Genomic DNA, 71,790 nt, shown 5'->3' on the forward strand with positions numbered 1-71,790 from the left:
AAACTCTGACATTTTACGTTACATCTGAGACCTCACAACACCGCTCCCGGATGGGCTCGAACCACCAACCTATTGGTTAACAGCCGAACGCGCTAACCATTGCGCCACGGAAGCCCAAAATTTAAATGGTCGTCAGGTGTTGTGGAAAAAACCTTGACTTTTTACATCACATCTGAGACGTCACAACACCGCTCCCGGATGGGCTCGAACCACACACCTATTAGTTAACAGCCGAACGCGCTAACCTTTGAGCCACGGAAGCTCACAAATTAAATGGTTGTCAGGTATTGTAGATAAGTTATGACTTTTTACGTTACATCTGAGACCCTACAACACCTCTTCCGGTTGGGCACGAACCACCAACCTTTCGGTTAACAGCCGAACGCACTAACAATTGCGCCAAGGAAGCCCAAAAATTTAATGGTCGTCAGGTATTGTGGCAAAACTTTGGCTTTCTACGTTACATTTGAGATCCCACACCACCGCTCCCGGGTGGGCTCGAACCACCAACCTATTGGTTAACAGCCGAACGCGCTAACCATTGAGCCACGGAATCTCAGAAATTAAATGGTTGTCACGTATTGTGGATAAGTTTTGACTTTTTACGCTACATCTGAGACCCCACAACACCTCTTCTGGGTGGGCTTGAACCACCAGCCTTTCGATTAACAGTTGAACGCGCTAATAATTGCGCCAAGGAAGCCCAAAAATTAAATGTTCGTCAGGTATTGTGGAAAAATTCTGACATTTTACGTTACATCTGAGACGCCACAACACCGCTCCCGGATGGGCACGAACCACCAACCTTTAGGTTAAGAGCCGAACGCGCTAACCATTGAGCCACGGAAGCCCAAAAATTAAATGCTCGTCAGGTATTGTGTAAAAACCTTGACTTTTTGCGTCACATCTGAGACCTCACAACACCGCTCCCGGATGGGCTCGAACAACCAACCTATTGGTTAACAGCCGAACGCGCTAACCATTGCGCCACGGAAGCCCCAAAGTTAAATGCTCGTCAGGTATTGTGTAAAAACCTTGACTTTTTACGTCACATCTGAGACCTCACAACACCGCTCTCGGATGGGCTCAAACAACCAACCTATTGGTTAACAGCCGAACGCGCTAACCATTGCGCCACGGAAGCCCAAAAATTAAATGTTCGTCAGGTATTGTGGAAAAACTCTGACATTTTACGTTACATCTGAGACCTCACAACACCGCTCCCGGATGGGCTCGAACCACCAACCTATTGGTTAACAGCCGAACGCGCTAACCATTGAGCCACGGAAGCCCAAAAAATAAATGGTCGTCAGGTATTGTGGAAAAACTTTGTCTTTCTACGTTACATTTGAGATCCCACAACACCGCTCCCGGGTGGGCTCGAACCACCACCCTATTGGTTAAAAGCTGAACGCGCTAACCATTCAGCCACGGAAGCTCAGAAATTAAATGGTTGTCACGTATTGTGGAAAAGTTTTGACTTTTTACGCTACATCTGAGACCCCACAACACCTCTCCCGGTTGGGCTCGAACCACCAACCTTTCGGTTAACAGCCGAACGCGCTAACCATTGCGCCATGGAAGCCCAAAAATTAAATGTTCGTCAGGTATTGTGGAAAAACCTTGACTTTTTACGTCACTTCTGAGACCTCACAACACCGCTCCCGGATGGGCTCGAACCACCAACCTATTGGTTAACAGCCGAACGCGCTAACCATTGAGCCACGGAAGCTCAGAAATTAAATGGTCGTCACGTATTGTGGAAAAACTTTGGCTTTCTACGTTACATTTGAGATACCACAACACCGCTCCCGGGTGGGCTCGAACCACCAACCTATTGGTTAACAGCCGAACGCGTTAACCATTGCGCCACGGAAGCCCAAAAATTAAATGGTCGTCAGGTATTGTGGAAAAACTTTGGCTTTCTACGTTACGTTTGAGATCCCACAACGCCGCTCCCGGGTGGGCTCGAACCACTAACCTATTTGTTAACTGCTGAACGCGCTCACCATTGCGCCACGGAAGCTAAAAATTAAATGCTCGTCAGGTATTGTGTAAAAACCTTGACTTTTTACGTCACATCTGAGACCTCACAACACCGCTCCCGGATGGGCTCGAACCACCAACCTATTGGTTAACAGCCGAACGCGCTAACCATTGCGCCACGGAAGCCCAAAAATTAAATGTTCGTCAGGTATTGTGGAAAAACTCTGACATTTTACGTTACATCTGAGACCTCACAACACCGCTCCCGGATGGGCTCGAACCACCAACCTATTGGTTAACAGCCGAACGCGCTAACCATTGAGCCACGGAAGCTCAGAGATTAAATGGTTGTCAGGTGTTGTGGATAAGTTATGACTTATTACGTTACATCTGAGACCCTACAACACCTCTCTCGGTTGGGCTCGAACCACCAACCTTTCGGTTAACAGCCGAACGCGCTAACCATTGCGCCAAGGAAGCCCAAAAAATAAATGGTCGTCAGGTATTGTGGAAAAACTTTGTCTTTCTACGTTACATTTGAGATCCCACAACACCGCTCCCGGGTTGGCTCGAACCACCACCCTATTGGTTAAAAATTGAACGCGCTAACCATTCAGCCACGGAAGCTCAGAAATTAAATGGTTGTCACGTATTGTGGAAAAACTTTGGCTTTCTACGTTACATTTGAGATCCCACAACACCGCTCCCGGGTGGGCTCGAACCACCAACCTATTTGTTAACAGCCGAACGCGTTAACCATTGCGCCACGGAAGCCCAAAAATTAAATGGTCGTCAGGTATTGTGGAAAAACTTTGGCTTTCTACGTTACGTTTGAGATCCCACAACGCCGCTCCCAGGTGGGCTCGAACCACTAACCTATTTGTTAACTGCTGAACGCGCTAACCATTGCGCCACGGAAGCCCAAAAATTAAATGCTCGTCAGGTATTGTGTAAAAACCTTGACTTTTTACGTCACTTCTGAGACCTCACAACACCGCTCCCGGATGGGCTCGAACCACCAACCTATTGGTTAACAGCCGAACGCGCTAACCATTGCGCCAAGGAAGCCCAAAATTTAAATGCTCGTCAGGTATTGTGTAAAAACCTTGACTTTTTACGTCACATCTGAGACCTCACAACACCGCTCCCGGATATGCTCGAACCACCAACCTATTGCTTAACAGCCGAACGCGCTAACCATTGCGCCACGGAAGCCCAAAACCTAAATGCTCGTCAGGTATTGTGCAAAAAACTTGACTTTTTACGTCACATCTGAGACCTCACAACACCGCTCCCGGATGGGCTCGAACCACCAACCTATTGGTTAACAGCCGAACGCGCTAACCATTGCGCCACGGAAGCCCAAAAGTTAAATGCTCGTCAGGTATTGTGTAAAAACCTTGACTTTTTACGTCACATCTGAGACCTCACAACACCGCTCCCGGATGGGCTCGAACCACCAACCTATTGGTTAACAGCCGAACGCGCTAACCATTGAGCCACGGAAGCTCAGAAATTAAATGGTTGTCAGGTGTTGTGGAAAAACTTTGGCTTTCTACGTTACATTTGAGACCCCACAACACCTCTCCCGGGTGGGCTCGAACCACCAACCTATTGGTTAACAGCCGAACGCGCTAACCATTGCGCCACGGAAGCCCAAAAATTAAATGGTCGTCAGGTATTGTGGAAAAACTTTGGCTTTCTACGTTACACTTGAGATCACACAACACCGCTCCCGGGTGGGCTCGAACCACCAACCTATTGGTTAACAGCTGAAATTGCTAACCATTGAGCCACGGAAGCTCAGAAATTAAACGGTTGTCAGGTATTGTGGAAAAACTTTGGCTTTTTACTTCACATCTGAGACCTCACAACACCGCTCCCGGATGGGCTCGAACCACCAACCTTTCGGTTAACAGCCGAACGCGCTAACCATTGCGCCACGGATGCCCAAAAAAAATGGTCGTCAGGTATTGCGGAAAAACTTTGGCTATTTACGTTACATTTGAGATCCAAAAACACCGCTCCCGGGTGGGCTCGAACCACCAAGCTATTGGTTAACAGCCGAACGCGCTAACCATTGAGCCACGAAAGATCAGAAAATAAATGGTTATCACGTATTATGGAAAAAGTTTGACTTTTCACGCTACATCTGAGACCTCACAACACCTCTCCCGGGTGGGCTTGAACCACCAACCTTTCGATTAACAGCTGAACGCGCTGACCATTGCGCCACTGAAGCCCAAAAATTAAATGTTCGTCAGGTATTGTGGAAAAACTCTGACATTTTACGTTACATCTGAGACGTCACAACACCGCTCCCGGGGGGGCTCGAACCACCAACCTTTCGGTTAACAGCTGAACGCGCTGACCATTGCGCCACTGAAGCTCAGAAATTAAATGGTTGTCACGTATTGTGGAAAAGTTTTGACTTTTTACGCTACATCTGAGACCCCACATCACCTCTTCCGGGTGGGCTCGAACCACCAACCTTTCGATTAACAGCTGAACGCGCAAACCATTGCGCCAAGGAAGCCCAAAAATTGAATGTTCGTCAGGTATTGTGGAAAAACTCTGACATTTTACGTTACATCTGAGACATCACAACACCGCTCCCGGATGGGCTAGAACCACCAACCTATTGGTTAACAGCCGAACGCGCTAACCATTGATCCACGGAAGCTCAGAAATTAAATGGTTGTCAGGTATTGTTGAAAAGTTACGACTTTTCACGCTACATCTAAGACCCCACAAAACCTCTCTCGTTTGGGCTCGAACCACCAACCATTCGGTTAACAGCTGAACGCGCTGACCATTGCGCCACTGAAGCCCAAAAATTAAATGTTCGTCAGGTATTGTGGAAAAACTCTGACATTTTACGTTACATCTGAGACGTCACAACACTTCTCCCGGATGGGCTCGAACCACCAACCTATTGGTTAATAGCCGAACGCGCTAACCATTGCGCCACTGAAGCCCAAAAATTAAATTTTCGTCAGGTATTGAGGTAAAACCTTGACTTTTTACTTACCATCTGAGACCTCACAACACCGCTCCCGGATGGGCTCGAACCACCAACCTTTCGGTTAACAGCCGAACGCGCTAACCATTCGCCACTGAGGCCCAAAAATTAAATGGTCGTCAGGTATTATGGAAAAACTTTGGCTATTTACGTTACATTTGAGATCCAAAAACACCGCTCCCGGGTGGGCTCGAACCACCAACCTATTGGTTAACAGCCGAACGCGCTAACCATTGAGCCACGGAAGATCAGAAATTAAATGGTTGTCACGTATTGTGGAAAAGGTTTGACTTTTAACGCTACATCTGAGACCCCACAACACCTCTTCCGGGTGGGCTCGAACCACCAACCTTTCGATTAAGAGCTGGACGCGCTAATTACTGCGCCACGGAAGCCCAAAAATTAAATGTTCGTCAGGTATTGTGGAAAAACTCTGACATTTTACGTAACATCTGAGACGTCACAACACCGCTCCCGGATGGGCTCGAACCACCAACCTTTCGGTTAACAGCCGAACGCGCTAACCATTGCGCCATGGAAGCCCAAAAATTAAATGTTCGTCAGGTATTGTGGAAAAACCTTGACTTTTTACGTCACTTCTGAGACCTCACAACACCGCTCCCGGATGGGCTCGAACCACCAACCTATTGGTTAACAGCCGAACGCGCTAACCATTGAGCCACGGAAGCTCAGAAATTAAATGGTCGTCACGTATTGTGGAAAAACTTTGGCTTTCTACGTTACATTTGAGATCCCACAACACCGCTCCCGGGTGGGCTCGAACCACCAACCTATTGGTTAACAGCCGAACGCGTTAACCATTGCGCCACGGAAGCCCAAAAATTAAATGGTCGTCAGGTATTGTGGAAAAACTTTGGCTTTCTACGTTACGTTTGAGATCCCACAACGCCGCTCCCGGGTGGGCTCGAACCACTAACCTATTTGTTAACTGCTGAACGCGCTCACCATTGCGCCATGGAAGCTAAAAATTAAATGCTCGTCAGGTATTGTGTAAAAACCTTGACTTTTTACGTCACATCTGAGACCTCACAACACCGCTCCCGGATGGGCTCGAACCACCAACCTATTGGTTAACAGCCGAACGCGCTAACCATTGCGCCCCGGAAGCCCAAAAATTAAATGTTCGTCAGGTATTGTGGAAAAACTCTGACATTTTACGTTACATCTGAGACCTCACAACACCGCTCCCGGATGGGCTCGAACCACCAACCTATTGGTTAACAGCCGAACGCGCTAACCATTGAGCCACGGAAGCTCAGAGATTAAATGGTTGTCAGGTGTTGTGGATAAGTTATGACTTATTACGTTACATCTGAGACCCTACAACACCTCTCTCGGTTGGGCTCGAACCACCAACCTTTCGGTTAACAGCCGAACGCGCTAACCATTGCGCCAAGGAAGCCCAAAAAATAAATGGTCGTCAGGTATTGTGGAAAAACTTTGTCTTTCTACGTTACATTTGAGATCCCACAACACCGCTCCCGGGTTGGCTCGAACCACCACCCTATTGGTTAAAAATTGAACGCGCTAACCATTCAGCCACGGAAGCTCAGAAACTAAATGGTTGTCACGTATTGTGGAAAAACTTTGGCTTTCTACGTTACATTTGAGATCCCACAACACCGCTCCCGGGTGGGCTCGAACCACCAACCTATTTGTTAACAGCCGAACGCGTTAACCATTGCGCCACGGAAGCCCAAAAATTAAATGGTCGTCAGGTATTGTGGAAAAACTTTGGCTTTCTACGTTACGTTTGAGATCCCACAACGCCGCTCCCAGGTGGGCTCGAACCACTAACCTATTTGTTAACTGCTGAACGCGCTAACCATTGCGCCACGGAAGCCCAAAAATTAAATGCTCGTCAGGTATTGTGTAAAAACCTTGACTTTTTACGTCACTTCTGAGACCTCACAACACCGCTCCCGGATGGGCTCGAACCACCAACCTATTGGTTAACAGCCGAACGCGCTAACCATTGCGCCAAGGAAGCCCAAAATTTAAATGCTCGTCAGGTATTGTGTAAAAACCTTGACTTTTTACGTCACATCTGAGACCTCACAACACCGCTCCCGGATATGCTCGAACCACCAACCTATTGCTTAACAGCCGAACGCGCTAACCATTGCGCCACGGAAGCCCAAAACCTAAATGCTCGTCAGGTATTGTGCAAAAAACTTGACTTTTTACGTCACATCTGAGACCTCACAACACCGCTCCCGGATGGGCTCGAACCACCAACCTATTGGTTAACAGCCGAACGCGCTAACCATTGCGCCACGGAAGCCCAAAAGTTAAATGCTCGTCAGGTATTGTGTAAAAACCTTGACTTTTTACGTCACATCTGAGACCTCACAACACCGCTCCCGGATGGGCTCGAACCACCAACCTATTGGTTAACAGCCGAACGCGCTAACCATTGAGCCACGGAAGCTCAGAAATTAAATGGTTGTCAGGTGTTGTGGAAAAACTTTGGCTTTCTACGTTACATTTGAGACCCCACAACACCTCTCCCGGGTGGGCTCGAACCACCAACCTATTGGTTAACAGCCGAACGCGCTAACCATTGCGCCACGGAAGCCCAAAAATTAAATGGTCGTCAGGTATTGTGGAAAAACTTTGGCTTTCTACGTTACACTTGAGATCACACAACACCGCTCCCGGGTGGGCTCGAACCACCAACCTATTGGTTAACAGCTGAAATTGCTAACCATTGAGCCACGGAAGCTCAGAAATTAAACGGTTGTCAGGTATTGTGGAAAAACTTTGGCTTTTTACTTCACATCTGAGACCTCACAACACCGCTCCCGGATGGGCTCGAACCACCAACCTTTCGGTTAACAGCCGAACGCGCTAACCATTGCGCCACGGACGCCCAAAAAAAATGGTCGTCAGGTATTGCGGAAAAACTTTGGCTATTTACGTTACATTTGAGATCCAAAAACACCGCTCCCGGGTGGGCTCGAACCACCAAGCTATTGGTTAACAGCCGAACGCGCTAACCATTGAGCCACGAAAGATCAGAAAATAAATGGTTATCACGTATTATGGAAAAAGTTTGACTTTTCACGCTACATCTGAGACCTCACAACACCTCTCCCGGGTGGGCTTGAACCACCAACCTTTCGATTAACAGTTGAACGCGCTAACAATTGCGCCACGGAAGCCCAAAAATTAAATGCTCGTCAGGTATTGTGGAAAAGTTACGACTTTTCACGCTACATCTGAGACCCCACAAAACCTCTCTCGTTTGGGCTCGAACCACCAACCTTTCGGTTAACAGCTGAACGCGCTGACCATTGCGCCACTGAAGCCCAAAAATTAAATGTTCGTCAGGTATTGTGGAAAAACTCTGACATTTTACGTTACATCTGAGACGTCACAACACCGCTCCCGGGAGGGCTCGAACCACCAACCTTTCGGTTAACAGCTGAACGCGCTGACCATTGCGCCACTGAAGCTCAGAAATTAAATGGTTGTCACGTATTGTGGAAAAGTTTTGACTTTTTACGCTACATCTGAGACCCCACATCACCTCTTCCGGGTGGGCTCGAACCACCAACCTTTCGATTAACAGCTGAACGCGCAAACCATTGCGCCAAGGAAGCCCAAAAATTAAATGTTCGTCAGGTATTGTGGAAAAACTCTGACATTTTACGTTACATCTGAGACATCACAACACCGCTCCCGGATGGGCTAGAACCACCAACCTATTGGTTAACAGCCGAACGCGCTAACCATTGATCCACGGAAGCTCAGAAATTAAATGGTTGTCAGGTATTGTTGAAAAGTTACGACTTTTCACGCTACATCTAAGACCCCACAAAACCTCTCTCGTTTGGGCTCGAACCACCAACCTTTCGGTTAACAGCTGAACGCGCTGACCATTGCGCCACTGAAGCCCAAAAATTAAATTTTCGTCAGGTATTGAGGTAAAACTTTGACTTTTTAGTTCACATCTGAGGCCTCACAACACCGCTCCCGGATGGGCTCGAACCACAAACCTTTCGGTTAACAGCCGAACGCGCTAACCATTGCGCCATGGACGCCCAAAAAAAATGGTCGTCAGGTATTGCGGAAAAACTTTGGCTATTTACGTTACATTTGAGATCCAAAAACACCGCTCCCGGGTGGGCTCGAACCACTAAGCTATGGGTTAACAGCCGAACGCGCTAACCATTGAGCCACGAAAGATCAGAAAATGAATGGTTATCACGTATTATGGAAAAAGTTTGACTTTTCACGCTACATCTGAGACCACACAATACCTCTTCCGGGCGGGCTCGAACCACCAACCTTTCGATTAACAGCTGAACGCGCTAACCATTGCGCCACGGAAGCCCAAAAGTTAAATGTTCGTCAGGTGTTTTGGAAAAACTCTGACATTTTACGTTACATCTGAGACGTCACAACACCGCTCCCGGGAGGGCTCGAACCACCAACCTTTCGGTTAACAGCTGAACGCGCTAACCATTGCGCCACGGAAGCCCAAAAGTTAAATGCTCGTCAGGTATTGTGTAAAAACCTTGACTTTTTACGTCACATCTGAGACCTCACAACACCGCTCCCGGATGGGCTCGAACCACCAACCTATTGGTTAACAGCCGAACGCGCTAACCATTGAGCCACGGAAGCTCAGAAATTAAATGGTTGTCAGGTGTTGTGGAAAAACTTTGGCTTTCTACGTTACATTTGAGACCCCACAACACCTCTCCCGGGTGGGCTCGAACCACCAACCTATTGGTTAACAGCCGAACGCGCTAACCATTGCGCCACGGAAGCCCAAAAATTAAATGGTCGTCAGGTATTGTGGAAAAACTTTGGCTTTCTACGTTACACTTGAGATCACACAACACCGCTCCCGGGTGGGCTCGAACCACCAACCTATTGGTTAACAGCTGAAATTGCTAACCATTGAGCCACGGAAGCTCAGAAATTAAACGGTTGTCAGGTATTGTGGAAAAACTTTGGCTTTTTACTTCACATCTGAGACCTCACAACACCGCTCCCGGATGGGCTCGAACCACCAACCTTTCGGTTAACAGCCGAACGCGCTAACCATTGCGCCACGGACGCCCAAAAAAAATGGTCGTCAGGTATTGCGGAAAAACTTTGGCTATTTACGTTACATTTGAGATCCAAAAACACCGCTCCCGGGTGGGCTCGAACCACCAAGCTATTGGTTAACAGCCGAACGCGCTAACCATTGAGCCACGAAAGATCAGAAAATAAATGGTTATCACGTATTATGGAAAAAGTTTGACTTTTCACGCTACATCTGAGACCTCACAACACCTCTCCCGGGTGGGCTTGAACCACCAACCTTTCGATTAACAGCTGAACGCGCTGACCATTGCGCCACTGAAGCCCAAAAATTAAATGTTCGTCAGGTATTGTGGAAAAACTCTGACATTTTACGTTACATCTGAGACGTCACAACACCGCTCCCGGGAGGGCTCGAACCACCAACCTTTCGGTTAACAGCTGAACGCGCTGACCATTGCGCCACCGAAGCTCAGAAATTAAATGGTTGTCACGTATTGTGGAAAAGTTTTGACTTTTTACGCTACATCTGAGACCCCACATCACCTCTTCCGGGTGGGCTCGAACCACCAACCTTTCGATTAACAGCTGAACGCGCAAACCATTGCGCCAAGGAAGCCCAAAAATTAAATGTTCGTCAGGTATTGTGGAAAAACTCTGACATTTTACGTTACATCTGAGACATCACAACACCGCTCCCGGATGGGCTAGAACCACCAACCTATTGGTTAACAGCCGAACGCGCTAACCATTGATCCACGGAAGCTCAGAAATTAAATGGTTGTCAGGTATTGTTGAAAAGTTACGACTTTTCACGCTACATCTAAGACCCCACAAAACCTCTCTCGTTTGGGCTCGAACCACCAACCTTTCGGTTAACAGCTGAACGCGCTGACCATTGCGCCACTGAAGCCCAAAAATTAAATTTTCGTCAGGTATTGAGGTAAAACTTTGACTTTTTAGTTCACATCTGAGGCCTCACAACACCGCTCCCGGATGGGCTCGAACCACAAACCTTTCGGTTAACAGCCGAACGCGCTAACCATTGCGCCATGGACGCCCAAAAAAAATGGTCGTCAGGTATTGCGGAAAAACTTTGGCTATTTACGTTACATTTGAGATCCAAAAACACCGCTCCCGGGTGGGCTCGAACCACTAAGCTATGGGTTAACAGCCGAACGCGCTAACCATTGAGCCACGAAAGATCAGAAAATGAATGGTTATCACGTATTATGGAAAAAGTTTGACTTTTCACGCTACATCTGAGACCACACAATACCTCTTCCGGGCGGGCTCGAACCACCAACCTTTCGATTAACAGCTGAACGCGCTAACCATTGCGCCACGGAAGCCCAAAAGTTAAATGTTCGTCAGGTGTTTTGGAAAAACTCTGACATTTTACGTTACATCTGAGACGTCACAACACCGCTCCCGGGAGGGCTCGAACCACCAACCTTTCGGTTAACAGCTGAACGCGCTGACCATTGCGCCACTGTAGCCCAAAAATTAAATTTTCGTCAGGTATTGAGGTAAAACCTTGACTTTTACTTACCATCTGAGACCTCACAACACCGCTCCCGGATGGGCTCGAACCACCAACCTTTCGGTTAACAGCTGAAAGCGCTGACCATTGCGCCACTAAAGCTCAGAAATTAAATGGTTGTCACGTATTGTGGAAAAGTTTTCACTTTTTACGCTACATCTGAGACCCCACATCACCTCTTCCGGGTGGGCTCGAACCACCAACCTTTCGATTAACAGCTGAACGCGCTAACCATTGCGCCACGGAAGCCCAAAAATTAAATGTTCGTCAGGTATTGTGGAAAAACTCTGACATTTTACGTTACATCTGAGACGTCACAACACTTCTCCCGGATGGGCTCGAACCACCAACCTATTGGTTAATAGCCGAACGCGCTAACCATTGCGCCACTGAAGCCCAAAAATTAAACTTTCGTCAGGTATTGAGGTAAAACCTTGACTTTTTACTTACCATCTGAGACCTCACAACACCGCTCCCGGATGGGCTCGAACCACCAACCTTTCGGTTAACAGCCGAACGCGCTAACCATTCGCCACTGAGGCCCAAAAATTAAATGGTCGTCAGGTATTGTGGAAAAACTTTGGCTATTTACGTTACATTTGAGCTCCAAAAACACCGCTCCCGGGTGGGCTCGAACCACCAACCTATTGGTTAACAGCCGAACGCGCTAACCATTGAGCCACGGAAGATCAGAAATTAAATGGTTGTCACGTATTGTGGAAAAGTTTTGACTTTTAACGCTACATCTGAGACCCCACAACACCTCTTCCGGGTGGGCTCGAACCACCAACCTTTCGATTAAGAGCTGGACGCGCTAATTACTGCGCCACGGAAGCCCAAAAATTAAATGTTCGTCAGGTATTGTGGAAAAACTCTGACATTTTACGTAACATCTGAGGCGTCACAACACCGCTCCCGGATGGGCTCGAACCACCAACCTTTCGGTTAACAACCGAACGCGCTAGCCATTGCGCCACGGACACCCAAAAATTAAATGGTTGTCAGGTATTGTTGAAAAGTTACGAATTTTCACGCTACATCTGAGACCCCACAAAACCTCTCTCGTTTGGGCTCGAACCACCAACCTTTCGGTTAACAGCTGAACGCGCTGACCATTGCGCCACTGAAGCCCAAAAATTAAATGTTCGTCAGGTATTGTGAAAAACTTCGACATTTTACGTTACATCTGAGACGTCACAACACTTCTCCCGAATGGGCTCGAACCACCAACCTATTGGTTAATAGCCGAACGCGCTAACCATTGCGCCACTGAAGCCCAAAAATTAAATTTTCGTCAGGTATTGAGGTAAAACTTTGACTTTTTAGTTCACATCTGAGGCCTCACAACACCGCTCCCGGATGGGCTCGAACCACAAACCTTTCGGTTAACAGCCGAACGCGCTAACCATTGCGCCATGGACGCCCAAAAAAAATGGTCGTCAGGTATTGCGGAAAAACTTTGGCTATTTACGTTACATTTGAGATCCAAAAACACCGCTCCCGGGTGGGCTCGAACCACTAAGCTATGGGTTAACAGCCGAACGCGCTAACCATTGAGCCACGAAAGATCAGAAAATGAATGGTTATCACGTATTATGGAAAAAGTTTGACTTTTCACGCTACATCTGAGACCACACAATACCTCTTCCGGGCGGGCTCGAACCACCAACCTTTCGATTAACAGCTGAACGCGCTAACCATTGCGCCACGGAAGCCCAAAAGTTAAATGTTCGTCAGGTGTTTTGGAAAAACTCTGACATTTTACGTTACATCTGAGACGTCACAACACCGCTCCCGGGAGGGCTCGAACCACCAACCTTTCGGTTAACAGCTGAACGCGCTGACCATTGCGCCACTGTAGCCCAAAAATTAAATTTTCGTCAGGTATTGAGGTAAAACTTTGGCTATTTACGTTACATTTGAGATACCAAAACACCGCTCCCGGGTGGGCTCGAACCACCAACCTATTGCTTAACAGCCGAACGCGCTAACCATTGAGCCACGGAAGCTCAGAAAATAAATGGTTATCACGTATTATGGAAAAAGTTTGACTTTTCACGCTACATCTGAGACCTCACAACACCGCTCCCGGATGGGCTCGAACCACCAACCTTTCGATTAACAGCCGAACGCGCTAACATTGAGCCACGGAAGCCCAAAAATTAAATGTTCGTCAGGACAATAAATAAAAATGTACCTCGATTTTTAATTTTCAGCTGTTAACCGAAAGGTTGGTGGTTCGAGCCCTCCCGGGAGCGGTGTTGTGACGTCTCAGATGTAACGTAAAATGTCAGAGTTTTTCCACAATACCTGACGAGCATTTAATTTTTGGGCTTCCGTGGCGCAATGGTTAGCGTGTTCAGCTGTTAATCGAAAGGTTGGTGGTTCGAGCCCACCCGGGAGAGGTGTTGTGAGGTCTCAGATGTAGCGTGAAAAGACAAACTTTTTCCATAATACGTGATAACCATTTATTTTCTGATCTTTCGTGGCTCAATGGTTAGCGCGTTCGGCTGTTAACCAATAGCTTGGTGGTTCGAGCCCACCCGGGAGCGGTGTTTTTGGATCTCAAATGTAACGTAAATAGCCAAAGTTTTTCCACAATACCTGACGACCATTTAATTTTTGGGCTTCCGTGGCGCAATGGTTAGTGCGTTCAGCTGTTAACCGAAAGGTTGGTGGTTCGAGCCCAAACGAGAGAGGATTTGTGACGTCTCAGATGTTACGTAAAATGTCAGAGTTTTTCCACAATACCTGACGAACATTTAATTTTTGGGCTTCCGTGGCGCAGTAATTAGCGCGTCCAGCTCTTAATCGAAAGGTTGGTGGTTTGCGCCCACCCGGAAGAGGTGTTGTGGGGTCTCAGATGTAGCGTTAACAGTCAAAACTTTTCCACAATACGTGACAACCATTTAATTTCTGATCTTCCGTGGCTCAATGGTTAGCGCGTTCGGCTGTTAACCAATAGGTTGGTGGTTCGAGCCCACCCGGGAGCGGTGTTTTTGGATCTCAAATGTAACGTAAATAGCCAAAGTTTTTCCACAATACCTGACGACCATTTAATTTTTGGGCGTCCGTGGCGAATGGTTAGCGCGTTCGGCTGTTAACCGAAAGGTTGGTGGTTCGAGCCCATCCGGGAGCGGTGTTGTGAGGTCTCAGATGAGAAGTAAAAAGTCAAGGTTTTACCTCAATACCTGACGAAAATTTAATTTTTGGGCTTCAGTGGCGCAATGGTCAGCGCGTTCAGCTGTTAACCGAAAGGTTGGTGGTTCGAGCCCTCCCGGGAGCGGTGTTGTGACGTCTCAGATGTAACGTAAAATGTCAGAGTTTTTCCACAACACCAGACGAACATTTAACTTTTGGGCTTCCGTGGCGCAATGGTTAGCGCGTTCGGCTGTTAACCAATAGGTTGGTGGTTCGAGCCCATCCGGGAGCGGTGTTGTGAGGTCTCAGATGTGAGTTAAAAAGTCAAGGTTTTTACACAATACCTGACGAGCATTTAATTTTTGGGATTCCGTGGCGCAATGGTTAGCGCGTTCAGCTGTTAATCGAAAGGTTGGTGGTTCGAGCCCACCCGGGAGAGGTGTTGTGGGGTCTCAAATGTAACGTAGAAAGCCAAAGTTTTTCCACAACACCTGACAACCATTTAATTTCTGAGCTTCCGTGGCTTAATGGTTAGCGCGTTCGGCTGTTAACCAATAGGTTGGTGGTTCGAGCCCATCCGGGAGCAGTGTTGTGAGGTCTCAGATGTGACGTAAATAGTCAAGGTTTTTACACAATACCTGACGAGTATTTAACTTTTGGGCTTCCGTGGCGCAATGGTTAGCGCGTTCGGCTGTTAACCAATAGGTTGGTGGTTCGAGCCCATCCGGGAGCGGTGTTGTGAGGTCTCAGATGTGACGTTAAAAGTCAAGTTTTTTGCACAATACCTGACGAGCATTTAGGTTTTGGGCTTCCGTGGCGCAATGGTTAGCGCGTTCGGCTGTTAACCAATAGGTTGGTGGTTCGAGCCCACCCGGGAGCGGTGTTGTGTGATCTCAAATGTAACGTAGAAAGCCAAAATTTTCCACAATACCTGACGACCATTTAATTTTTGGGCTTCCGTGGCGCACTGGTTAGCACGTTCGGCTGTTAACCAATAGGTTGGTGGTTCGAGCCCATCCGGGAGCGGTGTTGTGAGGTCTCAGATGTGACGTTAAAAGTCAAGGTTTTCCACAATACCTGACAACCATTTAATTTCTGAGCTTCCGTGGCTCAATGGTTAGCGCGTTCGGCTGTTAACCAATAGGTTGGTGGTTCGAGCCCACCCGGGAGCGGTGTTGTGGGATCTGAAATGTAACGTAGAAAGCCAAAGTTTTTGCACAATAAATGACGACCATTTAATTTTTGGGCTTCCGTGGCGCAATGGTTAGCGCGTTCGGCTGTTAACCAATAGGTTGGTGGTTCGACCCCATCCGGGAGCGGTGTTGTGAGGTCTCAGATGTGACGTAAAAAGTCAAGGTTTTTACATAATACCTGACGAACATTTAAATTTTGGGCTTCCGTGGCGCAATGGTTAGCGCGTTCGGCTGTTAACCAATAGGTTGGTGGTTCGAGCCCACCCGGGAGCGGTGTTGTGTGATCTCAAATGTAACGTAGAAAGCCAAAGTTTTTCCACAATACCTGACGACCATTTAATTTTTGGGCTTCCGTGGCGCAATGGTTAGCGCGTTCAGCTGCTATTCAAAAGACTGGTGGTTTGAGCTCTCCCGGGAGCGGAGTTGTGACGTCTCAAATGTAACATAAAATGTCAGAGTTTTTCCACAATACCTGTCGAACATTGAATTTTTGGGCTTCCGTGGCGCAATGGTTAGCGCGTTCAGCTGTAAATCGAGAGGTTGGTGGTACGAGCCCACCCGGGAGAGGTGTTGTGGGGTCTCAGATGTAGCGTAAAAAGTCAAAACTTTTCCACAATACGTGACAACCATTTAATTTCTGGGCTTCCGTGGCTCAATGATTAGCGCGTTCGGCTGTTAACCAATAGGTTTGTGGTTCGAGCCCATCCGGGATGCGGTGTTGTGAGGTCTCAGATGTAACGTAAAATGTCAGAGTTTTTCACAATACCTGACGAACATTTAATTTTTGGGCTTCCGTGGCGCAATGATTAGCGCGTTCAGCTGTTAATCGAAAGGTTGAAGGTTCGAGCCCACCCGGGAGCGGTGTTGTGAGGTCTCAGATGTGACGTAGAAAGCCAAAGTTTTTCCACAATTCCTGACGACCATTTAATTTTTGGGCTTCCGTGGCTCAATGGTTAGCGCGTTCGGCTGTTAACCAATAGGTTGGTGGTTCGAGCCCATCCGGGAGCGGTGTTGTGTGATCTCAAATGTAACGTAGAAAGCCAAAGTTTTTGCACAATAAATGACGACCATTTAATTTTTGGGCTTCCGTGGCGCAATGGTTAGCGCGTTCGGCTGTTAACCAATAGGTTGGTGGTTCGACCCCATCCGGGAGCGGTGTTGTGAGGTCTCAGATTTGACGTAAAAAATCAAGGTTTTTACACAATACCTGACGAGCATTTAACTTTTGGGCTTCCGTGGCGCAATGGTTAGCGCGTTCGGCTGTTAACCAATAGGTTGGTGGTTCGAGCCCATCCGGGAGCGGTGTTGTGAGGTCTCAGATGTGACGTAAAAAGTCAAGGTTTTTACACAATACCTGACGAGCATTTAACTTTTGGGCTTCCGTGGCGCAATGTTTAGCGCGTTCGGCTGTTAACCAATAGGTTGGTGGTTCGAGCCCATCCGGGAGCGGTGTTGTGAGGTCTCAGATGTGACGTAAAAAGTCAAGGTTTTTACACAATACCTGACGAGCATTTAATTTTTGGGATTCCGTGGCGCAATGGTTAGCGCGTTCAGCTGTTAATCGAAAGGTTGGTGGTTCGAGCCCACCCGGGAGAGGTGTTGTGGGGTCTCAAATGTAACGTAGAAAGCCAAAGTTTTTCCACAACACCTGACAACCATTTAATTTCTGAGTATGGTTAGATGAATGACAAATTGGACTATAACATATCCTAAGGACATCCCGGTATCTCTAGTAGACACAGAGTTATGGGCCTTGCAAAGTATAGTCTAATGCATTTTCTATGGAGGGGTTTGTTTGTTCACGTATTGCTTAATTACTTGACCCTGTTCCTTCGATTAAAAATAATAACATATCTTTAGTGTAGCCGTTATCGCATCCGCCTCACTCCCGGAAGGCCACAGGTTCGAAACCGCGAAGTTTTTTCTTTTTGCTTGGAACATGCAAAGACCTTTATAATTATCCGAACATTTGTGTCAAGGTCACATTATTTACATCCCCGTATCTCTGGTAGAACCAGAGTTACGAGCCTGCAAAGTTTATTTTCAAAAATCAAAAGTAACCTTCTAACAATAAGTGAGACAAAAAATAAGTTGACGACGATATTGAGGTAGCCTCAAGTTTAAAGTATCCTGGTATGGGGAGCAAAGAGTACTATAACATTTCCAAAGGAGATCCCAGTATCTCTTGTAGAACAAGAGTTATGAGCCTCCAAAGTTTAGTGCAAAAATCATAAGTAACATAATAAAAATAAGTGAGACGATACCAAAGTTGACGAACATTTTGCTTAATATCTCGGCCCTTGTTTGTCGTAGCTCAATGTTTTTAGTATGGTTAGATGGGTGACAATTTGGACTATAACATATCCTAAGGACATCCCCGTATCTCTAGTAGACACAGAGTTATGGGCCTGCAAAGTATAGTCTAATGCATTTCCTAAGGACGGGTTGTTTGTTTACGTTTAGCTTAATTACTCGGCCCCTGTTTGTCGTAGCTCAATGTTTTTAGTATGGTTAGATGGAAGACAAATTGGAATATAACATACTCAAAGGACATCCCCGTATCTCCAGTGGAAACAGAGTTACGAGCCTGCAAAGTATAGTCTAACTCATTTCCTATGGAGGGGGTTTGTTTCTTTACGTTTCGCTTAAGTACTCGGCCCCTGTTTGTCGTAGCCCAAAGTTTTTAGTATGGTTAGATGAATGACAAATTGGACTATAACATATCCTAAGGACATCCCGGTATCTCTAGTAGACACAGAGTTATGGGCCTTGCAAAGTATAGTCTAATGCATTTTCTATGGAGGGGTTTGTTTGTTCACGTATTGCTTAATTACTTGACCCTGTTCCTTCGATTAAAAATAATAACATATCTTTAGTGTAGCCGTTATCGCATCCGCCTCACTCCCGGAAGGCCACAGGTTCGAAACCGCGAAGTTTTTTTTTTTGCTTGGAACATGCAAAGACCTTTATAATTATCCGAACATTTGTGTCAAGGTCACATTATTTACATCCCCGTATCTCTGGTAGAACCAGAGTTACGAGCCTGCAAAGTTTATTTTCAAAAATCAAAAGTAACCTTCTAACAATAAGTGAGACAAAAAATAAGTTGACGACGATATTGAGGTAGCCTCAAGTTTAAAGTATCCTGGTATGGGGAGCAAAGAGTACTATAACATTTCCAAAGGAGATCCCAGTATCTCTTGTAGAACAAGAGTTATGAGCCTCCAAAGTTTAGTGCAAAAATCATAAGTAACATAATAAAAATAAGTGAGACGATACCAAAGTTGGCGAACATTTTGCTTAATATCTCGGCCCTTGTTTGTCGTAGCTCAATGTCGTAGCTCTCGGCAACGGCCATTTCACGCTGAATTCACCGGTTCTCGTCCGATAACCAAAGTTAGGCAGCGTCGAGCGCAGTCAGTACTTGGGAGGGCGACCACTTAGGAACACTGCGTGCCGTTAGCTTTTTCACTTTTTTTTCCTCTTTTAAATTCCAATAGATATGAAAAAATTAAACATATTTTCTTTTTGTTATTGTTTGAAAAAGATGAAGGTTAATTTGTCTCACTTAATTTAAATTCGAATTATTATCTAGCACTCTCGGCAACGGCCATATCACGCTGAGAACACCGGTTCTCGTCCGATCGCCGACGTTAGCAGCGTCGAGCGCAGTCAGTACTTGGGAATACTGCGTGCCGTTTGCTTTTTCACTTTTGTTTCCTCTTTCAAATTCCACCAGATATGAAAAAAGCAAACATATCTTCTTTTTGTTATTGTTTTAAAATGATGAAAGTTAATTAAATTCAAATTATTAACTAGCACTCTCGGCAACGGCCATGTCACGCTGAATACACCGGTTCTCGTCCGATAAGCGAAGTTAAGCAGCGTCGAGCGCAGTCACTACTTGGGAGGGAGACCACTTAGGAACACTGCGTGCCGTTGGCTTTTTCAATTTTTCTTCCCCATTTAAATTTTAATAGATATGAAAAAAGCAAACATGTTTTCTTTTTGTTATTGTTTTAAAATGTTGAAGGTTAATTTGTCTCACTTAATTTAAATTCGAATTATTAACTAGCACTCTCGGCAACGGCCATATCACGCTGAAAACACCGGTTCACGTCCGATCACCGAAGTTAAGCAGCGTCGAGCGCATACAGTACTTGGGAATACTGCGTGCCGTTTGTTTTTTCACTTTTGTTTCCTCTTTTAAATTCCACCAGATATGAAAAAAGCAAACATATCTTCTTTTTGTTATTGTTTTATAAAGATGAACGTTAATTAAATTCAAATTATTAACTAGCACTCTCGGCAACGGCCATATCACGCTGAATACACCAGTTCTCGTCCGATAACCAAAGTTAAGCAGCGTCGAGCGCAGTCAGTACTTGGGAGGGCGACCACTTAGGAACACTGCGTGCCGTTAGCTTTTTCACTATTTTTTCCTCTTTTAAATTCCAATAGATATGAAAAAAGCAAACATATTTTCTTTTTGTTATTGTTTGAAAAAGATGAAGGTTAATTTGTCTCACTTAATTTAAATTCGAATTATTATCTAGCACTCTCGGCAACGGCCATATCACGCTGAGAACACCGGTTCTCGTCCGATCGCCGACGTTAGCAGCGTCGAGCGCAGTCAGTACTTGGGAATACTGCGTGCCGTTTGCTTTTTCACTTTTGTTTCCACTTTCAAATTCTACCAGATATGAAAAAAGCAAACATATCTTCTTTTTGTTATTGTTTTATAATGATGAAAGTTAATTAAATTCAAATTATTAACTAGCACTCTCGGCAACGGCCATATCACGCTGAATACACCGGTTCTCGTCCGATAACCGAAGTTAAGCAGCGTCGAGCGCAGTCACTACTTGGGAGGGAGACCACTTAGGAACACTGCGTGCCGTTGGCTTTTTCAATTTTTCTTCCCCATTTAAATTTTAATAGATATGAAAAAAGCAAACATGTTTTCTTTTTGTTATTGTTTTAAAATGTTGAAGGTTAATTTGTCTCACTTAATTTAAATTCGAATTATTAACTAGCACTCTCGGCAACGGCCATATCACGCTGAAAACACCGGTTCACGTCCGATCACCGAAGTTAAGCAGGGTCGAGCGCATACAGTACTTGGGAATACTGCGTGCCGTTTGTTTTTTCACTTTTGTTTCCTCTTTTAAATTCCACCAGATATGAAAAAAGCAAACATATCTTCTTTTTGTTATTGTTTTATAAAGATGAACGTTAATTAAATTCAAATTATTAACTAGCACTCTCGGCAACGGCCATATCACGCTGAATACACCGTTTCTCGTCCGATAACCGAAGTTAAGCAGCGTCGAGCGCAGTCAGTACTTGGGAGGGCGACCACTTAGGAACACTGCGTGCCGTAAGCTTTTTCACTTTTTTTCCTCTTTTAAATTCCAATAGATATGAAAAAAGCAAACATATTTTCTTTTTGTTATTGTTTGAAAAAGATGAAGGTTAATTTGTCTCACTTAATTTAAATTCGAATTATTATCTAGCACTCTCGGCAACGGCCATATCACGCTGAGAACACCGGTTCTCGTCCGATCGCCGACGTTAGCAGCGTCGAGCGCAGTCAGTACTTGGGAATACTGCGTGCCGATTGCTTCTTCACTTTTGTTTCCTCTTTCAAATTCCACCAGATATGAAAAGAGCAAACATATCTTCTTTTTGTAATTGTTTTATAAAGATGAAAGTTAATTAAATTCAAATTATTAACTAGCACTCTCGGCAACGGCCATATCACGCTGTATACACCGATTCTCGTCCGAATACCGAAGTTAAGCAGCGTCGAGCGCATAGAGTACTTGGGAATACTGCGTGCCGTTGGCTTTTTCACTTTTGTTTCCTCTTTCAAATTCCACCAGATATGAAAAAAGCAAACATATCTTCTTTTTTGTTATTGTTTTATAAAGATGAAAGTTAATTAAATTTAAATTATTAACTAGCACTCTCGGCAACGGCCATATCACGCTGAATACACCGGTTCTCGTCCGATAACCGAAGTTAAGCAGCGTCGAGCGCAGTTACTACTTGGGAGGGAGACCACTTAGGAACACTGCGTGCCGTTGGCTTTTTCACTTTTTTTTCCTCTTTTAAATTTTAATAGTTATGAAAAAAGCAAACACGTTTTCTATTTGTAATTGTTTTAAAATGATTAAGGTTAATTTTTCTCACTTAATTTAAATTCGAATTATTAACTAGCACTCTCGGCAACGGCCATATCACGCTGAAAACACCGGTTCACGTCCGATCACCGAAGTAAAGCAGCGTCGAGCGCATACAGTACTTGGGAATACTGCGTGCCGTTTGCTTTTTCACTTTTGTTTCCTCTTTTAAATTCCACCAGATATGAAAAAAGCAAACATATCTTCTTTTTGTTATTGTTTTATAAAGATGAAGGTTAATTTGTCTCACTTAATTTAAATTCGAATTATTAACTAGCACTCTCGGCAACGGCCATATCACGCTGAACACACCGGTTCTCGTCCGATAACCGAAGTTAAGCAGCGTCGATCGCAGTCAGTACTTGGGAGGGCGACCACTTAGGAACACTGCGTGCCGTTAGCTTTTTCACTTTTTTTTTCTCTTTTAAATTCCAATAGATATGAAAAAAGCAAACATATTTTCTTTTTGTTATTGTTTGAAAAAGATGAAGGTTAATTTGTCTCACTTAATTTAAATTCGAATTATTATCTAGCACTCTCGGCAACGGCCATATCACGCTGAGAACACCGGTTCTCGTCCGATCGCCGACGTTAGCAGCGTCGAGCGCAGTCAGTACTTGGGAATACTGCGTGCCGTTTGCGTTTTCACTTTTTTTCCTCTTTTAAATTCCAATAGATATGAAAAACAAACATATTTTCTTTTTGTTATTGTTTGAAAAAGATGAAGGTTAATTTGTCTCACTTAATTTAAATTCGAATTATTATCTAGCACTCTCGGCAACGGCCATATCACGCTGAGAACACCAGTTCTCGTCCGATCGCCGACGTTAGCATTGTCGAGCGCAGTCAGTACTTGGGAATACTGCGTGCCGTTTGCTTTTTTCACTTTAGTTTCCTCTTTCAAATTCCACCAGATATGAAAAAAGCAAACAAATCTTCTTTTAGTTATTGTTTTATAAAGATGAAAGTTAATTAAATTCAAATTATTAACTAGCACTCTCGGCAACGGCCATATCACGCTGAATACACCGATTCTCGTCCGATAACCGAAGTTAAGCAGCGTCGAGCGCAGTCAGTACTTGGGAGGGCGACCACTTAGGAACACTGCGTGCCGTAAGCTTTTTCACTTTTTTTCCTCTTTTAAATTCCAATAGATATGAAAAAAGCAAACATATTTTCTTTTTGTTATTGTTTGAAAAAGATGAAGGTTAATTTGTCTCACTTAATTTAAATTCGAATTATTATCTAGCACTCTCGGCAACGGCCATATCACGCTGAGAACACCGGTTCTCGTCCGATCGCCGACGTTAGCAGCGTCGAGCGCAGTCAGTACTTGGGAATACTGCGTGCCGATTGCTTCTTCACTTTTGTTTCCTCTTTCAAATTCCACCAGATATGAAAAGAGCAAACATATCTTCTTTTTGTAATTGTTTTATAAAGATGAAAGTTAATTAAATTCAAATTATTAACTAGCACTCTCGGCAACGGCCATATCACGCTGTATACACCGATTCTCGTCCGAATACCGAAGTTAAGCAGCGTCGAGCGCATAGAGTACTTGGGAATACTGCGTGCCGTTGGCTTTTTCACTTTTGTTTCCTCTTTCAAATTCCACCAGATATGAAAAAAGCAAACATATCTTCTTTTTTGTTATTGTTTTATAAAGATGAAAGTTAATTAAATTTAAATTATTAACTAGCACTCTCGGCAACGGCCATATCACGCTGAATACACCGGTTCTCGTCCGATAACCGAAGTTAAGCAGCGTCGAGCGCAGTTACTACTTGGGAGGGAGACCACTTAGGAACACTGCGTGCCGTTGGCTTTTTCACTTTTTTTTCCTCTTTTAAATTTTAATAGTTATGAAAAAAGCAAACACGTTTTCTATTTGTAATTGTTTTAAAATGATTAAGGTTAATTTTTCTCACTTAATTTAAATTCGAATTATTAACTAGCACTCTCGGCAACGGCCATATCACGCTGAAAACACCGGTTCACGTCCGATCACCGAAGTAAAGCAGCGTCGAGCGCATACAGTACTTGGGAATACTGCGTGCCGTTTGCTTTTTCACTTTTGTTTCCTCTTTTAAATTCCACCAGATATGAAAAAAGCAAACATATCTTCTTTTTGTTATTGTTTTATAAAGATGAAGGTTAATTTGTCTCACTTAATTTAAATTCGAATTATTAACTAGCACTCTCGGCAACGGCCATATCACGCTGAACACACCGGTTCTCGTCCGATAACCGAAGTTAAGCAGCGTCGAGCGCAGTCAGTACTTGGGAGGGCGACCACTTAGGAACACTGCGTGCCGTAAGCTTTTTCACTTTTTTTCCTCTTTTAAATTCCAATAGATATGAAAAAAGCAAACATATTTTCTTTTTGTTATTGTTTGAAAAAGATGAAGGTTAATTTGTCTCACTTAATTTAAATTCGAATTACTATCTAGCACTCTCGGCAACGGCCATATCACGCTGAGGACACCGGTTCTCGTCCGATCGCCGACGTTAGCAGCGTCGAGCGCAGTCAGTACTTGGGAATACTGCGTGCCGTTTGCTTTTTCACTTTTGTTTCCACTTTCAAATTCTACCAGATATAAAAAAGCAAACATATCTTCTTTTTGTTATTGTTTTATAATGATGAAAGTTAATTAAATTCAAATTATTAACTAGCACTCTCGGCAACGGCCATATCACGCTGAATACACCGGTTCTCGTCCGATAACCGAAGTTAAGCAGCGTCGAGCGCAGTCACTACTTGGGAGGGAGACCACTTAGGAACACTGCGTGCCGTTGGCTTTTTCAATTTTTCTTCCCCATTTAAATTTTAATAGATATGAAAAAAGCAAACATGTTTTCTTTTTGTTATTGTTTTAAAATGTTGAAGGTTAATTTGTCTCACTTAATTTAAATTCGAATTATTAACTAGCACTCTCGGCAACGGCCATATCACGCTGAAAACACCGGTTCACGTCCGATCACCGAAGTTAAGCAGGGTCGAGCGCATACAGTACTTGGGAATACTGCGTGCCGTTTGTTTTTTCACTTTTGTTTCCTCTTTTAAATTCCACCAGATATGAAAAAAGCAAACATATCTTCTTTTTGTTATTGTTTTATAAAGATGAACGTTAATTAAATTCAAATTATTAACTAGCACTCTCGGCAACGGCCATATCACGCTGAATACACCGTTTCTCGTCCGATAACCGAAGTTAAGCAGCGTCGACCGCAGTCAGTACTTGGGAGGGCGACCACTTAGGAACACTGCGTGCCGTAAGCTTTTTCACTTTTTTTCCTCTTTTAAATTCCAATAGATATGAAAAAAGCAAACATATTTTCTTTTTGTTATTGTTTGAAAAAGATGAAGGTTAATTTGTCTCACTTAATTTAAATTCGAATTATTATCTAGCACTCTCGGCAACGGCCATATCACGCTGAGAACACCGGTTCTCGTCCGATCGCCGACGTTAGCAGCGTCGAGCGCAGTCAGTACTTGGGAATACTGCGTGCCGATTGCTTCTTCACTTTTGTTTCCTCTTTCAAATTCCACCAGATATGAAAAGAGCAAACATATCTTCTTTTTGTAATTGTTTTATAAAGATGAAAGTTAATTAAATTCAAATTATTAACTAGCACTCTCGGCAACGGCCATATCACGCTGTATACACCGATTCTCGTCCGAATACCGAAGTTAAGCAGCGTCGAGCGCATAGAGTACTTGGGAATACTGCGTGCCGTTGGCTTTTTCACTTTTGTTTCCTCTTTCAAATTCCACCAGATATGAAAAAAGCAAACATATCTTCTTTTTTGTTATTGTTTTATAAAGATGAAAGTTAATTAAATTTAAATTATTAACTAGCACTCTCGGCAACGGCCATATCACGCTGAATACACCGGTTCTCGTCCGATAACCGAAGTTAAGCAGCGTCGAGCGCAGTTACTACTTGGGAGGGAGACCACTTAGGAACACTGCGTGCCGTTGGCTTTTTCACTTTTTTTTCCTCTTTTAAATTTTAATAGTTATGAAAAAAGCAAACACGTTTTCTATTTGTAATTGTTTTAAAATGATTAAGGTTAATTTTTCTCACTTAATTTAAATTCGAATTATTAACTAGCACTCTCGGCAACGGCCATATCACGCTGAAAACACCGGTTCACGTCCGATCACCGAAGTAAAGCAGCGTCGAGCGCATACAGTACTTGGGAATACTGCGTGCCGTTTGCTTTTTCACTTTTGTTTCCTCTTTTAAATTCCACCAGATATGAAAAAAGCAAACATATCTTCTTTTTGTTATTGTTTTATAAAGATGAAGGTTAATTTGTCTCACTTAATTTAAATTCGAATTATTAACTAGCACTCTCGGCAACGGCCATATCACGCTGAACACACCGGTTCTCGTCCGATAACCGAAGTTAAGCAGCGTCGATCGCAGTCAGTACTTGGGAGGGCGACCACTTAGGAACACTGCGTGCCGTTAGCTTTTTCACTTTTTTTTTCTCTTTTAAATTCCAATAGATATGAAAAAAGCAAACATATTTTCTTTTTGTTATTGTTTGAAAAAGATGAAGGTTAATTTGTCTCACTTAATTTAAATTCGAATTATTATCTAGCACTCTCGGCAACGGCCATATCACGCTGAGAACACCGGTTCTCGTCCGATCGCCGACGTTAGCAGCGTCGAGCGCAGTCAGTACTTGGGAATACTGCGTGCCGTTTGCGTTTTCACTTTTTTTCCTCTTTTAAATTCCAATAGATATGAAAAACAAACATATTTTCTTTTTGTTATTGTTTGAAAAAGATGAAGGTTAATTTGTCTCACTTAATTTAAATTCGAATTATTATCTAGCACTCTCGGCAACGGCCATATCACGCTGAGAACACCAGTTCTCGTCCGATCGCCGACGTTAGCATTGTCGAGCGCAGTCAGTACTTGGGAATACTGCGTGCCGTTTGCTTTTTTCACTTTAGTTTCCTCTTTCAAATTCCACCAGATATGAAAAAAGCAAACAAATCTTCTTTTAGTTATTGTTTTATAAAGATGAAAGTTAATTAAATTCAAATTATTAACTAGCACTCTCGGCAACGGCCATATCACGCTGAATACACCGATTCTCGTCCGATAACCGAAGTTAAGCAGCGTCGAGCGCAGTCAGTACTTGGGAGGGCGACCACTTAGGAACACTGCGTGCCGTAAGCTTTTTCACTTTTTTTCCTCTTTTAAATTCCAATAGATATGAAAAAAGCAAACATATTTTCTTTTTGTTATTGTTTGAAAAAGATGAAGGTTAATTTGTCTCACTTAATTTAAATTCGAATTATTATCTAGCACTCTCGGCAACGGCCATATCACGCTGAGAACACCGGTTCTCGTCCGATCGCCGACGTTAGCAGCGTCGAGCGCAGTCAGTACTTGGGAATACTGCGTGCCGATTGCTTCTTCACTTTTGTTTCCTCTTTCAAATTCCACCAGATATGAAAAGAGCAAACATATCTTCTTTTTGTAATTGTTTTATAAAGATGAAAGTTAATTAAATTCAAATTATTAACTAGCACTCTCGGCAACGGCCATATCACGCTGTATACACCGATTCTCGTCCGAATACCGAAGTTAAGCAGCGTCGAGCGCATAGAGTACTTGGGAATACTGCGTGCCGTTGGCTTTTTCACTTTTGTTTCCTCTTTCAAATTCCACCAGATATGAAAAAAGCAAACATATCTTCTTTTTTGTTATTGTTTTATAAAGATGAAAGTTAATTAAATTTAAATTATTAACTAGCACTCTCGGCAACGGCCATATCACGCTGAATACACCGGTTCTCGTCCGATAACCGAAGTTAAGCAGCGTCGAGCGCAGTTACTACTTGGGAGGGAGACCACTTAGGAACACTGCGTGCCGTTGGCTTTTTCACTTTTTTTTCCTCTTTTAAATTTTAATAGTTATGAAAAAAGCAAACACGTTTTCTATTTGTAATTGTTTTAAAATGATTAAGGTTAATTTTTCTCACTTAATTTAAATTCGAATTATTAACTAGCACTCTCGGCAACGGCCATATCACGCTGAAAACACCGGTTCACGTCCGATCACCGAAGTAAAGCAGCGTCGAGCGCATACAGTACTTGGGAATACTGCGTGCCGTTTGCTTTTTCACTTTTGTTTCCTCTTTTAAATTCCACCAGATATGAAAAAAGCAAACATATCTTCTTTTTGTTATTGTTTTATAAAGATGAAGGTTAATTTGTCTCACTTAATTTAAATTCGAATTATTAACTAGCACTCTCGGCAACGGCCATATCACGCTGAACACACCGGTTCTCGTCCGATAACCGAAGTTAAGCAGCGTCGAGCGCAGTCAGTACTTGGGAGGGCGACCACTTAGGAACACTGCGTGCCGTAAGCTTTTTCACTTTTTTTCCTCTTTTAAATTCCAATAGATATGAAAAAAGCAAACATATTTTCTTTTTGTTATTGTTTGAAAAAGATGAAGGTTAATTTGTCTCACTTAATTTAAATTCGAATTACTATCTAGCACTCTCGGCAACGGCCATATCACGCTGAGGACACCGGTTCTCGTCCGATCGCCGACGTTAGCAGCGTCGAGCGCAGTCAGTACTTGGGAATACTGCGTGCCGTTTGCTTTTTCACTTTTTTTCCACTTTCAAATTCTACCAGATATAAAAAAGCAAACATATCTTCTTTTTGTTATTGTTTTATAATGATGAAAGTTAATTAAATTCAAATTATTAACTAGCACTCTCGGCAACGGCCATATCACGCTGAATACACCGGTTCTCGTCCGATAACCGAAGTTAAGCAGCGTCGAGCGCAGTCACTACTTGGGAGGGAGACCACTTAGGAACACTGCGTGCCGTTGGCTTTTTCAATTTTTCTTCCCCATTTAAATTTTAATAGATATGAAAAAAGCAAACATGTTTTCTTTTTGTTATTGTTTTAAAATGTTGAAGGTTAATTTGTCTCACTTAATTTAAATTCGAATTATTAACTAGCACTCTCGGCAACGGCCATATCACGCTGAAAACACCGGTTCACGTCCGATCACCGAAGTTAAGCAGGGTCGAGCGCATACAGTACTTGGGAATACTGCGTGCCGTTTGTTTTTTCACTTTTGTTTCCTCTTTTAAATTCCACCAGATATGAAAAAAGCAAACATATCTTCTTTTTGTTATTGTTTTATAAAGATGAACGTTAATTAAATTCAAATTATTAACTAGCACTCTCGGCAACGGCCATATCACGCTGAATACACCGTTTCTCGTCCGATAACCGAAGTTAAGCAGCGTCGAGCGCAGTCAGTACTTGGGAGGGCGACCACTTAGGAACACTGCGTGCCGTAAGCTTTTTCACTTTTTTTCCTCTTTTAAATTCCAATAGATATGAAAAAAGCAAACATATTTTCTTTTTGTTATTGTTTGAAAAAGATGAAGGTTAATTTGTCTCACTTAATTTAAATTCGAATTATTATCTAGCACTCTCGGCAACGGCCATATCACGCTGAGAACACCGGTTCTCGTCCGATCGCCGACGTTAGCAGCGTCGAGCGCAGTCAGTACTTGGGAATACTGCGTGCCGATTGCTTCTTCACTTTTGTTTCCTCTTTCAAATTCCACCAGATATGAAAAGAGCAAACATATCTTCTTTTTGTAATTGTTTTATAAAGATGAAAGTTAATTAAATTCAAATTATTAACTAGCACTCTCGGCAACGGCCATATCACGCTGTATACACCGATTCTCGTCCGAATACCGAAGTTAAGCAGCGTCGAGCGCATAGAGTACTTGGGAATACTGCGTGCCGTTGGCTTTTTCACTTTTGTTTCCTCTTTCAAATTCCACCAGATATGAAAAAAGCAAACATATCTTCTTTTTTGTTATTGTTTTATAAAGATGAAAGTTAATTAAATTTAAATTATTAACTAGCACTCTCGGCAACGGCCATATCACGCTGAATACACCGGTTCTCGTCCGATAACCGAAGTTAAGCAGCGTCGAGCGCAGTTACTACTTGGGAGGGAGACCACTTAGGAACACTGCGTGCCGTTGGCTTTTTCACTTTTTTTTCCTCTTTTAAATTTTAATAGTTATGAAAAAAGCAAACACGTTTTCTATTTGTAATTGTTTTAAAATGATTAAGGTTAATTTTTCTCACTTAATTTAAATTCGAATTATTAACTAGCACTCTCGGCAACGGCCATATCACGCTGAAAACACCGGTTCACGTCCGATCACCGAAGTAAAGCAGCGTCGAGCGCATACAGTACTTGGGAATACTGCGTGCCGTTTGCTTTTTCACTTTTGTTTCCTCTTTTAAATTCCACCAGATATGAAAAAAGCAAACATATCTTCTTTTTGTTATTGTTTTATAAAGATGAAGGTTAATTTGTCTCACTTAATTTAAATTCGAATTATTAACTAGCACTCTCGGCAACGGCCATATCACGCTGAACACACCGGTTCTCGTCCGATAACCGAAGTTAAGCAGCGTCGATCGCAGTCAGTACTTGGGAGGGCGACCACTTAGGAACACTGCGTGCCGTTAGCTTTTTCACTTTTTTTTTCTCTTTTAAATTCCAATAGATATGAAAAAAGCAAACATATTTTCTTTTTGTTATTGTTTGAAAAAGATGAAGGTTAATTTGTCTCACTTAATTTAAATTCGAATTATTATCTAGCACTCTCGGCAACGGCCATATCACGCTGAGAACACCGGTTCTCGTCCGATCGCCGACGTTAGCAGCGTCGAGCGCAGTCAGTACTTGGGAATACTGCGTGCCGTTTGCGTTTTCACTTTTTTTCCTCTTTTAAATTCCAATAGATATGAAAAACAAACATATTTTCTTTTTGTTATTGTTTGAAAAAGATGAAGGTTAATTTGTCTCACTTAATTTAAATTCGAATTATTATCTAGCACTCTCGGCAACGGCCATATCACGCTGAGAACACCAGTTCTCGTCCGATCGCCGACGTTAGCATTGTCGAGCGCAGTCAGTACTTGGGAATACTGCGTGCCGTTTGCTTTTTTCACTTTAGTTTCCTCTTTCAAATTCCACCAGATATGAAAAAAGCAAACAAATCTTCTTTTAGTTATTGTTTTATAAAGATGAAAGTTAATTAAATTCAAATTATTAACTAGCACTCTCGGCAACGGCCATATCACGCTGAATACACCGATTCTCGTCCGATAACCGAAGTTAAGCAGCGTCGAGCGCAGTCAGTACTTGGGAGGGCGACCACTTAGGAACACTGCGTGCCGTAAGCTTTTTCACTTTTTTTCCTCTTTTAAATTCCAATAGATATGAAAAAAGCAAACATATTTTCTTTTTGTTATTGTTTGAAAAAGATGAAGGTTAATTTGTCTCACTTAATTTAAATTCGAATTATTATCTAGCACTCTCGGCAACGGCCATATCACGCTGAGAACACCGGTTCTCGTCCGATCGCCGACGTTAGCAGCGTCGAGCGCAGTCAGTACTTGGGAATACTGCGTGCCGATTGCTTCTTCACTTTTGTTTCCTCTTTCAAATTCCACCAGATATGAAAAGAGCAAACATATCTTCTTTTTGTAATTGTTTTATAAAGATGAAAGTTAATTAAATTCAAATTATTAACTAGCACTCTCGGCAACGGCCATATCACGCTGTATACACCGATTCTCGTCCGAATACCGAAGTTAAGCAGCGTCGAGCGCATAGAGTACTTGGGAATACTGCGTGCCGTTGGCTTTTTCACTTTTGTTTCCTCTTTCAAATTCCACCAGATATGAAAAAAGCAAACATATCTTCTTTTTTGTTATTGTTTTATAAAGATGAAAGTTAATTAAATTTAAATTATTAACTAGCACTCTCGGCAACGGCCATATCACGCTGAATACACCGGTTCTCGTCCGATAACCGAAGTTAAGCAGCGTCGAGCGCAGTTACTACTTGGGAGGGAGACCACTTAGGAACACTGCGTGCCGTTGGCTTTTTCACTTTTTTTTCCTCTTTTAAATTTTAATAGTTATGAAAAAAGCAAACACGTTTTCTATTTGTAATTGTTTTAAAATGATTAAGGTTAATTTTTCTCACTTAATTTAAATTCGAATTATTAACTAGCACTCTCGGCAACGGCCATATCACGCTGAAAACACCGGTTCACGTCCGATCACCGAAGTAAAGCAGCGTCGAGCGCATACAGTACTTGGGAATACTGCGTGCCGTTTGCTTTTTCACTTTTGTTTCCTCTTTTAAATTCCACCAGATATGAAAAAAGCAAACATATCTTCTTTTTGTTATTGTTTTATAAAGATGAAGGTTAATTTGTCTCACTTAATTTAAATTCGAATTATTAACTAGCACTCTCGGCAACGGCCATATCACGCTGAACACACCGGTTCTCGTCCGATAACCGAAGTTAAGCAGCGTCGATCGCAGTCAGTACTTGGGAGGGCGACCACTTAGGAACACTGCGTGCCGTTAGCTTTTTCACTTTTTTTTTCTCTTTTAAATTCCAATAGATATGAAAAAAGCAAACATATTTTCTTTTTGTTATTGTTTGAAAAAGATGAAGGTTAATTTGTCTCACTTAATTTAAATTCGAATTATTATCTAGCACTCTCGGCAACGGCCATATCACGCTGAGAACACCGGTTCTCGTCCGATCGCCGACGTTAGCAGCGTCGAGCGCAGTCAGTACTTGGGAATACTGCGTGCCGTTTGCGTTTTCACTTTTTTTCCTCTTTTAAATTCCAATAGATATGAAAAACAAACATATTTTCTTTTTGTTATTGTTTGAAAAAGATGAAGGTTAATTTGTCTCACTTAATTTAAATTCGAATTATTATCTAGCACTCTCGGCAACGGCCATATCACGCTGAGAACACCAGTTCTCGTCCGATCGCCGACGTTAGCATTGTCGAGCGCAGTCAGTACTTGGGAATACTGCGTGCCGTTTGCTTTTTTCACTTTAGTTTCCTCTTTCAAATTCCACCAGATATGAAAAAAGCAAACAAATCTTCTTTTAGTTATTGTTTTATAAAGATGAAAGTTAATTAAATTCAAATTATTAACTAGCACTCTCGGCAACGGCCATATCACGCTGAATACACCGATTCTCGTCCGATAACCGAAGTTAAGCAGCGTCGAGCGCAGTCATTACTTGGGAGGGAGACCACTTAGGAACACTGCGTGCCGTTGGCTTTTTCACTTTTTTTTCCTCTTTTAAATTCCAATAGATATGAAAAAAGCAAACATATTTTCTTTTTGTTATTGTTTGAAAAAGATGAAGGTTAATTTGTCTCACTTAATTTAAATTCGAATTATTATCTAGCACTCTCGGCAACGGCCATATCACGCTGAGAACACCGGATCTCGTCCGATCGCCGACGTTAGCAGCGTCGAGCGCAGTCAGTACTTGGGAATACTGCGTGCCGTTTGCTTTTTTCACTTTTGTTTCCTCTTTCAAATTCCACCAGATATGAAAAAAGCAAACAAATCTTCTTTTAGTTATTGTTTTATAAAGAAGAAAGTTAATTAAATTCAAATTATTAACTAGCACTCTCGGCAACGGCCATATCACGCTGAATACACCGGTTCTCGTCAGATAACCGTAGTTAAGCAGCGTCGAGCGCAGTCACTACTTGGGAGGGAGACCACTTAGGAACACTGCGTGCCGTTGGCTTTTTCACTTTTTTTTCCTCTTCTAAATTTTAATAGATATGAACAAGTTGGGAAAACCAAAATATTACCTCTCCGAGTCAAGACGACTACTTACAAACTTATTTACACAGATATGGAAATGTTTCTTAAGTTAAAATTTATGAAATATTAAGCAGTATACAAAGCATAGCAAATATACTGTAAATCAGACGACATTTTACATCCAATAATGATATACTTGTACACATTAAAATCATCCGATGGGGGAAAAACGGGAAATGAAGACAAAAAACTTTGGAGGGATATTACCTTAACGTGTTTGTAAAGGCCCAATTTTCTACTCCTCAACTGTATGCCCTCTATGTTCAAAGCCATACTCACAACAGGGTTGCCATGTAAACACTATCCTCTCGTTTCACCTCAACGATTTTCTTAGTTTTGTCAACAAGACTGTTAACGTTACATAACACTACGCGTTTTACGTCACGTTATCCAAAAAGCCGACTATTTTCTTTGAAGACCGCGCTAGCTCAGCGCTGAGCACCCGACGTCAAAGTTCATAAACAAAATCCGGTTACATAGGACACTGTTCACAGCGCTGGGGTCTGCTGAACGCGGCCCAGATATCCACCATGATTATAAAATTTAAGCCTAATTATTTAAAAGTGTATTTAACTTTCGGCTCACTCTGAACCGTTATTGTCTCTGCATTACAGAAACGAAAACCAAGCGTTTACTTTTTGGTTCACTAGGCCTATTGACAAATAAAAGTTCATTTGACCAACATAGTAGCGTTGTGCTTGTATTCACTTTAGAAAGGATTATGCTATAAACAGATCTAGTATAGCTTAAGTAATATATAAACATCCATTTTAAATAATTATATTTAAAAAAATCTTTGGAATATCAAAATGAAATAGAGCTTTAAAGCTACAAAAGTACTAAATGCATCATAATTACGAAAAATATTTCCACATATTCACTTTATATTAAGGATAAAGGGGATATTATGGTTCTGTAGGATATCTTTACACATCAAAACAAAACGAACTTCTAACGCAGCGCACTACTGTAACAACGGACGGACACACACAGACAAAAACATAGGCTGCTTTTTAACTCTTTCCGTATTAATTTTGAATTGAGAAACAAGATTATCTTAAATATTATAATAAATATAATTAATATTTAACATTTTCTTCGTTAGTTATTCGCCTTATTGAACGTTACATCGTTTTAAAAAAGAACAATTAAACATTCTTGAGAGACTTGACTAATATTGGCGTTTGAAATGAAGCATACGCCGGTTGCTTCGCCTTACTAAAATAGGTAGTATATAAGGGTTTCGAATCGCAACTATGGATAAGAACAGCGCAATTGCGTGAACCTTTGGTGGAAGCCCCACCTTAGGGAGGCCGGACGTTTCTCGTAACCCTGGCCGATCGCCGCGTATGTCTTAACCTTAACGATGATGATGGAGTAGAAGCCAGGTGTGCAGACTGGTGTCCATGTGGGATGGACCAAAACAATGACCAGAAGATGGTGGTGTGTAGAAACCAGTATTCCCAAGTACTGTATGCGCTCGACGCTGCTTAACTTCGGTGATCGGACGTGAACCGGTGTTTTCAGCGTGATATGGCCGTTGCCGAGAGTGCTAGTTAATAATTCGAATTTAAATTAAGTGAGACAAATTAACCTTCAACATTTTAAAACAATAACAAAAAGAAAACATGTTTGCTTTTTTCATATCTATTAAAATTTAAATGGGGAAGAAAAATTAAAAAAGCCAACGGCACGCAGTGTTCCTAAGTGGTCTCCCTCCCAAGTAGTGACTGCGCTCGACGCTGCTTAACTTCGGTTATCGGACGAGAACCGGTGTATTCAGCGTGATATGGCCGTTGCCGAGAGTGCTAGTTAATAATTTGAATTTAATTAACTTTCATCATTATAAAACAATAACAAAAAGAAGATATGTTTGTTTTTTTCATATCTGGTAGAATTTGAAAGTGGAAACAAAAGTGAAAAAGCAAACGGCACGCAGTATTCCCAAGTACTGACTGCGCTCGACGCTGCTAACGTCGGCGATCGGACGAGAACCGGTGTTCTCAGCGTGATATGGCCGTTGCCGAGAGTGCTAGATAATAATTCGAATTTAAATTAAGTGAGACAAATTAACCTTCATCTTTTTCAAACAATAACAAAAAGAAAATATGTTTGCTTTTTTCATATCTATTGGAATTTAAAAGAGGAAAAAATAGTGAAAAAGCTAACGGCACGCAGTGTTCCTAAGTGGTCGCCCTCCCAAGTACTGACTGCGCTCGACGCTGCTTAACTTTGGTTATCGGACGAGAACTGGTGTATTCAGCGTGATATGGCCGTTGCCGAGAGTGCTAGTTAATAATTTGAATTTAATTAACCTTCATCTTTATAAAACAATAACAAAAAGAAGATATGTTTGCTTTTTTCATATCTGGTGGAATTTAAAAGAGGAAACAAAAGTGAAAAAACAAACGGCACGCAGTATTCCCAAGTACTGTATGCGCTCGACGCTGCTAACGTCGGCGATCGGACGAGAACCGGTGTTCTCAGCGTGATATGGCCGTTGCCGAGAGTGCTAGATAATAATTCGAATTTAAATTAAGTGAGACAAATTAACCTTCATCTTTTTCAAACAATAACAAAAAGAAAATATGTTTGCTTTTTTCATATCTATTGGAATTTAAAAGAGGAAAAAAAAGTGAAAAAGCTAACGGCACGCAGTGTTCCTAAGTGGTCGCCCTCCCAAGTACTGACTGCGCTCGACGCTGCTTAACTTTGGTTATCGGACGAGAACTGGTGTATTCAGCGTGATATGGCCGTTGCCGAGAGTGCTAGTTAATAATTTGAATTTAATTAACCTTCATCTTTATAAAACAATAACAAAAAGAAGATATGTTTGCTTTTTTCATATCTGGTGGAATTTAAAAGAGGAAACAAAAGTGAAAAAACAAACGGCACGCAGTATTCCCAAGTACTGTATGCGCTCGACGCTGCTAACGTCGGCGATCGGACGAGAACCGGTGTTCTCAGCGTGATATGGCCGTTGCCGAGAGTGCTAGATAATAATTCGAATTTAATTTAAGTGAGACAAATTAACCTTCATCTTTTTCAAACAATAACAAAAAGAAAATATGTTTGCTTTTTTCATATCTATTGGAATTTAAAAGAGGAAAAAAAAGTGAAAAAGCTAACGGCACGCAGTGTTCCTAAGTGGTCGCCCTTACAAGTACTGACTGCGCTCGACGCTGCTTAACTTTGGTTATCGGACGAGAACCGGTGAATTCAGCGTGATATGGCCGTTGCCGAGAGCTACGACATTGAGCTACGACAAACAAGGGCCGAGATATTAAGCAAAATGTTCGCCAACTTTGGTATCGTCTCACTTATTTTTATTATGTTACTTATGATTTTTGCACTAAACTTTGGAGGCTCATAACTCTTGTTCTACAAGAGATACTGGGATCTCCTTTGGAAATGTTATAGTACTCTTTGCTCCCCATACAAGGATACTTTAAACTTGAGGCTACCTCAATATCGTCGTCAACTTATTTTTTGTCTCACTTATAGTTAGAAGGTTACTTTTGATTTTTGAAAATAAACTTTGCAGGCTCGTAACTCTGGTTCTACCAGAGATACGGGGATGTAAATAATGTGACCTTGACACAAATGTTCGGATAATTATAAAGGTCTTTGCATGTTCCAAGCAAAAAAAAAACTTCGCGGTTTCGAACCTGTGGCCTTCCGGGAGTGAGGCGGATGCGATAACGGCTACACTAAAGATATGTTATTATTTTTAATCGAAGGAACAGGGTCAAGTAATTAAGCAATACGTGAACAAACAAACCCCTCCATAGAAAATGCATTAGACTATACTTTGCAAGGCCCATAACTCTGTGTCTACTAGAGATACCGGGATGTCCTTAGGATATGTTATAGTCCAATTTGTCATTCATCTAACCATACTAAAAACTTTGGGCTACGACAAACAGGGGCCGTGTACTTAAGCGAAACGTAAAGAAACAAACCCCCTCCATAGGAAATGAGTTAGACTATACTTTGCAGGCTCGTAACTCTGTTTCCACTGAAGATACGGGGATGTCCTTTGAGTATGTTATAGTCCAATTTGTCCCCCATCTAACCATACTAAAAACATTGAGTTACGACAAACAGGGGCCGAGTAATTAAGCTAAACGTAAACAAACAACCCGTCCTTAGGAAATGCATTAGACTTTACTTTGCAGGCCCATAACTCTGTGTCTACAAGAGATACGGGGATGTCCTTAGGATATGTTATAGGCCAAATTGTCCCCCATCTAACCATACTAAAAACATTGAGCTACGACAAACAAGGGCCGAGATATTAAGCAAAATGTTCGTCAACTTTGGTATCGTCTCACTTATTTTTATTATGTTTCTTATGATTTTTGCACTAAACTTTGGAGGCTCATAACTCTTGTTCTACAAGAGATACTGGGATCTCCTTTGGAAATGTTATAGTACTCTTCGCTCCCCATACAAGGATACTTTAAACTTGAGGCTACCTCAATATCGTCGTCAACTTATTTTTTGTCTCACTTATTGTTAGAAGGTTACTTTTGATTTTTGAAAATAAACTTTGCAGGCTCGTAACTCTGGTTCTACCAGAGATACGGGGATGTAAATAATGTGACCTTGACACAAATGTTCGGATAATTATAAAGGTCTTTGCATGTTCCAAGCAAAAAGAAAAAACTTCGCGGTTTCGAACCTGTGGCCTTCCGGGAGTGAGGCGGATGCGATAACGGCTACACTAAAGATATGTTATTATTTTTAATCGAAGGAACAGGGTCAAGTAATTAAGCAATACGTGAACAAACAAACCCCTCCATAGAAAATGCATTAGACTATACTTTGCAAGGCCCATAACTCTGTGTCTACTACACTGTTAAAAAAAATGGAACTGTTTGACACCTTTAGAGGTGTTTCCTAATGCATCCCCAGCAGCACCCCTATTGGTGTTTAAAAGCACCATTCGAGAGGATGTCAATACGCACCTTTGAAAACGGTGCGAAATAATACCTTCTCTGAAGGTGCTTTTTATATCCTGTGAGGTGTTTTAATCACTTTGAATAGCGGTGTATATTAATACCAGAAAAAGTGTTAATAAACCCTTTAAGAAAAGGTCTTTTTGAGACTAATTTGGTGTTTTTAAATTCCATTGACGTTGGTGCTTTTTAATTCTTGTTAGGTTTAAACCATCACCCTAAATAGAGGATTATAATTATACCAGAAAGGTGTCTATAGACTCTGTAAATGGTGTTTTTTGAAATTATTTTTTTCAAAATACATGAGTTACCATAGATTAGTCTTTCAAAATAGCTGCTCAAATCCAGTGAATTAAGGGTAAACGTTTTTTCTGTTGTAAGCCTTATTGAACCGTGTAAGAATTGATGCGTGTTAAATGGTTACGTTTAACCTTTACTGTATATCCTCAATAGTTCTATTTAAGGACCTGATTTACATCATTTAAATGTGTATTTAATTTTCGGCTCACTGTGAACCGTCAAGACCTCCTCAAAGACACACGAATTCAAGGAACCAATCCAAACAACGCTTACCAAAACATTTAGAAGAAACATTTAGTGAAACTAGGAGAGTTTAATTTCATGTTAACACTGTATATAAATGTAGTAAAGCTGAATTAAAAAGTAAACACCAAATTTGATATATTAATATAAAAGATCTTCTTGGAATATTGAAATGAAACAGAGCTTTATAGCTACAAAACTACTTAAAGAATTGTAATGCCAAAACATACTTAACATATTTTCATTTAATATTCTACAATAAGAATATGTTATGGTTTTGATAGATATAATTTTATCATACTCGTGATATGCGTGTAGTGTTTCGACTCAGATGCAATCTTCATTACTCGTTCTATATAAACTTTCACTTGTGTCGTTCCGAAGAAAGAAAATTATCTTAAATATTTAAATAAATATAAATGATATTAATGTTTTTAATCGTCAGTATTTTTGCTTAATTCTAGTTAAGTGGTTTTAAGAACGTTATTCATAAAATGATTTTAAACATAGCTATTGTTGACGTTTGACTTCTAGCGTAAACCGTTTTCACAATTTTTGGCAATTTAGGGTATATAAGGCGATTGATTCATAAATGATAGGAATAAGCGCTATTGCGTGAACCTTAATTTGGTCGAAGCCCTGCCATTGGGAGGCTGGTCGTTTCTCGTAACTTAAGCCGATCGCGCGTACATCTTAATCCCAACGATGATAATGGAGTAGAAGCCAATGTTTCAGATTGGCGTGTATGTGTTATACCATGAGTTAATAATATGTTATCTCCCTATAAGTTACTCAGGCAATTCATTTTTATACTCCAGCGTTTTCTCCCGCGCCGCCGGCTTCCCAATTATATGCGACGCTCTGCGGCCGCCACGTGAACGAAAATCTTATTTACTCTTCTTTCCGGTTTTTCCCCGGAAGCGCGTGTAGTGGAAGCTAGCCAATGATATCGGAGCTATTTAAGCAGCCGAATATTTCGCTCAGTAGCCTCGGTTATGAAAACAGTTACGAGATCAGTGGATTGGATTTAGCTCAGTTGTGTATTTTTCTGGTTTCAAGTCACAATAACAACTCTTATCTTTAGCATTCTTTATCAATATCGGCAAATTCCATGGAGTTCCTGCATTTTTTTGTCTCAGTACTGACACAAACGCCATGATTTAATGTTAAATTGTTAAAACATAAACATTCACGACTAAAACACTCCCTCGGTGAAAAAGCAGCCTACGACTCGAGGTCGATTAACCGTGCGAGCGGGATTTTTTTTTTCGACTAGAGAGAGCGCAACATTCGGATTTTTTCCCGCGCGGGCGAAATGGGAAGAAATCGCTGGATACGTTACGCCTATAGAGCCTGAGTAACTAATAGGGAGCTAACATATTATTAACTCATGGTTATACACAGAAGACTATATGATGGTGTTGTCAGAAGACAATAAGTACAGATTGGCGTGTATGTGGTATATACCATTAGAAAAACAAGTGTGGAGATAGCGTAATGAAGTAGAACTTTTACCTCTTTCCGAGTGACTGGGCGTGTCTGTGTGTCTGTCTGTCACCGCGTTCGCAGTTGGCAAATCGAAGCAAACGTGTTCGTAGTTTCCGGAACGCGTTCGCAGTATACAGAAATTCGGAAAATATTACTTCGTTGCAATATCCATCTCATTTAACGTCAATCATTAACTATCCGTTACACCTTCATCTGCTGTCTAACAACCAATTGTTTCACCCAATGCTAACCGGTATTTAATGGTTTCTAAAAACAACACCATGCACTAGTCTTTCGTTTACACCACATATGCCACAAGTGAGACATGAGAAACGTCTAGCCTCCTAATGGCAGAGCTTCCACCAAAGGTTGACGCAATTGCGCATTTCTTATCTCTTAGTGTGAATCAATCACCTTATATACCCAAAATTTACAAATGTTCTGATATAGGTGTTTCCTAGAAGTATAACTTTATATATAGCTATGTTTAAAATTATTTTAGGAATTAAATTTCTTAAACCGACCTAACTATAATTAACGTAAACTACTGTCAATTAAAATAATTCATATTACTTATATTTATTTAATTATTTAAGATAAACTTCTTTCTTTGGAATGACAAAAAACAGAGTTTATTTAGAACGAGTAATGAAGATTGCATCTGAATCGAGACACAACACGCATATCAAAGTTAATATAAAGCGAGTAGGATGATAAGATCTCTTACAAAACGATAACATTTACTTTTTGCAGAATATTAAATGGAAATATTTTAAATACTTTTCGGCATTACGATTCTTTTAGTAGTTGTGTAGCTATAAAGCTTTGTTTCATCTCAGACACACAGATACGTCCAGTGTAATACCTCTCCGTGACGTCATCGTCACTCGGAGAGAGAAAAACCTGTGTCAAGGGGAAATTCAAGTGATAATATTATTAATTACTCTAATTCCAAGACATTCCAGCATATTGAACTCTTCGAGAATTATTTTCCAATGATTGAAAAATCAAAATAAGTATAAATTCCTTCAAATATTAGAATAAGCTAGTCCCAAGAAATGTTAAATAATTAAGATTTTTAAAATCTTTGGGTTATTTTTAGGATGCTTAACTATGCAGGTAGAATTAGTAGATTATTTCCCTCTAAGCTCATATCAATAACCTTTCACTTAAAAAAAACCCCATATCAGCTAAAAATGTGTAAAAATAAGCCCAAAGGTGCTTATTCGCACCATTCGAACAGATTAATATTAAAAACACTACTTCCGTCTAAAAAACAATTTAATAAGGGTCAATTAACACCTAAAGGTGTGTCTACATACCAGTGAATCACCATTTCCTTAAAAAATACCTTAAAAGAGTCAACTAGCACCTTTTTACGGAGAAAACACCATCTCAGTTAAAAAACACTCCAAAAAGAGTGTATAAACACCTCAAGGTATTTTCAAACACCCATGAAACACCTTTTTTTCTAACAGTGTAGAGATACCGGGATGTCCTTAGGATATGTTATAGTCCAATTTGTCATTCATCTAACCATACTAAAAACTTTGGGCTACGAAAAACAGGGGCCGAGTACTTAAGCGAAACGTAAAGAAACAACCCGTCCTTAGAAAATGCATTAGACTATACTTTGCAGGCCCATAACTCTGTGTCTACTAGAGATACGGGGATGTCCTTAGGATGTGTTATAGTCCAAATTGTCACCCATCTAACCATACTAAAAACATTGAGCTACGACAAACAAGGGCCGAGATATTAAGCAAAATGTTCGTCAACTTTGGTATCGTCTCACTTATTTTTATTATGTTACTTATGATTTTTGCACTAAACTTTGGAGGCTCATAACTCTTGTTCTACAAGAGATACTGGGATCTCCTTTGGAAATGTTATAGTACTCTTTGCTCCCCATACCAGGATACTTTAAACTTGAGGCTACCTCAATATCGTCGTCAACTTATTTTTTGTCTCACTTATTGTTAGAAGGTTACTTTTGATTTTTGAAAATAAACTTTGCAGGCTCGTAACTCTGGTTCTACCATAGATACGGGGATGTAAATAATGTGACCTTGACACAAATGTTCGGATAATTATAAAGGTCTTTGCATGTTCCAAGCAAAAAAAAAAACTTCGCGGTTTCGAACCTGTGGCCTTCCGGGAGTGAGGCGGATGCGATAACCGCTACACTAAAGATATGTTATTATTTTTAATCGAAAGAACAGGGTCAAGTAATTAAGCAATACGTGAACAAACAAACCCCTCCATAGAAAATGCATTAGACTATACTTTGCAAGGCCCATAACTCTGTATCTACTAGAGATACCGGGATGTCCTTAGGATATGTTATAGTCCAATTTGTCATTCATCTAACCATACTAAAAACTTTGGGCTACGACAAACAGGGGCCGTGTACTTAAGCGAAACGTAAAGAAACAAACCCCCTCCATAGGAAATGAGTTAGACTATACTTTGCAGGCTCGTAACTCTGTTTCCACTGAAGATACGGGGATGTCCTTTGAGTATGTTATAGTCCAATTTGTCCCCCATCTAACCATACTAAAAACATTGAGTTACGACAAACAGGGGCCGAGTAATTAAGCTAAACGTAAACAAACAACCCGTCCTTAGGAAATGCATTAGACTATACTTTGCAGGCCCATAACTCTGTGTCTACAAGAGATACGGGGATGTCCTTAGGATATGTTATAGGCCAAATTGTCCCCCATCTAACCATACTAAAAACATTGAGCTACGACAAACAAGGGCCGAGATATTAAGCAAAATGTTCGTCAACTTTGGTATCGTCTCACTTATTTTTATTATGTTTCTTATGATTTTTGCACTAAACTTTGGAGGCTCATAACTCTTGTTCTACAAGAGATACTGGGATCTCCTTTGGAAATGTTATAGTACTCTTTGCTCCCCATACAAGGATACTTTAAACTTGAGGCTACCTCAATATCGTCGTCAACTTATTTTTTGTCTCACTTATTGTTAGAAGGTTACTTTTGATTTTTGAAAATAAACTTTGCAGGCTCGTAACTCTGGTTCTACCAGAGATACGGGGATGTAAATAATGTGACCTTGACACAAATGTTCGGATAACTATAAAGGTCTTTGCATGTTCCAAGCAAAAAAAAAAAACTTCGCGGTTTCGAACCTGTGGCCTTCCGGGAGTGAGGCGGATGCGATAACCGCTACACTAAATATATGTTATTATTTTTAATCGAAAGAACAGGGTCAAGTAATTAAGCAATACGTGAACAAACAAACCCCTCCATAGAAAATGCATTAGACTATACTTTGCAGGCTCGTAACTCTGTTTCTACTGGAGATACGGGGATGTCCTTTGAGTATGTTATAGTCCAATTTGTCCCCCATCTAACCATACTAAAAACATTGAGCTACGACAAACAGTAGTCGAGTAATTAAGCTAATCGTAAGCAAACAAACCCCTCCATAGGAAATACATTAGACTGAATTCTGGAGGCTCGTAACTCTGGTTCTACCAGAGATACGGGGATGTAAATAATGTGACCTTGACACAAATGTTCGGATAATTATAAAAAAAAACTTCGCGGTTTCGAACCTGTGGCCTTCCGGGAGTGAGGCGGATGCGATAACCGCTACACTAAAGATATGTTATTATTTTTAATCGAAAGAACAGGGTCAAGTAATTAAGCAAAACGTGAACAAACAAACTCCTCCATAGGAAATGAGTTAGACTATACTTTGCAGGCTCGTAACTCTGTTTCTACTGGAGATACGGGGATGTCCTTTGAGTATGTTATAGTACAATTTGTCCCCCATCTAACCATACTAAAAACATTGAGCTACGACAAACAAGGGCCGAGATATTAAGCAAAATGTTCGTCAACTTTGGTATCGTCTCACTTATTTTTATTATGTTACTTATGATTTTTGCACTAAACTTTGGAGGCTCATAACTCTTGTTCTACAAGAGATACTGGGATCTCCTACACTAAAGATATGTTATTATTTTTAATCGAAAGAACAGGGTCAAGTAATTAAGCAATACGTGAACAAACAAACCCCTCCATAGAAAATGCATTAGACTATACTTTGCAGGCTCGTAACTCTGTTTCTACTGGAGATACGAGGATGTCCTTTGAGTATGTTATAGTCCAATTTGTCCCCCATCTAACCATACTAAAAACATTGAGCTACGACAAACAAGGGCCGAGATATTAAGCAAAATGTTCGTCAACTTTGGTATCGTCTCACTTATTTTTATTATGTTACTTATGATTTTTGCACTAAACTTTGGAGGCTCATAACTCTTGTTCTACAAGAGATACTGGGATCTCCTTTGGATATGTTATAGTTATCTTTGCTCCCCATACAAGGATACTTTAAACTTGAGGCTAACTCAATATCGTCGTCAACTTATTTTTTGTCTCACTTATTGTTAGAAGGTTACTTTTGATTTTTGAAAATAAAGTTTGCAGGCTCGTAACTCTGTTTCTACTGGAGATACCGGGATGTCCTTAGGATATGTTATAGTCCAATCTGTCCTTCATCTAACCATACTAAAAACTTTGGGCTACGACAAACAGGGGCCGAGTACTTAAGCAAAACGTAAAGAAACAAACCCCCTCCATAGGAAATGAGTTAGACTATACTTTGCAGGCTCGTAACTCTGTTTCTACTGGAGATACGGGGATGTCCTTTGAGTATTTTATAGTCCAATTTGTCCCCCATCTAACCATACTAAAAACATTGAGCTACGACAAACAGGGGCCGAGTAATTAAGCTAAACGTAAACAAACAACCCGTCAATAGGAAATGCATTAGACTATACTTTGCAGGCCCATAACTCTGTGTCTACAAGAGATACGGGGATGTCCTTAGGATTGGATATAGTCCAAATAGTCCCCCATCTAACCATACTAAAAACATTGAGCTACGACAAACAAGGGCCGAGATATTAAGCAAAATGTTCGTCAACTTTGGTATCGTCTCACTTATTTTTATTATGATACTTATGATTTTTGCACTAAACTTTGGAGGCTCATAACTCTTGTTCTACAAGAGATACTGGGATCTCCTTTGGATATGTTATAGTACTCTTTGCTCCCCATACAAGGATACTTTAAACTTGAGGCTACCTCAATATCGTCGTCAACTTATTTTTTGTCTCACTTACTGTTAGAAGGTTACTTTTGATTTTTGAAAATAAACTTTGCAGGCTCGTAACTCTGTTTCTACTGGAGATACCGGGATGTCCTTAGGATATGTTATAGTCCAATCTGTCCTTCATCTAAACATACTAAAAACTTTGGGCTACGACAAACAGGGGCCGAGTACTTAAGCAAAACGTAAAGAAACAAACCCCCTCCATAGGAAATGAGTTAGACTATACTTTGCAGGCTCGTAACTCTGTTTCTACTGGAGATACGGGGATGTCCTTTGAGTATTTTATAGTCCAATTTGTCCCCCATCTAACCATACTAAAAACATTGAGACAAACAGGGGCCGAGTAATTAAGCTAAACGTAAACAAACAACCCGTCCATAGGAAATGCATTAGACTATACTTTGCAGGCCCATAACTCTGTGTCTACAAGAGATACGGGGATGTCCTTAGGATATGATATAGTCCAAATAGTCCCCCATCTAACCATACTAAAAACATTGAGCTACGACAAACAAGGGCCGAGATATTAAGCAAAATGTTCGTCAACTTTGGTATCGTCTCACTTATTTTTATTATGTTACTTATGATTTTTGCACTAAACTTTGGAGGCTCATAACTCTTGTTCTACAAGAGATACTGGGATCTCCTTTGGAAATGTTATAGTACTCTTTGCTCCCCATACAAGGATACTTTAAACTTGAGGCTACCTCAATATCGTCGTCAACTTATTTTTTGTCTCACTTATTGTTAGAAGGTTACTTTTGATTTTTGAAAATAAACTTTGCAGGCTCGTAACTCTGGTTCTACCAGAGATACGGGGATGTAAATAATGTGACCTTGACACAAATGTTCGGATAATTATAAAGGTCTTTGCATGTTCCAAGCAAAAAAAAAAAACTTCGCGGTTTCGAACCTGTGGCCTTCCGGGAGTGAGGCGGATGCGATAACCGCTACACTAAATATATGTTATTATTTTTAATCGAAAGAACAGGGTCAAGTAATTAAGCAATACGTGAACAAACAAACCCCTCCATAGAAAATGCATTAGACTATACTTTGCAGGCTCGTAACTCTGTTTCTACTGGAGATACGGGGATGTCCTTTGAGTATGTTATAGTCCAATTTGTCCCCCATCTAACCATACTAAAAACATTGAGCTACGACAAACAGTAGTCGAGTAATTAAGCTAATCGTAAACAAACAAACCCCTCCATAGGAAATACATTAGACTGAATTCTGGAGGCTCGTAACTCTGGTTCTACCAGAGATACGGGGATGTAAATAATGTGACCTTGACACAAATGTTCGGATAATTATAAAGGTCTTTGCATGTTCCAAGCAAAAAAAAAAAACTTCGCGGTTTCGAACCTGTGGCCTTCCGGGAGTGAGGCGGATGCGATAACCGCTACACTAAAGATATGTTATTATTTTTAATCGAAAGAACAGGGTCAAGTAATTAAGCAATACGTGATCAAACAAACTCCTCCATAGGAAATGAGTTAGACTATACTTTGCAGGCTCGTAACTCTGTTTCTACTGGAGATACGGGGATGTCCTTTGAGTATGTTATAGTACAATTTGTCCCCCATCTAACCATACTAAAAACATTGAGCTACGACAAACAAGGGCCGAGATATTAAGCAAAATGTTCGTCAACTTTGGTATCGTCTCACTTATTTTTATTATGTTACTTATGATTTTTGCACTAAACTTTGGAGGCTCATAACTCTTGTTCTACAAGAGATACTGGGATCTCCTACACTAAAGATATGTTATTATTTTTAATCGAAAGAACAGGGTCAAGTAATTAAGCAATACGTGAACAAACAAACCCCTCCATAGAAAATGCATTAGACTATACTTTGCAGGCTCGTAACTCTGTTTCTACTGGAGATACGGGGATGTCATTTGAGTATGTTATAGTCCAATTTGTCCCTCATCTAACCATACTAAAAACATTGAGCTACGACAAACAAGGGCCGAGATATTAAGCAAAATGTTCGTCAACTTTGGTATCGTCTCACTTATTTTTATTATGTTACTTATGATTTTTGCACTAAACTTTGGAGGCTCATAACTCTTGTTCTACAAGAGATACTGGGATCTCCTTTGGATATGTTATAGTACTCTTTGCTCCCCATACAAGGATACTTTAAACTTGAGGCTACCTCAATATCGTCGTCAACTTATTTTTTGTCTCACTTATTGTTAGAAGGTTACTTTTGATTTTTGAAAATAAACTTTGCAGGCTCGTAACTCTGTTTCTACTGGAGATACCGGGATGTCCTTAGGATATGTTATAGTCCAATTTGTCCTTCATCTAACCATACTAAAGACTTTGGGCTACGACAAACAGGGGCCGAGTACTTAAGCAAAACGTAAAGAAACAAACCCCCTCCATAGGAAATGAGTTAGACTATACTTTGCAGGCTCGTAACTCTGTTTCTACTGGAGATACGGGGATGTCCTTTGAGTATTTTATAGTCCAATTTGTCCCCCATCTAACCATACTAAAAACATTGAGCTACGACAAACAGGGGCCGAGTAATTAAGCTAAACGTAAACAAACAACCCGTCCATAGGAAATGCATTAGACTATATTTTGCAGGCCCATAACTCTGTGTCTACAAGAGATACGGGGATGTCCTTAGGATATGATATAGTCCAAATAGTCCCCCATCTAACCATACTAAAAACATTGAGCTACGACAAACAAGGGCCGAGATATTAAGCAAAATGTTCGTCAACTTTGGTATCGTCTCACTTATTTTTATTATGTTACTTATGATTTTTGCACTAAACTTTGGAGGCTCATAACTCTTGTTCTACAAGAGATACTGGGATCTCCTTTGGAAATGTTATAGTACTCTTTGCTCCCCATACAAGGATACTTTAAACTTGAGGCTACCTCAATATCGTCGTCAACTTATTTTTTGTCTCACTTATTGTTAGAAGGTTACTTTTGATTTTTGAAAATAAACTTTGCAGGCTCGTAACTCTGGTTCTACCAGAGATACGGGGATGTAAATAATGTGACCTTGACACAAATGTTCGGATAATTATAAAGGTCTTTGCATGTTCCAAGCAAAAAAAAAAAACTTCGCGGTTTCGAACCTGTGGCCTTCCGGGAGTGAGGCGGATGCGATAACCGCTACACTAAAGATATGTTATTATTTTTAATCGAAAGAACAGGGTCAAGTAATTAAGCAATACGTGATCAAACAAACTCCTCCATAGGAAATGAGTTAGACTATACTTTGCAGGCTCGTAACTCTGTTTCTACTGGAGATACGGGGATGTCCTTTGAGTATGTTATAGTACAATTTGTCCCCCATCTAACCATACTAAAAACATTGAGCTACGACAAACAAGGGCCGAGATATTAAGCAAAATGTTCGTCAACTTTGGTATCGTCTCACTTATTTTTATTATGTTACTTATGATTTTTGCACTAAACTTTGGAGGCTCATAACTCTTGTTCTACAAGAGATACTGGGATCTCCTACACTAAAGATATGTTATTATTTTTAATCGAAAGAACAGGGTCAAGTAATTAAGCAATACGTGAACAAACAAACCCCTCCATAGAAAATGCATTAGACTATACTTTGCAGGCTCGTAACTCTGTTTCTACTGGAGATACGGGGATGTCATTTGAGTATGTTATAGTCCAATTTGTCCCCCATCTAACCATACTAAAAACATTGAGCTACAACAAACAAGGGCCGAGATATTAAGCAAAATGTTCGTCAACTTTGGTATCGTCTCACTTATTTTTATTATGTTACTTATGATTTTTGCACTAAACTTTGGAGGCTCATAACTCTTGTTCTACAAGAGATACTGGGATCTCCTTTGGATATGTTATAGTACTCTTTGCTCCCCATACAAGGATACTTTAAACTTGAGGCTACCTCAATATCGTCGTCAACTTATTTTTTGTCTCACTTATTGTTAGAAGGTTACTTTTGATTTTTGAAAATAAACTTTGCAGGCTCGTAACTCTGTTTCTACTGGAGATACCGGGATGTCCTTAGGATATGTTATAGTCCAATTTGTCCTTCATCTAACCATACTAAAGACTTTGGGCTACGACAAACAGGGGCCGAGTACTTAAGCAAAACGTAAAGAAACAAACCCCCTCCATAGGAAATGAGTTAGGCTATACTTTGCAGGCTCGTAACTCTGTTTCTACTGGAGATACGGGGATGTCCTTTGAGTATTTTATAGTCCAATTTGTCCCCCATCTAACCATACTAAAAACATTGAGCTACGACAAACAGGGGCCGAGTAATTAAGCTAAACGTAAACAAACAACCCGTCCATAGGAAATGCATTAGACTATACTTTGCAGGCCCATAACTCTGTGTCTACAAGAGATACGGGGATGTCCTTAGGATATGATATAGTCCAAATAGTCCCCCATCTAACCATACTAAAAACATTGAGCTACGACAAACAAGGGCCGAGATATTAAGCAAAATGTTCGTCAACTTTGGTATCGTCTCACTTATTTTTATTATGTTACTTATGATTTTTGCACTAAACTTTGGAGGCTCATAACTCTTGTTCTACAAGAGATACTGGGATCTCCTTTGGAAATGTTATAGTACTCTTTGCTCCCCATACAAGGATACTTTAAACTTGAGGCTACCTCAATATCGTCGTCAACTTATTTTTTGTCTCACTTATTGTTAGAAGGTTACTTTTGATTTTTGAAAATAAACTTTGCAGGCTCGTAACTCTGGTTCTACCAGAGATACGGGGATGTAAATAATGTGACCTTGACACAAATGTTCGGATAATTATAAAGGTCTTTGCATGTTCCAAGCAAAAAAAAAAAAACTTCGCGGTTTCGAACCTGTGGCCTTCCGGGAGTGAGGCGGATGCGATAACCGCTACACTAAATATATGTTATTATTTTTAATCGAAAGAACAGGGTCAAGTAATTAAGCAATACGTGAACAAACAAACCCCTCCATAGAAAATGCATTAGACTATACTTTGCAGGCTCGTAACTCTGTTTCTACTGGAGATACGGGGATGTCCTTTGAGTATGTTATAGTCCAATTTGTCCCCCATCTAACCATACTAAAAACATTGAGCTACGACAAACAGTAGTCGAGTAATTAAGCTAATCGTAAACAAACAAACCCCTCCATAGGAAATACATTAGACTGAATTCTGGAGGCTCGTAACTCTGGTTCTACCAGAGATACGGGGATGTAAATAATGTGACCTTGACACAAATGTTCGGATAACTATAAAAAAAAACTTCGCGGTTTCGAACCTGTGGCCTTCCGGGAGTGAGGCGGATGCGATAACCGCTACACTAAAGATATGTTATTATTTTTAATCGAAAGAACAGGGTCAAGTAATTAAGCAATACGTGATCAAACAAACTCCTCCATAGGAAATGAGTTAGACTATACTTTGCAGGCTCGTAACTCTGTTTCTACTGGAGATACGGGGATGTCCTTTGAGTATGTTATAGTACAATTTGTCCCCCATCTAACCATACTAAAAACATTGAGCTACGACAAACAAGGGCCGAGATATTAAGCAAAATGTTCGTCAACTTTGGTATCGTCTCACTTATTTTTATTATGTTACTTATGATTTTTGCACTAAACTTTGGAGGCTCATAACTCTTGTTCTACAAGAGATACTGGGATCTCCTACACTAAAGATATGTTATTATTTTTAATCGAAAGAACAGGGTCAAGTAATTAAGCAATACGTGAACAAACAAACCCCTCCATAGAAAATGCATTAGACTATACTTTGCAGGCTCGTAACTCTGTTTCTACTGGAGATACGGGGATGTCATTTGAGTATGTTATAGTCCAATTTGTCCCTCATCTAACCATACTAAAAACATTGAGCTACGACAAACAAGGGCCGAGATATTAAGCAAAATGTTCGTCAACTTTGGTATCGTCTCACTTATTTTTATTATGTTACTTATGATTTTTGCACTAAACTTTGGAGGCTCATAACTCTTGTTCTACAAGAGATACTGGGATCTCCTTTGGATATGTTATAGTACTCTTTGCTCCCCATACAAGGATACTTTAAACTTGAGGCTACCTCAATATCGTCGTCAACTTATTTTTTGTCTCACTTATTGTTAGAAGGTTACTTTTGATTTTTGAAAATAAACTTTGCAGGCTCGTAACTCTGTTTCTACTGGAGATACCGGGATGTCCTTAGGATATGTTATAGTCCAATTTGTCCTTCATCTAACCATACTAAAGACTTTGGGCTACGACAAACAGGGGCCGAGTACTTAAGCAAAACGTAAAGAAACAAACCCCCTCCATAGGAAATGAGTTAGACTATACTTTGCAGGCTCGTAACTCTGTTTCTACTGGAGATACGGGGATGTCCTTTGAGTATTTTATAGTCCAATTTGTCCCCCATCTAACCATACTAAAAACATTGAGCTACGACAAACAGGGGCCGAGTAATTAAGCTAAACGTAAACAAACAACCCGTCCATAGGAAATGCATTAGACTATATTTTGCAGGCCCATAACTCTGTGTCTACAAGAGATACGGGGATGTCCTTAGGATATGATATAGTCCAAATAGTCCCCCATCTAACCATACTAAAAACATTGAGCTACGACAAACAAGGGCCGAGATATTAAGCAAAATGTTCGTCAACTTTGGTATCGTATCACTTATTTTTATTATGTTACTTATGATTTTTGCACTAAACTTTGGAGGCTCATAACTCTTGTTCTACAAGAGATACTGGGATCTCCTTTGGAAATGTTATAGTACTCTTTGCTCCCCATACAAGGATACTTTAAACTTGAGGCTACCTCAATATCGTCGTCAACTTATTTTTTGTCTCACTTATTGTTAGAAGGTTACTTTTGATTTTTGAAAATAAACTTTGCAGGCTCGTAACTCTGGTTCTACCAGAGATACGGGGATGTAAATAATGTGACCTTGACACAAATGTTCGGATAATTATAAAGGTCTTTGCATGTTCCAAGCAAAAAAAAAAAACTTCGCGGTTTCGAACCTGCGGCCTTCCGGGAGTGAGGCGGATGCGATAACCGCTACACTAAAGATATGTTATTATTTTTAATCGAAAGAACAGGGTCAAGTAATTAAGCAATACGTGATCAAACAAACTCCTCCATAGGAAATGAGTTAGACTATACTTTGCAGGCTCGTAACTCTGTTTCTACTGGAGATACGGGGATGTCCTTTGAGTATGTTATAGTACAATTTGTCCCCCATCTAACCATACTAAAAACATTGAGCTACGACAAACAAGGGCCGAGATATTAAGCAAAATGTTCGTCAACTTTGGTATCGTCTCACTTATTTTTATTATGTTACTTATGATTTTTGCACTAAACTTTGGAGGCTCATAACTCTTGTTCTACAAGAGATACTGGGATCTCCTACACTAAAGATATGTTATTATTTTTAATCGAAAGAACAGGGTCAAGTAATTAAGCAATACGTGAACAAACAAACCCCTCCATAGAAAATGCATTAGACTATACTTTGCAGGCTCGTAACTCTGTTTCTACTGGAGATACGGGGATGTCATTTGAGTATGTTATAGTCCAATTTGTCCCCCATCTAACCATACTAAAAACATTGAGCTACGACAAACAAGGGCCGAGATATTAAGCAAAATGTTCGTCAACTTTGGTATCGTCTCACTTATTTTTATTATGTTACTTATGATTTTTGCACTAAACTTTGGAGGCTCATAACTCTTGTTCTACAAGAGATACTGGGATCTCCTTTGGATATGTTATAGTACTCTTTGCTCCCCATACAAGGATACTTTAAACTTGAGGCTACCTCAATATCGTCGTCAACTTATTTTTTGTCTCACTTATTGTTAGAAGGTTACTTTTGATTTTTGAAAATAAACTTTGCAGGCTCGTAACTCTGTTTCTACTGGAGATACCGGGATGTCCTTAGGATATGTTATAGTCCAATTTGTCCTTCATCTAACCATACTAAAGACTTTGGGCTACGACAAACAGGGGCCGAGTACTTAAGCAAAACGTAAAGAAACAAACCCCCTCCATAGGAAATGAGTTAGACTATACTTTGCAGGCTCGTAACTCTGTTTCTACTGGAGATACGGGGATGTCCTTTGAGTATTTTATAGTCCAATTTGTCCCCCATCTAACCATACTAAAAACATTGAGCTACGACAAACAGGGGCCGAGTAATTAAGCTAAACGTAAACAAACAACCCGTCCATAGGAAATGCATTAGACTATACTTTGCAGGCCCATAACTCTGTGTCTACAAGAGATACGGGGATGTCCTTAGGATATGATATAGTCCAAATAGTCCCCCATCTAACCATACTAAAAACATTGAGCTACGACAAACAAGGGCCGAGATATTAAGCAAAATGTTCGTCAACTTTGGTATCGTCTCACTTATTTTTATTATGTTACTTATGATTTTTGCACTAAACTTTGGAGGCTCATAACTCTTGTTCTACAAGAGATACTGGGATCTCCTTTGGAAATGTTATAGTACTCTTTGCTCCCCATACAAGGATACTTTAAACTTGAGGCTACCTCAATATCGTCGTCAACTTATTTTTTGTCTCACTTATTGTTAGAAGGTTACTTTTGATTTTTGAAAATAAACTTTGCAGGCTCGTAACTCTGGTTCTACCAGAGATACGGGGATGTAAATAATGTGACCTTGACACAAATGTTCGGATAATTATAAAGGTCTTTGCATGTTCCAAGCAAAAAAAAAAAAACTTCGCGGTTTCGAACCTGTGGCCTTCCGGGAGTGAGGCGGATGCGATAACCGCTACACTAAATATATGTTATTATTTTTAATCGAAAGAACAGGGTCAAGTAATTAAGCAATACGTGAACAAACAAACCCCTCCATAGAAAATGCATTAGACTATACTTTGCAGGCTCGTAACTCTGTTTCTACTGGAGATACGGGGATGTCCTTTGAGTATGTTATAGTCCAATTTGTCCCCCATCTAACCATACTAAAAACATTGAGCTACGACAAACAGTAGTCGAGTAATTAAGCTAATCGTAAACAAACAAACCCCTCCATAGGAAATACATTAGACTGAATTCTGGAGGCTCGTAACTCTGGTTCTACCAGAGATACGGGGATGTAAATAATGTGACCTTGACACAAATGTTCGGATAACTATAAAAAAAAACTTCGCGGTTTCGAACCTGTGGCCTTCCGGGAGTGAGGCGGATGCGATAACCGCTACACTAAAGATATGTTATTATTTTTAATCGAAAGAACAGGGTCAAGTAATTAAGCAATACGTGAACAAACAAACTCCTCCATAGGAAATGAGTTAGACTATACTTTGCAGGCTCGTAACTCTGTTTCTACTGGAGATACGGGGATGTCCTTTGAGTATGTTATAGTACAATTTGTCCCCCATCTAACCATACTAAAAACATTGAGCTACGACAAACAAGGGCCGAGATATTAAGCAAAATGTTCGTCAACTTTGGTATCGTCTCACTTATTTTTATTATGTTACTTATGATTTTTGCACTAAACTTTGGAGGCTCATAACTCTTGTTCTACAAGAGATACTGGGATCTCCTACACTAAAGATATGTTATTATTTTTAATCGAAAGAACAGGGTCAAGTAATTAAGCAATACGTGAACAAACAAACCCCTCCATAGAAAATGCATTAGACTATACTTTGCAGGCTCGTAACTCTGTTTCTACTGGAGATACGGGGATGTCCTTTGAGTATGTTATAGTCCAATTTGTCCCCCATCTAACCATACTAAAAACATTGAGCTACGACAAACAAGGGCCGAGATATTAAGCAAAATGTTCGTCAACTTTGGTATCGTCTCACTTATTTTTATTATGTTACTTATGATTTTTGCACTAAACTTTGGAGGCTCATAACTCTTGTTCTACAAGAGATACTGGGATCTCCTTTGGATATGTTATAGTACTCTTTGCTCCCCATACAAGGATACTTTAAACTTGAGGCTACCTCAATATCGTCGTCAACTTATTTTTTGTCTCACTTATTGTTAGAAGGTTACTTTTGATTTTTGAAAATAAACTTTGCAGGCTCGTAACTCTGTTTCTACTGGAGATACCGGGATGTCCTTAGGATATGTTATAGTCCAATTTGTCCTTCATCTAACCATACTAAAAACTTTGGGCTACGACAAACAGGGGCCGAGTACTTAAGCAAAACGTAAAGAAACAAACCCCCTCCATAGGAAATGAGTTAGACGATACTTTGCAGGCCCGTAACTCTGTTTCGACTGTAGATACGAGGATGTCCTTTGAGTATGTTATAGTCCAATTTGTCCCCCATCTAACCATACTAAAAACATTGAGCTACGACAAACAGTAGTCGAGTAATTAAGCTAATCGTAAACAAACAGACCCCTCCATAGGAAATCCATTAGACTAAATTCTGGAGGCTCGTAACTCTGGTTCTACCAGAGATACGGGGATGTAAATAATGTGACCTTGACACAAATGTTCGGAAAATTATAAAAAAAAACTTCGCGGTTTCGAACCTGTGGCCTTCCGGGAGTGAGGCGGATGCGATAACCGCTACACTAAAGATATGTTATTATTTTTAATCGAAAGAACAGGGTCAAGTAATTAAGCAATACGTGAACAAACAAACCCCTCCATAGAAAATGCATTAGACTATACTTTGCAGGCTCGTAACTCTGTTTCTACTGGAGATACGGGGATGTCATTTGAGTATGTTATAGTCCAATTTGTCCCCCATCTAACCATACTAAAAACATTGAGCTACGACAAACAAGGGCCGAGATATTAAGCAAAATGTTCGTCAACTTTGGTATCGTCTCACTTATTTTTATTATGTTACTTATGATTTTTGCACTAAACTTTGGAGGCTCTTAACTCTTGTTCTACAAGAGATACTGGGATCTCCTTTGGATATGTTATAGTACTCTTTGCTCCCCATACAAGGATACTTTAAACTTGAGGCTACCTCAATATCGTCGTCAACTTATTTTTTGTCTCACTTATTGTTAGAAGGTTACTTTTGATTTTTGAAAATAAACTTTGCAGGCTCGTAACTCTGTTTCTACTGGAGATACCGGGATGTCCTTAGGATATGTTATAGTCCAATTTGTCCTTCATCTAACCATACTAAAGACTTTGGGCTACGACAAACAGGGGCCGAGTACTTAAGCAAAACGTAAAGAAACAAACCCCCTCCATAGGAAATGAGTTAGACTATACTTTGCAGGCTCGTAACTCTGTTTCTACTGGAGATACGGGGATGTCCTTTGAGTATTTTATAGTCCAATTTGTCCCCCATCTAACCATACTAAAAACATTGAGCTACGACAAACAGGGGCCGAGTAATTAAGCTAAACGTAAACAAACAACCCGTCCATAGGAAATGCATTAGACTATACTTTGCAGGCCCATAACTCTGTGTCTACAAGAGATACGGGGATGTCCTTAGGATATGATATAGTCCAAATAGTCCCCCATCTAACCATACTAAAAACATTGAGCTACGACAAACAAGGGCCGAGATATTAAGCAAAATGTTCGTCAACTTTGGTATCGTCTCACTTATTTTTATTATGTTACTTATGATTTTTGCACTAAACTTTGGAGGCTCATAACTCTTGTTCTACAAGAGATTCTGGGATCTCCTTTGGAAATGTTATAGTACTCTTTGCTCCCCATACAAGGATACTTTAAACTTGAGGCTACCTCAATATCGTCGTCAACTTATTTTTTGTCTCACTTATTGTTAGAAGGTTACTTTTGATTTTTGAAAATAAACTTTGCAGGCTCGTAACTCTGGTTCTACCAGAGATACGGGGATGTAAATAATGTGACCTTGACACAAATGTTCGGATAATTATAAAGGTCTTTGCATGTTCCAAGCAAAAAAAAAAAAACTTCGCGGTTTCGAACCTGTGGCCTTCCGGGAGTGAGGCGGATGCGATAACCGCTACACTAAATATATGTTATTATTTTTAATCGAAAGAACAGGGTCAAGTAATTAAGCAATACGTGAACAAACAAACCCCTCCATAGAAAATGCATTAGACTATATTTTGCAGGCTCGTAACTCTGTTTCTACTGGAGATACGGGGATGTCCTTTGAGTATGTTATAGTCCAATTTGTCCCCCATCTAACCATACTAAAAACATTGAGCTACGACAAACAGTAGTCGAGTAATTAAGCTAATCGTAAACAAACAAACCCCTCCATAGGAAATACATTAGACTGAATTCTGGAGGCTCGTAACTCTGGTTCTACCAGAGATACGGGGATGTAAATAATGTGACCTTGACACAAATGTTCGGATAACTATAAAAAAAAACTTCGCGGTTTCGAACCTGTGGCCTTCCGGGAGTGAGGCGGATGCGATAACCGCTACACTAAAGATATGTTATTATTTTTAATCGAAAGAACAGGGTCAAGTAATTAAGCAATACGTGAACAAACAAACTCCTCCATAGGAAATGAGTTAGACTATACTTTGCAGGCTCGTAACTCTGTTTCTACTGGAGATACGGGGATGTCCTTTGAGTATGTTATAGTACAATTTGTCCCCCATCTAACCATACTAAAAACATTGAGCTACGACAAACAAGGGCCGAGATATTAAGCAAAATGTTCGTCAACTTTGGTATCGTCTCACTTATTTTTATTATGTTACTTATGATTTTTGCACTAAACTTTGGAGGCTCATAACTCTTGTTCTACAAGAGATACTGGGATCTCCTACACTAAAGATATGTTATTATTTTTAATCGAAAGAACAGGGTCAAGTAATTAAGCAATACGTGAACAAACAAACCCCTCCATAGAAAATGCATTAGACTATACTTTGCAGGCTCGTAACTCTGTTTCTACTGGAGATACGGGGATGTCCTTTGAGTATGTTATAGTCCAATTTGTCCCCCATCTAACCATACTAAAAACATTGAGCTACGACAAACAAGGGCCGAGATATTAAGCAAAATGTTCGTCAACTTTGGTATCGTCTCACTTATTTTTATTATGTTACTTATGATTTTTGCACTAAACTTTGGAGGCTCATAACTCTTGTTCTACAAGAGATACTGGGATCTCCTTTGGATATGTTATAGTACTCTTTGCTCCCCATACAAGGATACTTTAAACTTGAGGCTACCTCAATATCGTCGTCAACTTATTTTTTGTCTCACTTATTGTTAGAAGGTTACTTTTGATTTTTGAAAATAAACTTTGCAGGCTCGTAACTCTGTTTCTACTGGAGATACCGGGATGTCCTTAGGATATGTTATAGTCCAATTTGTCCTTCATCTAACCATACTAAAAACTTTGGGCTACGACAAACAGGGGCCGAGTACTTAAGCAAAACGTAAAGAAACAAACCCCCTCCATAGGAAATGAGTTAGACGATACTTTGCAGGCCCGTAACTCTGTTTCGACTGTAGATACGAGGATGTCCTTTGAGTATGTTATAGTCCAATTTGTCCCCCATCTAACCATACTAAAAACATTGAGCTACGACAAACAGTAGTCGAGTAATTAAGCTAATCGTAAACAAACAGACCCCTCCATAGGAAATCCATTAGACTAAATTCTGGAGGCTCGTAACTCTGGTTCTACCAGAGATACGGGGATGTAAATAATGTGACCTTGACACAAATGTTCGGAAAATTATAAAAAAAAACTTCGCGGTTTCGAACCTGTGGCCTTCCGGGAGTGAGGCGGATGCGATAACCGCTACACTAAAGATATGTTATTATTTTTAATCGAAAGAACAGGGTCAAGTAATTAAGCAATACGTGAACAAACAAACCCCTCCATAGAAAATGCATTAGACTATACTTTGCAGGCTCGTAACTCTGTTTCTACTGGAGATACGGGGATGTCATTTGAGTATGTTATAGTCCAATTTGTCCCCCATCTAACCATACTAAAAACATTGAGCTACGACAAACAAGGGCCGAGATATTAAGCAAAATGTTCGTCAACTTTGGTATCGTCTCACTTATTTTTATTATGTTACTTATGATTTTTGCACTAAACTTTGGAGGCTCTTAACTCTTGTTCTACAAGAGATACTGGGATCTCCTTTGGATATGTTATAGTACTCTTTGCTCCCCATACAAGGATACTTTAAACTTGAGGCTACCTCAATATCGTCGTCAACTTATTTTTTGTCTCACTTATTGTTAGAAGGTTACTTTTGATTTTTGAAAATAAACTTTGCAGGCTCGTAACTCTGTTTCTACTGGAGATACCGGGATGTCCTTAGGATATGTTATAGTCCAATTTGTCCTTCATCTAACCATACTAAAGACTTTGGGCTACGACAAACAGGGGCCGAGTACTTAAGCAAAACGTAAAGAAACAAACCCCCTCCATAGGAAATGAGTTAGACTATACTTTGCAGGCTCGTAACTCTGTTTCTACTGGAGATACGGGGATGTCCTTTGAGTATTTTATAGTCCAATTTGTCCCCCATCTAACCATACTAAAAACATTGAGCTACGACAAACAGGGGCCGAGTAATTAAGCTAAACGTAAACAAACAACCCGTCCATAGGAAATGCATTAGACTATACTTTGCAGGCCCATAACTCTGTGTCTACAAGAGATACGGGGATGTCCTTAGGATATGATATAGTCCAAATAGTCCCCCATCTAACCATACTAAAAACATTGAGCTACGACAAACAAGGGCCGAGATATTAAGCAAAATGTTCGTCAACTTTGGTATCGTCTCACTTATTTTTATTATGTTACTTATGATTTTTGCACTAAACTTTGGAGGCTCATAACTCTTGTTCTACAAGAGATACTGGGATCTCCTTTGGAAATGTTATAGTACTCTTTGCTCCCCATACAAGGATACTTTAAACTTGAGGCTACCTCAATATCGTCGTCAACTTATTTTTTGTCTCACTTATTGTTAGAAGGTTACTTTTGATTTTTGAAAATAAACTTTGCAGGCTCGTAACTCTGGTTCTACCAGAGATACGGGGATGTAAATAATGTGACCTTGACACAAATGTTCGGATAATTATAAAGGTCTTTGCATGTTCCAAGCAAAAAAAAAAAAACTTCGCGGTTTCGAACCTGTGGCCTTCCGGGAGTGAGGCGGATGCGATAACCGCTACACTAAATATATGTTATTATTTTTAATCGAAAGAACAGGGTCAAGTAATTAAGCAATACGTGAACAAACAAACCCCTCCATAGAAAATGCATTAGACTATATTTTGCAGGCTCGTAACTCTGTTTCTACTGGAGATACGGGGATGTCCTTTGAGTATGTTATAGTCCAATTTGTCCCCCATCTAACCATACTAAAAACATTGAGCTACGACAAACAGTAGTCGAGTAATTAAGCTAATCGTAAACAAACAAACCCCTCCATAGGAAATACATTAGACTGAATTCTGGAGGCTCGTAACTCTGGTTCTACCAGAGATACGGGGATGTAAATAATGTGACCTTGACACAAATGTTCGGATATCTATAAAAAAAAACTTCGCGGTTTCGAACCTGTGGCCTTCCGGGAGTGAGGCGGATGCGATAACCGCTACACTAAAGATATGTTATTATTTTTAATCGAAAGAACAGGGTCAAGTAATTAAGCAATACGTGAACAAACAAACTCCTCCATAGGAAATGAGTTAGACTATACTTTGCAGGCTCGTAACTCTGTTTCTACTGGAGATACGGGGATGTCCTTTGAGTATGTTATAGTACAATTTGTCCCCCATCTAACCATACTAAAAACATTGAGCTACGACAAACAAGGGCCGAGATATTAAGCAAAATGTTCGTCAACTTTGGTATCGTCTCACTTATTTTTATTATGTTACTTATGATTTTTGCACTAAACTTTGGAGGCTCATAACTCTTGTTCTACAAGAGATACTGGGATCTCCTACACTAAAGATATGTTATTATTTTTAATCGAAAGAACAGGGTCAAGTAATTAAGCAATACGTGAACAAACAAACCCCTCCATAGAAAATGCATTAGACTATACTTTGCAGGCTCGTAACTCTGTTTCTACTGGAGATACGGGGATGTCCTTTGAGTATGTTATAGTCCAATTTGTCCCCCATCTAACCATACTAAAAACATTGAGCTACGACAAACAAGGGCCGAGATATTAAGCAAAATGTTCGTCAACTTTGGTATCGTCTCACTTATTTTTATTATGTTACTTATGATTTTTGCACTAAACTTTGGAGGCTCATAACTCTTGTTCTACAAGAGATACTGGGATCTCCTTTGGATATGTTATAGTACTCTTTGCTCCCCATACAAGGATACTTTAAACTTGAGGCTACCTCAATATCGTCGTCAACTTATTTTTTGTCTCACTTATTGTTAGAAGGTTACTTTTGATTTTTGAAAATAAACTTTGCAGGCTCGTAACTCTGTTTCTACTGGAGATACCGGGATGTCCTTAGGATATGTTATAGTCCAATTTGTCCTTCATCTAACCATACTAAAAACTTTGGGCTACGACAAACAGGGGCCGAGTACTTAAGCAAAACGTAAAGAAACAAACCCCCTCCATAGGAAATGAGTTAGACGATACTTTGCAGGCCCGTAACTCTGTTTCGACTGTAGATACGAGGATGTCCTTTGAGTATGTTATAGTCCAATTTGTCCCCCATCTAACCATACTAAAAACATTGAGCTACGACAAACAGTAGTCGAGTAATTAAGCTAATCGTAAACAAACAGACCCCTCCATAGGAAATCCATTAGACTAAATTCTGGAGGCTCGTAACTCTGGTTCTACCAGAGATACGGGGATGTAAATAATGTGACCTTGACACAAATGTTCGGAAAATTATAAAAAAAAACTTCGCGGTTTCGAACCTGTGGCCTTCCGGGAGTGAGGCGGATGCGATAACCGCTACACTAAAGATATGTTATTATTTTTAATCGAAAGAACAGGGTCAAGTAATTAAGCAATACGTGAACAAACAAACCCCTCCATAGAAAATGCATTAGACTATACTTTGCAGGCTCGTAACTCTGTTTCTACTGGAGATACGGGGATGTCATTTGAGTATGTTATAGTCCAATTTGTCCCCCATCTAACCATACTAAAAACATTGAGCTACGACAAACAAGGGCCGAGATATTAAGCAAAATGTTCGTCAACTTTGGTATCGTCTCACTTATTTTTATTATGTTACTTATGATTTTTGCACTAAACTTTGGAGGCTCTTAACTCTTGTTCTACAAGAGATACTGGGATCTCCTTTGGATATGTTATAGTACTCTTTGCTCCCCATACAAGGATACTTTAAACTTGAGGCTACCTCAATATCGTCGTCAACTTATTTTTTGTCTCACTTATTGTTAGAAGGTTACTTTTGATTTTTGAAAATAAACTTTGCAGGCTCGTAACTCTGTTTCTACTGGAGATACCGGGATGTCCTTAGGATATGTTATAGTCCAATTTGTCCTTCATCTAACCATACTAAAGACTTTGGGCTACGACAAACAGGGGCCGAGTACTTAAGCAAAACGTAAAGAAACAAACCCCCTCCATAGGAAATGAGTTAGACTATACTTTGCAGGCTCGTAACTCTGTTTCTACTGGAGATACGGGGATGTCCTTTGAGTATTTTATAGTCCAATTTGTCCCCCATCTAACCATACTAAAAACATTGAGCTACGACAAACAGGGGCCGAGTAATTAAGCTAAACGTAAACAAACAACCCGTCCATAGCAAATGCATTAGATTGTACTTTGCAGGCCCATAACTCTGTGTCTACTAGAGATACGGGGATGTCCTTAGGATATTTTATAGTACAAATTGTCCCCCATTTAACCATACTAAAAACATTGAGCTAGGATAAACAGGGTCCGAGATATTAAGCAAAATGTTCGTCAACTTTGGTATCGTCTCACTTATTTTTATTATGTTACTTATGATTTTTGCACTAAACTTTGGAGGCTCATAACTCTTGTTCTGCAAGAGATACTGGGATCTCCTTTGGATATGTTATAGTACTCATTGCTCCCCATACAAGGATACTTTCAACTTGAGGCTACCGCAATATCGTCGTCAACTTATTTTTTGTCTCACTTATTGTTAGAAGGTTTCTTTTGATTTTTGAAAATAAATTTTGCAGGCTCGTAACTCTGTTTCTACTGGAGATACGGGGATGTCCTTTGAGTATGTTATAGACCAATTTGTCCCCCATCTAGCCATACTAAGAATTAGGGCTACGACAAACAGTAGTCGAGTAATTAAGCTAATCGTAAACAAACAAACCCCCTCCATAGGAAATACATTAGACTAAATTCTGGAGGCTCGTAACTCTGGTTCTACCAGAGATACGGGGATGTAAATAATGTGACCTTGACACACATGTTCGGATAATTATAAAAAAAAACTTCGCGGTTTCGAACCTGTGGCCTTCCGGGAGTGAGGCGGATGCGATAACCGCTACACTAAAGATATGTTATTATTTTTAATCGAAAGAACAGGGTCAAGTAATTAAGCAATACATGAACAAACAAACCCCTCCATAGAAAATGCATTAGACTATACTTTGCAGGCTCGTAACTCTGTTTCTACTGTAGATACGGCATTCTATCAACTCTCACAAAACGCTCCCGGATGGGCTCGAACCACCAACCTTTCGGTTAACAGCCGAACGCGCTAACCATTGCGCCACGGAAGCCCAAAAATTAAATGGTCGTCAGGTATTGTGGAAAAACTTTGGCTTTCTACGTTACATTTGAGATCACACAACACCGCTCCCGGGTGGGCTCGAACCACCAACCTTTCGATTAACAGCTGAACGCGCTAACCATTGCGCCACGGAAGCCCAAAAATTAGATGCTCGTCAGATATTGTGTAAAAACCTTGACTTTTTACGTCACATCTAAGACCTCACAACACCGCTCCCGGATGGGCTCGAACCACCAACCTATTGGTTAACAGCCGAACGCGCTAACCATTGCGCCACGGACGCCCAATAATTAAATGGTTGTCAGGTATTGTTGAAAAGTTACGACTTTTCACGCTACTTCTGAGACCCCACAAATCCTCTCTCGTTTGGGCTCGAACCACCAACCTATTGCTTAACAGCTGAACGCGCTAACCATTGAGCCACGGAAGCTCAGAAATTAAACGGTTGTCAGGTATTGTGGAAAGACTTTGGCTTTCTACGTTACATTTGAGACCCCACAACACCTCTCCCGGGTGGGCTCGAACCACCAACCTTTCGGTTAACAGCTGAACGCGCTAACCATTGCGCCACTGAGGCCCAAAAATTAAATGGTCGTCAGGTATTGTGGAAAAACTTTGGCTATTTACGTTACATTTGAGATCCCAAAACACCGCTCCCGGGTGGGCTCGAACCACCAACCTATTGGTTAACAGCCGAACGCGCTAACCATTGAGCCACGGAAGCTCAGAAAATAAATGGTTATCACGTATTATGGAAAAAGTTTGACTTTTCACGCTACATCTGAGACCTCACAACACCGCTCCCGGATGGGCTCGAACCACCAACCTTTCGATTAACAGCCGAACGCGCTAACCATTGAGCCACGGAAGCTGAGAAATTAAATGGTTGTCACGTATTGTGGAAAAGTTTTGACTTTTTACGCTACATCTGACACCACACAATACCTCTTCCGGGCGGGCTCGAACCACCAACCTTTCGATTAACAGCTGAACGCGCTAACCATTGCGCCACGGAAGCCCAAAAGTTAAATGTTCTTCAGGTGTTTTGGAAAAACTCTGACATTTTACGTTACATCTGAGACGTCACAACACCGCTCCCGGGAGGGCTCGAACCACCAACCTTTCGGTTAACAGCTGAACGCGCTGACCATTGCGCCACTGAAGCTCAGAAATTAAATGGTTGTCACGTATTGTGGAAAAGTTTTGACTTTTTACGCTACATCTGAGACCCCACATCACCTCTTCCGGGTGGGCTTGAACCACCAACCTTTCGATTAACAGCTGAACGCGCTAACCATTGCGCCAAGGAAGCCCAAAAATTAAATGTTCGTCAGGTATTGTGGAAAAACTCTGACATTTTACGTTACATCTGAGACATCACAACACCGCTCCCGGATGGGCTAGAACCACCAACCTATTGGTTAACAGCCGAACGCGCTAACCATTGAGCCACGGAAGCTCAGAAATTAAATGGTTGTCAGGTATTGTTGAAAAGTTACGACTTTTCACGCTACATCTGAGACCCCACAAAACCTCTCTCGTTTGGGCTCGAACCACCAACCTTTCGGTTAACAGCTGAACGCGCTGACCATTGCGCCACTGAAGCCCAAAAATTAAATGTTCGTCAGGTATTGTGGAAAAACTCTGACATTTTACGTTACATCTGAGACGTCACAACACTTCTCCCGGATGGGCTCGAACCACCAACCTATTGGTTAATAGCCGAACGCGCTAACCATTGCGCCACTGAAGCCCAAAAATTAAATTTTCGTCAGGTATTGAGGTAAAACTTTGACTTTTTACTTCACATCTGAGGCCTCACAACACCGCTCCCGGATGGGCTCGAACCACCAACCTTTCGGTTAACAGCCGAACGCGCTAACCATTGCGCCACGGAAGCCCAAAAATTAAACGGTCGTCAGGTATTGTGGAAAAACTTTGGCTTTCTATGTTACATTTGAGATCACACAACACCGCTCCCGGGTGGGCTCGAACCACCAACCTATTGGTTAACAGCTGAACGCGCTAACCATTGAGCCACGGAAGCTCAGAAATTAAACGGTTGTCAGGTATTGTGGAAAAACTTTGGCTTTCTACGTTACATTTGAGACCCCACAACACCTCTCCCGGGTGGGCTCGAACCACCAACCTTTCGATTAACAGCTGAACGCGCTAACCATTGCGCCACGGAAGCCCAAAAATTAGATGCTCGTCAGATATTGTGTAAAAACCTTGACTTTTTACGTCACATCTAAGACCTCACAACACCGCTCCCGGATGGGCTCGAACCACCAACCTATTGGTTAACAGCCGAACGCGCTAACCATTGCGCCACGGACGCCCAATAATTAAATGGTTGTCAGGTATTGTTGAAAAGTTACGACTTTTCACGCTACTTCTGAGACCCCACAAATCCTCTCTCGTTTGGGCTCGAACCACCAACCTATTGCTTAACAGCTGAACGCGCTAACCATTGAGCCACGGAAGCTCAGAAATTAAACGGTTGTCAGGTATCGTGGAAAGACTTTGGCTTTCTACGTTACATTTGAGACCCCACAACACCTCTCCCGGGTGGGCTCGAACCACCAACCTTTCGGTTAACAGCTGACCGCGCTAACCATTGCGCCACTGAGGCCCAAAAATTAAATGGTCGTCAGGTATTGTAGAAAAACTTTGGCTATTTACGTTACATTTGAGATCCCAAAACACCGCTCCCGGGTGGGCTCGAACCACCAACCTATTGGTTAACAGCCGAACGCGCTAACCATTGAGCCACGGAAGCTCAGAAAATAAATGGTTATCACGTATTATGGAAAAAGTTTGACTTTTCACGCTACATCTGAGACCTCACAACACCGCTCCCGGATGGGCTCGAACCACCAACCTTTCGATTAACAGCCGAACGCGCTAACCATTGAGCCACGGAAGCTGAGAAATTAAATGGTTGTCACGTAGTGTGGAAAAGTTTTGACTTTTTACGCTACATCTGAGACCACACAATACCTCTTCCGGGCGGGCTCGAACCACCAACCTTTCGATTAACAGCTGAACGCGCTAACCATTGCGCCACGGAAGCCCAAAAGTTAAATGTTCGTCAGGTGTTTTGGAAAAACTCTGACATTTTACGTTACATCTGAGACGTCACAACACCGCTCCCGGGAGGGCTCGAACCACCAACCTTTCGGTTAACAGCTGAACGCGCTGACCATTGCGCCACTGTAGCCCAAAAATTAAATTTTCGTCAGGTATTGAGGTAAAACCTTGACTTTTTACCTCTCCGAGTGACGTATGTCACGGAGAGGTTCTGTAACGATCGTGTGTGTCTGTCTGTGTGTGTTTCTGTGTGTCTGTGTGTCTGTGTGTGTGTCTGTTGTTACACCCACGTGACCGCGTTCGCAGTTTCCAAATCGGAGCAAACGTGTTCGCCATTTCCGAACTGCTTTCACAGTCACGGAAATGGCTACTCTATGGCGAGTTCTCACACCACCATCTTCTGGTCTTTGTCCATCCCACACGGACACCAGTCTGTACTTACAGGCTTCTAATCACCACCATCTTATGGCCTTCGTCAATCCCACATGGACACCAGTCTGTACACACTGGCTTCTAACACCACCATCTTCTGGTCATTGTCCATCCCACATGGACACCAGTCTGTACACACTGGCTTCTAACACCACCATCTTCTGGTCTTCGTTTTTGTCCATCGCACATGGACACCAGTCTGTACTTACTGGTTTCTAACACCACCATCTTCTGGTCATTGTCCATCCCACATGGACACCAGTCTGTACACACTGGCTTCTAACACCACCATCTTCTGGTCTTTGTTTTTGTCCATACCACATGGACACCAGTCTGTACACCTGGCTTCTACACCACCATCTTCTGGTCTTTGTTTTTGTCCATCCCACATGGACACCAGTCTGCACACCTGGCTTCTACTCCATCGTCATCGTTTGGTTTAAGACATTCGCGGCGATCAGCTAGGGTTACGAGAAACGTCTAGCCTCCCTAGCGTGGGTTGTCCACGATAGGTTTTCGCAATTGCGGTTGTTCTTGCTTTTAACTGTAGTTCGACACCCTTATATACTACCTATTTGAATAAGGCGAAGCAACCGGCGTATGCTTCATTTCAAACGCCAATATTAGTCAAGTCTCTCAAGAATGTTTAATTGTTCTTTTTTAAAACGATGTAACGTTCAATAAGGCGAATAACTAGCGAAGAAAATATTAAATATTAATTATATTCATTTCAATATTTAAGATAATCTTGTTTCTCAATTCAAAATTAATACGGAAAGAGTTAAAAAGCAGTCTATGCTTTTGTCTGTGTGTGTCCGTCCGTTGTTACAGTAGTGCGCTGCGTTAGAAGTTCGTTTTGTTTTGATGTGTAAAGGAATCCTACAGAACCATAATATTCCCTTTATCCTTAATATAAAGTGAATATGTGGAAATACTTTTCGTAATTATGATGCATTTAGTACTTTTGTAGCTTTAAAGCTCTATTTCATTTTGATATTCCAAAATAGTTTTTTAATATTATTATTTAAAATGGATGTTTATATATTACCTAAGCTATACTACATCTGTTTATACCATAATCCTTTCTAAAGTGAATTCAAGTACAATGCTACTATGTTGGTCAAATGAACTTTGATTTGTCAATAGGCCTAGTGAACCAAAAAGTAAACGCTTGGGTTTGGATTTCGTTTCTGTAATGCAGAGACGTTAACGGTTCAGAGTGAGCCGAAAGTTAAGTACACTTTAGGCTTAGATATTATAAACATGGTGGAAATCTGGGCCGCGTTCAGCAGAGCCCAGCGCTGTTAACAGTGTCCTACATGACGGGATTTTGTTTTTGAATTTTGACGTCACGGTGCTTAGCGCTGAGCTAGCGCGGTCCTCAAAGAAAATAGTCGGCTTTTTGGATAACGTGACGTAAAACGTGTAGTTCTCAGCTTGGCGAAAAATCCATGGATGAATTAATATAAATAGCTCTTTGGGACTATAGCTATTTAATTGGCGTGAAACCAGTTGATCACGCGAGAATTTTGAGAGATATGCTAGTTTCTAATTTTAATTATAAAAGTTGTTATCTATCTATATAAATATGTTATCATACAATTTTTGTTAAGCCTTGGTACCTTGCACGCTTTATTGCGCTAGCGTCATTTATAAAACGCCGATGACCGGAGAGAAGCTATGACGACAGAGCTCACCGGTAAACATTTCCAAAATCCGCTGTCTTTTTTGGTGAGCTCTGCTGAACGCAGCCCAGACCAGTGAAAGGTCTGATCGTAATCGGATAATAGCTTCGTGTTTTCATGCTTTTTATGGTACGCATTTACTTTTAGTGTGTGTAGCCACAAATAAGCTTAACGTTAACAGTCATGTTGACAAACTAAGAAAATCGTTGAGGTGAAACGAGAGGATAGTGTTTATATGGCAACCCTGTTGTGAATATGGCTTTGAACATAGAGGGCATACAGTTGAGGAGTAGAAAATTGGGCCTTTACAAACACGTAAAGGTAGTATCCCTCCAAAGTTTTATCTCTTCATTTCCCGTTTCTCCCCCATCGGATGATTTTAATGTGTACAAGTATATCATTATTGGATGTAAAATGTCGTCTGATTTACAGTATATTTGCTATGCTTTGTATACTGCTTTAATATTTCATACATTTTAACTTAAGAAACATTTCCATATCTGGGTAAATAAGTTTGTAAGTAGTCGTCTTGACTCGGAGAGGTAATATTTTGGTTTTCCCAACTTGTTACTTCACATCTGAGACCTCACAACACCGCTCCCGGATGGGCTCGAACCACCAACCTTTCGGTTAACAGCCGAACGCGCTAACCATTCGCCACTGAGGCCCAAAAATTAAATGGTCGTCAGGTATTGTGGAAAAACTTTGGCTATTTACGGTACATTTGAGATCCAAAAACACCGCTCCCGGGTGGGCTCGAACCACCAACCTATTGGTTAACAGCCGAACGCGCTAACCATTGAGCCACGGAAGATCAGAAATTAAATGGTTGTCACGTATTGTGGAAAAGTTTTGACTTTTAACGCTACATCTGAGACCCCACAACACCTCTTCCGGGTGGGCTCGAACCACCAACCTTTCGATTAAGAGCTGGACGCGCTAATTACTGCGCCACGGAAGCTCCGAAATTAAATGGTTGTCAGGTATTGTGGCAAAACTCTGACATTTTACGTAACATCTGAGACGTCACAACACCGCTCCCGGATGGGCTCGAACCACCAACCTTTCGGTTAACAGCCGAACGCGCTAGCCATTGCGCCACTGAAGCCCAAAAATTAAATGTTCGTCAGGTATTGTGGAAAAACTCCGACATTTTACGTTACATCTGAGACGTCACAACACTTCTCCCGAATGGGCTCGAACCACCAACCTATTGGTTAATAGCCGAACGCGCTAACCATTGCGCCACTGAAGCAGAAAAATTAAATTTTCGTCAGGTATTGAGGTAAAACTTTGACTTTTTACTTCACATCTGAGGCCTCACAACACCGCTCCCGGATGGGCTCGAACCACCAACCTTTCGGTTAACAGCCGAACGCGCTAACCATTGCGCCACGGACGCCCAAAAAAATGGTCGTCAGGTATTGCGGAAAAACTTTGGCTATTTACGTTACATTTGAGATCCAAAAACACCGCTCCCGGGTGGGCTCGAACCACCAAGCTATTGGTTAACAGACGAACGCGCTAACCATTGAGCCACGAAAGATCAGAAAATAAATGGTTATCACGTATTATGGAAAAAGTTTGACTTTTCACGCTACATCTGAGACCTCACAACACCTCTCCCGGGTGGGCTCGAACCACCAACCCTTCGATTAACAGCTGAACGCGCTAACCATTGCGCCACGGAAGCCCAAAAATTAAATGTTCGTCAGGTATTGTGGAAAAACTCTGACATTTTACGTTACATCTGAGACATCACAACACCGCTCCCGGATGGGCTCGAACCACCAACCTATTGGTTAATAGCCGAACGCGCTAACCAT

At 41.1% G+C, this 71,790-nt stretch overlaps 1 non-coding gene and 30 pseudogenes across 1 annotated transcript in view; 26 read left to right on the forward strand and 5 right to left on the reverse strand.

The window, feature by feature from the left end:
* Positions 1-19,292: 19,292 nt before the first annotated feature.
* Positions 19,293-19,411, forward strand: LOC149650170 (5S ribosomal RNA; annotated as a pseudogene).
* A 361-nt stretch (positions 19,412-19,772) lies between these two features.
* LOC149650171 (5S ribosomal RNA) lies at positions 19,773-19,891 on the forward strand (annotated as a pseudogene).
* A 362-nt stretch (positions 19,892-20,253) lies between these two features.
* Positions 20,254-20,372, forward strand: LOC149650172 (5S ribosomal RNA; annotated as a pseudogene).
* A 361-nt stretch (positions 20,373-20,733) lies between these two features.
* On the forward strand, positions 20,734-20,852 carry LOC149650173 (5S ribosomal RNA; annotated as a pseudogene).
* A 362-nt stretch (positions 20,853-21,214) lies between these two features.
* On the forward strand, positions 21,215-21,333 carry LOC149650174 (5S ribosomal RNA; annotated as a pseudogene).
* A 586-nt stretch (positions 21,334-21,919) lies between these two features.
* Positions 21,920-22,038, forward strand: LOC149650175 (5S ribosomal RNA; annotated as a pseudogene).
* A 377-nt stretch (positions 22,039-22,415) lies between these two features.
* Positions 22,416-22,534, forward strand: LOC149650176 (5S ribosomal RNA; annotated as a pseudogene).
* A 598-nt stretch (positions 22,535-23,132) lies between these two features.
* Positions 23,133-23,251, forward strand: LOC149650177 (5S ribosomal RNA; annotated as a pseudogene).
* Positions 23,252-23,837: 586 nt separating this feature from the next.
* Positions 23,838-23,956, forward strand: LOC149650178 (5S ribosomal RNA; annotated as a pseudogene).
* A 377-nt stretch (positions 23,957-24,333) lies between these two features.
* LOC149650179 (5S ribosomal RNA) lies at positions 24,334-24,452 on the forward strand (annotated as a pseudogene).
* A 359-nt stretch (positions 24,453-24,811) lies between these two features.
* On the forward strand, positions 24,812-24,930 carry LOC149650180 (5S ribosomal RNA; annotated as a pseudogene).
* A 362-nt stretch (positions 24,931-25,292) lies between these two features.
* LOC149650181 (5S ribosomal RNA) lies at positions 25,293-25,411 on the forward strand (annotated as a pseudogene).
* Positions 25,412-25,997: 586 nt separating this feature from the next.
* Positions 25,998-26,116, forward strand: LOC149650182 (5S ribosomal RNA; annotated as a pseudogene).
* Positions 26,117-26,493: 377 nt separating this feature from the next.
* LOC149650183 (5S ribosomal RNA) lies at positions 26,494-26,612 on the forward strand (annotated as a pseudogene).
* A 598-nt stretch (positions 26,613-27,210) lies between these two features.
* LOC149650184 (5S ribosomal RNA) lies at positions 27,211-27,329 on the forward strand (annotated as a pseudogene).
* Positions 27,330-27,915: 586 nt separating this feature from the next.
* On the forward strand, positions 27,916-28,034 carry LOC149650185 (5S ribosomal RNA; annotated as a pseudogene).
* A 377-nt stretch (positions 28,035-28,411) lies between these two features.
* LOC149650186 (5S ribosomal RNA) lies at positions 28,412-28,530 on the forward strand (annotated as a pseudogene).
* A 358-nt stretch (positions 28,531-28,888) lies between these two features.
* LOC149650187 (5S ribosomal RNA) lies at positions 28,889-29,007 on the forward strand (annotated as a pseudogene).
* Positions 29,008-29,369: 362 nt separating this feature from the next.
* LOC149650188 (5S ribosomal RNA) lies at positions 29,370-29,488 on the forward strand (annotated as a pseudogene).
* A 586-nt stretch (positions 29,489-30,074) lies between these two features.
* LOC149650189 (5S ribosomal RNA) lies at positions 30,075-30,193 on the forward strand (annotated as a pseudogene).
* A 377-nt stretch (positions 30,194-30,570) lies between these two features.
* Positions 30,571-30,689, forward strand: LOC149650190 (5S ribosomal RNA; annotated as a pseudogene).
* Positions 30,690-31,287: 598 nt separating this feature from the next.
* Positions 31,288-31,406, forward strand: LOC149650191 (5S ribosomal RNA; annotated as a pseudogene).
* A 586-nt stretch (positions 31,407-31,992) lies between these two features.
* LOC149650192 (5S ribosomal RNA) lies at positions 31,993-32,111 on the forward strand (annotated as a pseudogene).
* A 377-nt stretch (positions 32,112-32,488) lies between these two features.
* Positions 32,489-32,607, forward strand: LOC149650193 (5S ribosomal RNA; annotated as a pseudogene).
* A 598-nt stretch (positions 32,608-33,205) lies between these two features.
* LOC149650194 (5S ribosomal RNA) lies at positions 33,206-33,324 on the forward strand (annotated as a pseudogene).
* Positions 33,325-33,686: 362 nt separating this feature from the next.
* On the forward strand, positions 33,687-33,805 carry LOC149650195 (5S ribosomal RNA; annotated as a pseudogene).
* Positions 33,806-35,567: 1,762 nt separating this feature from the next.
* On the reverse strand, positions 35,568-35,686 carry LOC149650196 (5S ribosomal RNA; annotated as a pseudogene).
* Positions 35,687-36,047: 361 nt separating this feature from the next.
* On the reverse strand, positions 36,048-36,166 carry LOC149650197 (5S ribosomal RNA; annotated as a pseudogene).
* A 361-nt stretch (positions 36,167-36,527) lies between these two features.
* LOC149650198 (5S ribosomal RNA) lies at positions 36,528-36,646 on the reverse strand (annotated as a pseudogene).
* A 361-nt stretch (positions 36,647-37,007) lies between these two features.
* LOC149650199 (5S ribosomal RNA) lies at positions 37,008-37,126 on the reverse strand (annotated as a pseudogene).
* A 34,605-nt stretch (positions 37,127-71,731) lies between these two features.
* TRNAN-AUU (transfer RNA asparagine (anticodon AUU)) overlaps positions 71,732-71,790 on the reverse strand; it is a 73-nt gene continuing 14 nt past the window's right edge. Inside the window, exon 1 of the tRNA in view lies at positions 71,732-71,790. This exon is cut by the window's right edge and continues 14 nt beyond it. This is a non-coding gene — a tRNA (tRNA-Asn).

This window comes from Phalangium opilio, unplaced genomic scaffold (genome assembly GCF_054372755.1).
Source record: "Phalangium opilio isolate 3A_F unplaced genomic scaffold, DU_Popi_V2 ptg000087l_1, whole genome shotgun sequence".
Classification (NCBI taxonomy): Eukaryota; Metazoa; Arthropoda; class Arachnida; order Opiliones; family Phalangiidae; genus Phalangium; species Phalangium opilio.